We start from the raw sequence: 72,089 nt of genomic DNA, 5'->3' as shown, positions 1-72,089 counted from the left end.
ATCATGCTCCGAAAATGGTTAAGGACATGAGGAGCAGAATGAGTTTGCTTGTTATTGGATTGGGTCGTTCATCAAGAAAAGAGGGTTGGAAGCAATGCTTTTTGGAGACATGGAAATTTCAAGGTTGATGATCTATGTGCAGCAGGTAAAAGGAAAAAAAGTTGAGAGATAAAAAGAGTTCAAGAACAAACATTTTAAGACCGGTAATGAGTCTAGGCAGTAGAAGAGAAATGCTAAACTTCCAACAGAAACAGATGGATCATGTTTCATCGTCTGTTAGTGCACCTACACCTAAGAACAAGGGTGAGTACTATGGTTAGATTTCCAGAGTTAAACATGTCTATTCATAGGGTAATGTGGCGCAAGGAGGTAGGAAGCCTCCTACCTGTGCCAAGTTTGGTAGAAATCACTCTTGTGTTTGTCGTTATGGCTCCTCTGGTTGTTTTAAGTGTGATCAGACTGGCATTTTATAAGAGAGTGTCCAAAGAATAAGCAGGGAAATGGTACTTGGGGAATAGAGTCTAGTCTACTTCAGTTGCTCCACAAAAGAAGGTTGCACCTAGAGGAACTACTTCCAGTATTGGCAAAGGAACAAACCATTTGTATGCTCTCAATAATCATCAAGAGCAAGAGGATTCGCCAGATGTTGTCATTGCTATGGTTCAAGTCTTTGACTTTACTGTTTATGTTTTGCTAGACCTACGAGCGAGTTTATCTTTTGTAACTCCATATGTTGTTATGAACTTCTATATAATTCCTAAGCAACTTAGTGAATCAGTCAATGTTTCTAGATGTGTTGGTGAGTCCATTCTAGCAGTCGTGATTGTCCCAAATCCGTCAATCACAAGAGTATCATGACTGATTTAATTGAGTTAGACATGGTATACTTTGATGTCATTCTTGATATGGACTAGTTTCACGCTTGATATGCCTCGATTGATTGTAGAACTCAAGTTGTCAAGTTTTAGTTTCCAAATGATCCATTCCTAGAGTGGAAAAGCAGTTCAACTGTACCTAATGGCATATCGTACCTTAAGGAAGGGAGGTTAGTTTCTAAGGGGTGTGTCTATCACTTAGTCCTAGTTGATGAATCAAGTGTTGAAGTACCTCATATTCAGTCATTTCCAGTAGTAAAAGTGTTTCCAAAAGTCTTTCCTGATTATCTACTCGGAGTCCCTCTTGAAAGATAAATAGACTTCGGCATAGACAACATTCCAAATACTCGTCCTATCTCTATTTCACCATATAGAATGGCATCAGCAGAGTTGAAAGAGTTGACAGAAAAGTTGAAGATCTGTTAGATAAGGCTTTTAGTCAACCAAGTGTATCACCTTGAGACGCTATCTTATTTGTGAGAAAGAAAGATGGTTCCCTTAGGATGTGTATAGACTATTGTCAGTGTAAAAAGGTTACCATCAAGAATAAGTATCATCTTCTTAGAATTAATGATCTTTTTTATCAGCTTCAAGGTGTTTCTTGTTTTTCTAATATTAACCTCAAATAAGACTACCATCAGTTAAGAGTAAGGAAATGTGATATTCGAAAGACAACTTTTAGAACTAGATATGGGCATTATGAGCTTTTGGTCATGTCCTTTGGGTTGACCAAGGTGCCCGCAGCATTCATGGAACTTATAAATGGAGTCTTCGAACATTATTTAGATATGTTTGTTATCATCTTCATTGATGACATACTAATCTATTCAAGGAATGAAGAAGATCATGCTAGTCAACTCAAAATATTCCTTCGGGAGTTATATGTCAAGTTCTCTAAGTGTGACTTTTGGCTTGAATCTGTGGCATTCTTGGGTAACATAGTTTTCAGTGATGGTATTGAAGTCGATACCCAGAACATTGAGGCAGTGCAGAATTGGCCTAGACCCACATCTCTAACTGATATTAGGAGTTTCTTGGGTTTAACTGGCTACTATAGAAGATTCGTAAAAGGTTTCTCGTCCATTTCATCTCCTTTGACGAAGTTGACTTAGAAAATAATCAAGTTTCAATGGTCTGAAGCTTGTGAGAAAAGTTTTCAGGAATTGAAGAAGTGGTTGACTAATGCCAGTTTTGGTCTTATTGAAGGGTACTCAAGGTTTTATGGTGTATTGTGATGCATCTAGAGTTGGTTTGGGTTGTGTCCTAATGCAGAATGGCAAGGTTATAGCATATGCTTCTAGACGATTGAAAGTCCATGACTTAGAGTTGGTTGTTGTAGTTTTTTCCTTGAAAATATGGTGTCACTATTTATATGGTGTTCATGTTAATATATTCACTGATCACAAGAGCCTACAATGTGTTCAATCAGAAAGAACTTAATCTCAGACAAAGAAGATTGTAAGAATTTCTCAAAGATTATAACATGAGCATTCTTTACCACCCAGGTAAGGATAATGTGGTTGTTGATGCCTTAAGCAGGTTGCCTATGGGTAGTACCAACCATCTTGAGGAAGAAAAGAAAGAACTAGCAAAAGATGTATGCATAGACTTGCACGCTTAGGAGTCCAACTAATGGATTTCAGAGAAGGAAGAATAGTGGTGACGAATGGAACTAAATCATCCTTAGCGTCAGAAGTGAAAGAAAAGAATGACCAACATCCCATTCGAACAAGAGGGAGATGGTGTATTGAGATATCAAGGTATATTGTGTGTACCCTTAGTGGATGGAATCCAGGAGAGGATCATGGAGGAAGCTCATAGATCCAGATATTCCATTTATCGAGGTTCCACAAAGATGTACTGCAATTTGAAAAAAGTATATTGGTGGGAAGGTATAAAGAAGGGCATTGTTGAGTTTGTTTTCAAATGCCCGAATTGTCAACAAGTTAAAGTAGAACACCAAAGGCCTGGAGTTTGGCTCAGCATATAGAACTTCTGAAATTGAAGTGGGAGATGATTAATATGGACTTCATCACGGGGTTACCAAAGTCTCGCATGAAGCATGATTATATTTGGGTGATTATTAATAGAATGACAAAATCAGCCCAAGTTTTATCAGTAAATACTACCCATTCGATAGATGATTATATTAAGTTGTACATTCAAGAGGTGGTAAGACTTCACGGAGTTCTGGTCTCCATTATTTCAGATAGAGGTGCGCAATTTACTGTATAGTTTTGAAAATCTTTTCAGAAAATGGGTTCAAAGGTGAACTTAGGTAGTGTCTTTCATCATCAGACTGACGGGCAAGCAGAGCGCACTATTCGACTCTAGATGATATGTTGAGGGCATGCATGATTGATTTCAAAGGGAAAGTCCACAAACCTTTGGAAATATTACAATCTTTCGGAAAAGTCACAACTTTTCATAAAAGTCGCAACTGTTCGTAAAAGTTGCAGCTCTTCAATTTCCATTCACATCTTTTAAAACCCAACATATCCTTAACTAAGATGTAGTGGTATTAGTTCTTTAGTGCTCAATCTGCACAATTTAAGGATAGATGAGTGTATTTCTTCCAATTAAAGTTGATTCAGGAAGTATTAGAGGAATTGGTCCTTACCTTGAAGAAGGAAGCTGACAACAGTGTTGAACGGAAGAAATCTTCACCGAGGTGGTTTCATGGTGCTCATGAGATCTTTGAGCACCCAAATGAATACAAGTCAAGTTTAATTAAAATTTGTCATGATTATGTCAAAGAGAGAAGGACTTTTGGAGCTCCAACAAACGTCCTTCGATGTACTGGAAAGATTCTTCTTGTTCTGACATTATCTTCCTCTGTGTTTCCATTTTGATCGATTTAGCTGCAGAGGTTGTGTTTTAGGCTTGAGTCACTTTTGGACTCAAGCCATTTATGATTAAACCCCTCCAATCACCCCCTACGCCCTCCCCCCCCCCCCCCCCCCAATTCAATATATGGGCTTTGCTCATATCTAAATTTTTTTTGAATGTGTAAATAAGGGAAAACAGATATAAAAGTACTAATGGTTCAACATTGTATCAAATTATAATTATATTGACTTAATCACATTATGGATTATTTAAGGGTTGTTTGGTAATCACATTATGGACTATTTAGGGGTTGTTTAATCTGGTAAGTGGATAAAGTTATGCAGGTATTTGCGATGTGGATATTAGTTATTCGGATATTAATAATGTGAGTATTCGTTATGCGGATATATATTAGTTTGAGTGACTCTTCTAGAGAGAAACCCATCTTAAGTGTGTTATTTTTGAATTAAAACTCATAGTTAATTAACTTTTTGAGAAAAAAAGTTTATAAGTAAGTTACTTTTGAATTTAAAATCAAAGTTAAGTGAAAAAAAATTTATAGTTGATTAACTATATGTGAGTTATTATCTCCTCGCTTTGTATTCTTAAAAGAAAGGTAAATATCAAATGATTGGTGTTTATTTTTTGTGGGTCAATTTTTGTGTTTGAAAAATGTGACATTATAATATAAAATTCTCAAATTAAACATTTTGGAGAATTTGAGATTTAAAATAATGAGACTGAGATTAAAAAAAAAAGATTCAACTGTTTTGGAATTGTGTGGGAGTAGTAAAACCGTATTTTGCGCATCGGTGTTTGTAAGGAACAAACAAGAATTTGGAAGTGTTGTGCTTGGCAAACTCAACAAAAATGGTTTCTAATGGAGGTAGCAAGATCAGATGGGGGGAGCTAGAGGAAGATGACGGTGAGGACCTCGATTTCCTTCTTCCACCAAAACAGATAATTGGACCTGATGAACATGGAATTAAAAAAACCATAGAGTACAAATTCAATGACGATGGAAATAAGGTTAAGATCACTACAACCACCCGCATTCGAAAGCTCGCCAAGGCTCGTCTCAGCAAACGAGCTATTGAACGTCGGGCTTGGCCTAAATTCGGTGACGCTGTTCATGAAGATGTTGGAAGTAGACTCACCATGGTTTCTACTGAAGAGATCTTGCTTGAAAGACCCAGAGCCCCAGGTCACATTTTGCATTACATCTACATATATATATATGTGTGTGATATATTGGTTTGGTATCCAAGATGTAAAATAAGTAATGTTTATTGCATAATCTAAATGTGTTTCTTTTGCTTGTTGGAGTTTATGTATGCATACAATTGATGATAGAATTATCGTCTCATAAACATTTTCTTTCTTTTCAATAAAATAAAGTGACTTTGTGGGATAATGATTATTAGTTGAGTCATAATCATCTAGATATTGAATGATGAAGCTAATAGTATTGAGTTTCTGTAGTTAAATGTCATCATAGCTTAATATAAATGTGAAGTGTGGTTGTCACAGTTAAGGTTTCAAGTTGCACTTGTATCATACAATCTTTTATGTGCATCACATAGCGCCATTAATTAACCACATCACTTATTTTCTAAACGTTGAAGCACATGGCTGCACCATTGTTATTTTGTACCTGTAGTAACTTGAAACTTTTGCTGTACTGTGTGGAGCTCATGTCACTTTATTTGGTTATTTTCATATAAATTGGTTATTTTGCTCTTCTTTTTAGAAGACAATTTGCTCGATGTAGCTTGTATTTTCTGTTGTATGTTTATATATATATGATAACCGATAAATCTTCAAGAGCGAACAACACATGTCTTGAAACTCAATAGATGATTAAGCCTGCCTTTCTACTCTTGTCCACTTAAATACCAGACTTGTTTATAGCTGGATTGAACCTGTGTTGCATAGGTAAGATCATGTTTTTGCGTTTATCTTGAAAATATAGTATTGCTCATCAAAGAATCACGGAATGTGCTAAACTAGTGTAATTTCTTTGTGCTGCCTACAGGTTCTAAAGCTGAAGACTCCAAAACAGCAGGAGACTCAATGGCTCAGCTTGTTAAAGGAGGTGCTGTTCTAATGGTGTGCAGAACTTGTGGCAAGAAGGGTGATCACTGGACATCTAAGTGCCCTTTTAAGGATCTTGCTCAACCATCTGAAGGTTTTGTCGACAAACCCCCAGTGGCAGAAGCAAATATGCCGGGTGGAGCTGTGAAGGGAGCTTACGTTCCACCAAGCTTACGAGCAGGTGCAGAGAGACCTGCTGGAACAGAAATGAGACGTAGAAATGAAGAGAACTCAGTTCGTGTCACTAATCTCTCAGAAGACACTAGAGAACCTGACTTGCTTGAGCTTTTCAGGCCTTTTGGTCCAGTAAGTCGGGTCTATGTAGCTATAGACCAGAAGACTAGCGACAGCAGAGGTTTTGGATTTGTTAATTTTGTAAACAAGGAGGATGCTCAGAGGGCCATCGACAAGCTTAATGGGTATGGATATGACAATCTAATTCTACGCGTCGAGTGGGCTGCTCCCAGAACAAACTCTCATGTTTTAAAATTTTGATCAACACTGGCCTTTTCATTTTCTATCCTAATCACTTGAGATGACACAAATCTCTCACCTTTGAGCAATGTGCTCAAAACTCCCTTACTATTGTTCACAAGATAATTCTTCTTTAGAGTCACAGTAATTTGCTGCTGTGTATAAACAAATTCATATTTGTTTATTGTGCTTTCAAGAGCTTTGAAGATTTACGGTAGTTTAAAGAGTGTCTGGAATCAAGTGCTTGTTCATGTGTTAATACAAGAGCCAGTGCTTCTAATACAAATCTTGGAATGTTCTTTGCTGCTTTATTTAATTCAATGTTGTTTATTGTGCTTTCAAGAGCTTTGAAGATTATTTACGGTTAGTTTGAAGAGTAGGATACCACAATTATAATTGCTTGCTAAGTATTCAAAGAACTATTTAAACAAATAGTCCTTCAGTCCGACAGACACCAAAATTGTTTGTCCTAATACATTTATCAAAAATCAATTTAATTAATTTTCAACGATAAATTAAATCACATTAATTAAATATTTTAAATAAAAAATTTAGATATTCTAAAACTTTATGAAAAATAGTATAAATTACAATTTTTATATTTTAGTATGATAAAAAAATACATCTCTAAAATTTTTATAGTTATTCTAAAAATTGAAACCATCACAAACAATAGCGAATGAAGGAATTAACTCGTAGAAGTTTCTTCTCCAATAAATGTGCAAAAACTTTTAAACAATAAAAACAATCCAATTGAGCAGAAAACAAAGCCTGCAAAAATCAAAAGTAGGCTATCTGTTTCGAATGTCCAGAACACCAACTTAGTAATACAACAGAGGCTCTCCAGCTCAAGCAGTTTCTCTTTCATTAGGAGAGTTGCATTGCATTGCATCGCAGGAACCAACCGCGAAAAATCTTGCCTATGATAAATGAAAATCATATTGTTTGGCTAGCTCTAAAATTGAAACAAGTACATGTACATGCAAAACATATAAATTAATAATCCCCTATAGACCTCTTTTCAAATCAACAACGACAACGCTAACATTATCCGAACTGTGCCGAGCCAAAGCCAGCCTTGTCAAGAGGATTGATGCATCAGTGCAAGCCTGGTCAGAGTTCTGCCCAGATCGCAAGCACATGCGAGCCACACCACATGCTGTCACGTTTGACACAACATCCCATAGCCCGTCGCTAGCTAATATCAAACACTCGTCTTCCACTGTTCTCTCCGTTATGGTCACCTCCGGTTCAGATGTAACATACGGTTTCAAGTAACTGTCACCTGAAAAATGTTCCAAACAAAATATAAGTCTAAAGGACAAATCACCAGTTAAATTATCATCATTGACCATTTATTTAACTAATATGCTTACCGATTGCTCGAGACATAGCCAAAACTCCAAGAACTCTCGCACCATCCCAATAGATTACACGACCGCCAGCTTCTTCAATCCGATTGAGTTCATCGGGTCGATCAGGCTAAAAAACAGAAACAAAACACTGACTTAGAAATACTATTTACAGTAACAGAAAGAGAATGTTAGGAATTACTAATTTGGTACACACCTTATGGTCAGTGGACAGAGGAATTGGGACACCGTTTCTGCAGAGCACAGCGCGAGAATCGCCGCAGTTGGACACGACGATTTTGTTTGGATTTAGGACGGCCACGACAGCAGTGGATCCAACGGCATCGCACTGCGGCGTCTGAAGTTCGCATCTACAATCCGCAGTTTGTGTACCTCCAGCTCCTTTCGAATATTCAACTACTTCTTTGTCCATTTTTGAGAAGCTCTGAATCATCATCTCTTTCCATGTAGCTTCTCCTGCGCTCTCAACCTCGTTCTTCACTATCTCATGCATTCTATCTTTACATTTCATCGCCGCCTACATAAGTAACCATTCAACAAAATTAGCAAAAAAAGAGGAAATTGCATACATTAAAAGGAGACCTAGCAGGTTGATGTTAAGATTAATTACATGAGAGCAGCCGTGGCCGTCGTAGAGACCGAAGAAATGTAAGATGCTGGACTTTTCATGTTTATCCTGAAGAAACGACGGGTAGATCGACACCGTATCTTCCATATCTCTTCTCCTTCCACATACAGATGTCATCCCGAATTTCGGACAGTCGGAGACTCCCTGGCGCTCAATATTCGACGATACAGATGCAGATTCCGTCAAATCCAAAGCGTTCGTTTCGGTTTCTTTATTCTCTGCTAGCTTCTTTTCACCCACATCAGTGCACGGCAGCGAAAGTGGGAGGGAAACAATTCTTTCCAACTTGAATTGCTTCTTCTCTTTACTATCATAGCTTTTTACGGACACAGTTTTCTCCAATTTCTTTCTCTTCCTTCCATTCTCCATACTACTCGGTGGAGCCACCGCCATATCGCTGGCAACAAATCGAAACTGATGAATTTCCATGCGTCTCCTTCTTGCAGCTTCCGTACTCGGTTCGGTTGGAGCTATAGTTCTAGTCTCGCCAAAAGACATTCCGCAACTTAAAAGAAAATCGTATACACTCACTCTTCTTCTGTTTGATCAATCAATCGCTAAAACTACCGAATTGAACAACTGATAAATTCCAAGGAAACAATACGTAGATGAATAAGAAATGTAAGGATTCACATGGAGAGAAGAAGCCATATAAATATAAGAAGATGGGGGAGAGGCGGCCTACTTGCGGGCAACTGCCCGTCATTGACCCGGGCAGACATTTAAAAAAAAAAAGTATAGTTGGTGTCAATTGAACGATGAACTGAAATGTGGACAAATCTTGGCCGTTGATGGTATTCATAAAATGTTTTTCTTGGACCACGTGTAAAGAAATATTTAGGTGGACAAAGTAGATCAATAAGCTTACAACACGAATTGTGTGTTGCGGACCTTCTTTCTTTGACACGAGTCTTGCTCAACTGTTTCTAATTTAATCACCCTCCATTATTATATTTAGGAGTAGTTCAGTAGAATGTATAAAAATAATATATATATATATATATATATATATTGTATACAAATCTTTTTAATCGTAAAATTATTATTTTTAATTTGGGGGAAAAGATGTAAAATTATTTTTGAGCCATAATTGGTCTTTAATCATACTAACCAATGTATTAAATTATTTAGTTACCAATATCTAAAAATAGTACAGTTCTCAATACGTAATAGAGTGCATAACTAATCAAAACATTAATTATATATAGCATAAAAAATGTACAAAACAAAAAAGTTACTATTAAATATAATTAAGGTATGCATTATATTTGTTAATACACCGTATCAAATTATCCCTTGGATTTATAATAGTAATAGTTTGATAGTAGAAAATTTATGGTTTGGAGATAAATCAATTTAAGCTTTATAATTTAATCAAATTGTATTTAGATTTGGATCAACTTAAAAACTAATTTAATCGAATGTATAAATTTCGTATATATATTTTTTATACATGCATCTAAGTATTGTATACTATATGTTTTTATCAAATTTATTTATAATTTATTTATTAAAGAAAAAACGTCTAAGATAAAGAATATTTTTTTTATTGATCACATGTATATATTTGTCTATGATAAGTTTTTGTAAAACCTAAATGTCGTTATCTCTTCCTTTTAGATCAAAATGGTAGAGAAAAATTAAAATATTTTATTCACAATTAATTCAGTTATCACAAGTTTTGTAATGCTATCGTCCTAACTATTTATTTGTTTTAAATGAATTGTTATCGTATTTCTCTTCTTTTGAAAGAATATTGTTTAAAAAATAATAATTGTATGATTAATAACTGAAAAATCAAACCAATTGAAATTGATAACACCCAAATCAATAAATATATATTGTACTTGATTTGATTTGATTTTAATAATTTAAAAATTAATTAATTTAATTTGATTTTAATTTGATAAATAATCGATTTAAATTGACGAACACCCTAATTCAAATAATATTATTCATATATTCTTATATATTTTAAAATAAATAATTTATAATAATTTTTATGTGACTTTTATATATGATTTTCTTATCAAAAACTTTTAGAAATTCCTTGAATACGCAATTAAAATAAAAAATTTCACTTTAAAAAATATACATTAACAATGTTATACTTTCCTTGTTTAATAATATGTGTCTATAATTAATTTTACACGCTTTTTAAGAAATTATAAAATGAAAATTAATTATTATTATTTGAATATAATAAATAAACATTTTAAAAGGTTAAGTGACAAATAACTAAGATTAATAATAAAAATAAATTATAAATTAAATATAAAATAATTTATTATTTTTATAAAATAAATAAATATTGTTCAATATTTCAAAATAATATGATGGCACGATGAAGAAGTATAAATTAAGACGGAAGAAGTATTTGATTATATTTTTTTCAAGAGAGAAAGAAAAAGAAGCTCTTCTAAGGAGGGCGTACCACGTGGCTAGATCATACAATAAGATATTCGTGTTTGCTTTGTCCTTGTTCTACTATAATATAACTATAATATTTAAACAGGCTATTGTCAAACCCTCTTATCTACGTGTTTAATTCTATCGTTGTTTTGATCTTTTTATTTTCTCATTCCTGTTTACATAATTAATTTTAATTAATATTTCATTTATTTGATATTAATTGAATTGGTAAAATAATAATATACATATAATTATTCTGTTTGTAATAGTTATTCGTTATTGATTGATATAATATCTAAATAATTATAAATATTAAATAGAATGGTAATTTAAAATATTACTCCACTATAAATATAATAAGGCAAATGACATAAATAACATATTTTTAAAATTAAATGATTATTTATCTCTTATAAGTTTTTAATGAATAAAATCCTTTAAAATATACTTTAAAAATATACAAAAATACGGATACATAAAAAGGCCACTACAATAAAAAAAATGACGGCTAGATTATATATTTTTTGTCATATTTTTGTATACGCCTCCTTTTTTGTCATATTTTTTTATTCGTCTCGTTTTTATTAAAATTTGACACATATTTATAATATTTTTGTATCCGCTTCATTTTTTTTCACATTTTTGTATTCGTTTTATTTTTATATCTTTTTATCCGTTTGATTTTTTTTATCACACCTCATTTTTTGTTACATTTTTTTATCCGCCTCTATTTTGTCACATTTTTGTATCCACCTCATTTTTACATTTTCCTATCCGTCTAATTTTTTATCACATTTTTGTATTTTCATTTTTTGTTACATGTATCGACCTCTATCTTTTTCATATTTTTGTATACGCCTCATTGTTACATTTTTGTATCCATATGTTTTTTAATCATATTTTTGTATCCGTCTCATTTTATGTTACGTTTTTGTATCCGCCTCTATTTTTCTCACATTTTTGAACCCGCCTCATTTTTATATTTTTGTATCTGTTTGATTTTTTATCACATTTTTGTATCCTCCTCATTTTTTGTTACATTTTTGTATTCGCCTCTATTTTTGTCGCATTTTTATATCCGTGTCATTTAACTTAAAAATGAGAAATTTTAGGTATTTTTAAAACTAATAGGGGATAAGAGTAATAAGTAAACTTGAAGGAGGAATTTTTGTAATTTTCCTATAATAAACACAATATCTTGAAAAATATGATAGAAAAATGACTATAATTAATTAGGAACTAATTGTAACATCTATTAATTGATTTCATTAAGTGAACAAGTATTATTAGACATTTCAAAATAATTTAGTGGATAGTAGCAATTACTAGACGTAGAAAATAAAAAAAAATATAAAATTATAATTTGAACCATAATTCAAAATACAACCTCAAATTAGATATTAATTTTTTTACTATTTGAACATTACATACTCTCTATCTTAATTTATGTGTTACTTTTTAATTTTTGAGAGTTAAATAATTTAAATTTAATTAAAAATTTATACATGAAATTTGTAATTTAAATAAAATTTATATATTTATTAAGTACGTAAAAGATTATTAAAAATTACAAAAAAATTATTTAAAATAATTAAAAAAATAGACTCGTTGATAGAAAAAGTGAAACGTCAAATGAAAAGGAAAAAGTAATATTTATGCCAAAGAAATCCTAAATAAAAGTGGGTCTATATTGTACTCTGCATATAGGGTGTAGTTGTGCTAGGGCTATATACTCTACATATAGGGTATAGTTGTGCTAGGACTATGGTTATGATTAAAGTTTCAAACTGATTTTAATTTTGAAATTTGAACTGATTTGAATCTTACTAAAAAGTAACGAAATCAAACCAAAAAGTTCTGTAGATTATTGTTAAATGTAATGAAACAATTTGGGCAGAAGAGGAGATAGGAATAGCCTTTGGAATAGCGTAGGTGTGGCCTGTGAAATATGGTAAAGGGTGATAGCAGGGAGTGGGACCGTAGATGATGAATGGAAGTTGGGCAATAATAAATAAGTTTTGGTCATCCACTGCCAAAAGATGAGAGATACGTGTCTTTCGGTGTCATAGAGTTGAAGCCCCTCATTTTGCAACGTTATATGGACACTTGTAGAATTTACAATTTAAAATTATTATGCCGCCCTCACCTCACCTCACCGCATGCTCGGAAAATGAAAAATAGTATGACTATAAGCTAGCTGTATGCACCTTCCCAATACCTCGTTAAACTACTCATCTCCATACGTTTGCTTTTCTTTATTTGCTGTCTGGTAATGTAGTTTCAGTCGTGCATTTTTAGGGGCACTGATGCCTATTAGGAAATTTTACATTTTTATAATGCAAACTCGATTAATTAGTTAAAGAGTCCACATGATCATGAAGTCACTCATGCCATTTACCTACTATTTTCCATGTTGGGTTCATTTCTTTACTCTTCAGAGTAGTAATAATTGGTTCATCATCTTTTCAGGATCAATCAGATCCATTGACTAAATACTTAACCTGGAAAATAAAGTAGTAGCACCTGAAAAATGTTCTTATTTTTTTTTAATCTGTTTAAAAAAATGATTTTTTTTTTCATTTTTTGATTACATTTTAATTATAACTATTCTACGTGGCATGTTTAAAATCATAAAATTAAAAGATATTTTGATACGGTTGATATAACTATAATTTAAAACCAAAAGATTAAATTTTTTTCTTTCTTAAACTTCATTCCAAGTTAAATTAGACTATCCTTTTTTAAATGAAGGGAGTAATATTTTTTCCTTTTTAGAGTCAAACAATTTAAATTTTGATCGAAGAATTTATGTATAAAATCTTCTTGAGATGAATTTATATATATCTATCTAAACTAGGTAAAAAATATTATAAATTAAATAATTCATAATTAAAAATATTTTAAAATATCTATTAATATTTTATGATTAAAGATAACTTATATAAATTTTAAAATTCTGTCAGCCGAAGGAATAATTATTAAAGATGAAATTTACTGCAACAACTTATATAAATTTTAAAATTTGAAAATTGTCAGCCGAAGGAATAATTATTAAAGATGAAATTTACTGCAAATTATAATTAAGCTCTATTTCTCTTCTCAATTATGTCGGCAGAAAAAAGGAAATGAGACAGGTAGGTAATTTTCAAATTTCTGAAATATATTGTGAAAACTATGGGCATCTTTTAACGCTGCACTTTATTTTAATTTTCAAATATATATTTTTTTTATTTTTCAGACAACTAACTTTAACTCAATCATTTGTCGGCTTGATTTTATTATTTTTTTGATTTTTCTAAATAAAATTATAAACAAATCAACTACTATTAACTTTTAAAAATCTAAAAGTAAAATCAAATTGAAATAAAAATCTATTTGGTTCAGCTCTTGCTTTGAATTGATTTTTATCCAAACTCTACCTGCTAGTATAATAGATAAAACTAACATATCAAAAAAAATAATTAATATTTAGACTGGTAGTTCTTAATAGTAGCACATCATATTATACTGGGTTGGCCTATTTCTCTCCTAAACTAATCATTTGTAGACTTTTCTTTGCCATGATTTATTACAAGTTCATTTTCTAATGATCTTGATAAGAGGGTATAATGAAGCATTCTTGATGTGATGTTATATTCCATTGTATTAAAAGAGTCAATAATTTGCTTATAATCCAATCAAAATGCAACAAGTTTAACTTATTTAATGTAATATATATATGGTGCGAGAAAACCTAATTGATATGAAACAGAGAGATGCCTCCATAATGCTTTCCAAGTTTTGGTTGTGTGAGAGTCATTAATAACTGCCTTCATCTCTTGTTTTTTTAAATTAAAAAAAAAAACAAGAGTTGTTTTTTTAAAAAAGTTACGTGTAGTTTTCATATAGGCATAATACATATATTAAATTCTAAAATTAATTTTAAATTTTAATTTTGATTTTCAATTTTCATAATGCATAAATGAACATTTTAATTATCAATTTTTAAATAAATAAACATATGAATCTTATATGACATAATACACGTAAGATAAAAAATAACATGTAGGACTTCTTCTGTATCTGTTTATTTAATTTTATAAAAATTTAAATGCTTATTCATACATCATCAACATTAAAAAATATAAATATAAATTAAAATCAAATTCAAACGAAATAAGGAAAAAGAAGAAAAGTAAGAGTTCTTATTGAAAATTAGAAACGTGTCACGAGAGAGGGGACTAAAGTAGTAAACAAAGATTTGTGGGACCTATAAAATCAGCAAAAGTAATGTATGAACAAGGCACGTGTAAATGTATAGGCTGGCAAGCAGAGAGGTGATGATAGAAGAAAACTCATGCACTCGTCCCGTCCCCTTCACTTTCACCAGTATGATATGAAAAACAAAGAAAAAAGTGATTGAGGTAACGTGTAAGAATAAAATTGACAAAAATCAATACTCAGTATTAATGATCACAGACTTTTACAACATAAATAGGGCGAAGGAGTGTATTAGTAAAAATAATAAATATAAAATATTTTATATATTAAAAATTATTTTATTTCATATACTTTTTTACGTTCTCTCTAATTAATAGAAAAGATCAGTATAAAAATACACATTAGTTTTTTTTTTTCAACTTTATATCTAAATTATTGTAAGTGAAAACTTTATACCTATCAGTATGTGTAAGAATAACAAAATGGATAAATAATATGGTATTTATTCATATTAAATGAATTGAATATTTAATTCATTTGAAAATGAATAAAAATTAAGTAATATCTATATTACTCATTTAAAAATTGATAATTAATAAATAAAATGGATAAAAGCAAAAAAAATAAAAATAATGAGCGTTGTAGCAAAAAAAAACCTCAATAAAAACATTAAAAAAAAATTACATTTAGTTTGGGATAGAAGTGATAGGGATGGGTAATAATTTGTTTTTCAAAAAAATTAATGAAAAAATGAAAAATTATGTTAATATTTTTTGGGATAGGGTGTTGAGGCCGCGGTGGTGGGTGGGGTAGGGTTATGTGGTAGGGAACAGGGGATGTGATAATTTTTTTAAAAAAAAATTAATTTTTTTATAAAAAATTTAATGAATTTTTTTTTTTTGGATGGGTGTAGGATGGAGGGGCTGGTAGGGTGTGGGTTGGTAATATTTTTTTAAAATTTTGTTAATTTATTTTGGGATGAGGGTGTGGGGGAAGCTGGTAGGGATTGGGTGAAGTTTTTTATTTTGTACATTTTATTGCGAGGGGGGTGGGGTGGACGGGGCAAGTAGGGGTGGAGTTAAATGATATTATTTTTAAGCTTTAAATAAAATTTTTAATATAATATGGATAATATTGTTACTCATATTATTTATTGGATAAATTCGTTTTATCCATTTAAATATAATAAAAGAAAAGGGATAGCTTGTCTATTTTTATTTAATTTATTTTTAATAGACTTATATTCGACTCAACTCGCTCATTTGTCATATTTCTAGTCATGTGTAATATACTTTCCCTTTATTAGAAAAACCTTGCCACATGAATAAAAAATAATTTCATATTAATTAAATAAATTATTAGGAGTAGTATTAGTTTAAATCTAAAGATTAAAGTACTAGTAAATAAAATAAAAATTTAAAGTATCTTTCTCAGCCCATTGGACCATCTCCTCCCCCCTCCCCCCCCAAAACCACCCACACTCATCCTTTTATTTTTAAAAATTCTCTTATAAAATATTTTTTAAATTCAAATCTCACCGCCTCCTCCCCTCGCGCTTCTATTTTTTTTAATTTTATGTTATACGTGTATATATATTTTTTGATTTTTTTAAAAAAATTGCTTATCGAATATAATAGAAACAAATTTTATGTTAAAAAAAGTTTTGCAGCAAGTATATATATACTATTTCAAGGAATTGGAAGGGGGCGGGGGCAGCGGAGGCGGAGATTTAGTAATAAAATTGATAAAAGTTTATTTTTTTTTTAAAAAAATAAAAATTGGGATGGGGAGGAGGGTATGGTGATTGGTGAGAAAGAGCGGAGTAGGATAGAAAAACATTTTACATTATTTTTTGGGAAATAGTAATTCTTTAATTTTCAATTTTAATTAATATTAATAATTTATTTAATTTTTGATGAGATAGATATTTTGTTCACGTGGAGTGTGATGTACAATTTTTTAAAATAAAAGAGAATATACTACACAAACCATGAAGACATTGTAATATAAAGATAAAAGACATAAAGTCACCCTTGATGTTGTTTCAAATTTGCAAAAAAACACCTTAACTTTGCAACTGTCCTATTAATTCACTAAATAATTTTCATCATATATTATTATACCATTTTTCTATCAATTCTATGTTTTAAGAAGCAAGTGTGTTCACACACCAATCATTATATGACACATGTTAATTTTAATTTAAAATGTATTTTTTTATCTGGAGTTTTTCCTTTATATTTTTTTTTAACTTTATTTCTCTCTCTCTTATTTTTTGATTTTTAATTTTGATTTATCTTAAATTTCACTTCATCTCCTACCTTCCACTTTTAAGTGATTCATTCCTCCATTATCGTGTTTTCTTCACCTCCTATACCCCAAGTCAACTTGAACCCTATTCCCATTTTTTTTATTTCCTTTTTCTTCTTCCGGTTAAATTCTTTATAGAATTCATATTATTTTTTAGACTTTATTGAATTATTGATAGCAAAATTAATTATTTTTCTAAGAAAATTTTGAAGGTACCATAAACTACTCATTTTCATATAAATTCAAAATTAGAAATGATAATTTTAAAAGAATCAATTAATTCGTAAAAATTGAAAGAATTTAATTGAAATTGGATAAAAAGACAAACTATATGATACTTTCTAATCATCTTGAAATCTAATGGATTTTTCTAATTGTTCGAAATTTAAGAAAATATTTAGATGAAATTTTAAAATTAAAGAGAGTAAATTTAATAGTAATAAAAAAGAAGGTAAAGTTATGGAAGAATGGTGACATTGAAAGTAAGAAACTTTAATGGATGGAGATGAGAAAGAATTTTTGAAAAAAAAAAAGAGAAAGAAAAAATAAAAAGAAAAAAAAATTAATATAACAAGAAAAATAAGAAAATATATTTTATAATAGAGTACTTATAAAAAATAAAAATATATTATTTATTATAGGTTGCTCAATCTCTTTGAGAGAGTGCACACAACTCTCTATGTCAGGTGGACGAAAAATGATATAATTATATATATTCAAAATTGTTTAGTGGGGTAATAGGACGATTGCAAAGTTAAGGCGTCTTTTTGAAAATTCGGGACAACTTCAGTGTTAACTTTATGTCTTTTCTCTAATAAAAAAGATGGTGTATTTCTCAAACTAATAAGTGATAGCTTAGATATGAAACTCACACTCTCAATAGTTTAGAGTGTTAACTTTATGTCTTTTCTCTAATAAAAAAGATGGTGTATTTCTCAAACTAATAAGTGATAGCTTAGATATGAAACTCACACTCTCAATAGTTTAAGTAGGAAACTGAAAAAAATGGGATAACTTAAGTGTATTTCTTTTTTACCCTTATCTCTTAATAGAATATAGGGAAAATGACAAATCTATCCTCAAACTATCATAAATGATATGCATATATCATCTGTTATACTTTTGGAACAGCGATACAAAAAATTAGAGCATATATACATTTATACTAATGGACATACACGTGTCATAATCTTATCCACCGACTCGATATTTATTAAATATCGAATTGACGGATAAGATTGTGTCACTTGTGTCCCTATTTAGTCTCCGGTTAGAGTGAAAAACATATATGCTCCAGTTTTTGGACGAAAAAACCACCAATGTCCCAAAAGTATGATGTATGATACTTTCATATCATTTACGATAGTTAGGGGATGTATTTGCCTTTTCCCCCCTAAAATATATAATTAATACCAAGAATTTCCATGTTTTAGTAATGTAAGAGAATTTAATGCTCGTATTAACATGGTTAAATACTCAATTACCTCTCAATTTTTTTTTTATCTTTTCCGCTATAATTGTGAAGGATATTTTTGTAAATATAAATATTTTTATACAATGCATGTTATTTTTAATATACAAAACAATGTATAAGAATAAATTATGTATATAATTGATGTAAACATTACTATACACTCTATTTACCGTTGTTTTCATACACACTATCAAACGAGTTGTTGGCAAAATGTATAAAAATAATGCTAATTAGAGTGTATAGTAATGCTTTCATTAGTAATATTTGATATTAGTTATATTTACATTAATTATACATAGTTTGTTTCTTATGCATTGTTCAGCTAAGTGTATTAAAAATATGCATTTATATAAAAATATTTATTTTTAAAAATATCCTTCACGATCATGATGGAAAAATATAAAAAAATTTATGAGGGATAATTAGATCTTAACCATGCTAGTGCATGTATTAAATTCCTATGCATTACTAACATCTAGAGATCCATTGATAAGACTTTCAAGAAAAGAAAAACTAGATTTTCAAGCGTCTTCAAGAATTCTTGATTTTCGCCAAAAACATTTTTCTTTTCAAGTACGTAAGACTTTTCACAATATTGAACTTGTTTGTCCTCATGCCATAATCTAATTCATTCATGAAATCATTCATTAAATCATATTGTATCTACAAGATTCTTGAGTAGTTCTTGATTCTAGTTTCATTCTTTAAAAATGGACGTTAACTTGGATTGGGGATCTTTAGCATAAATTGTGTTTTCTTAAAAAAAATGTATGAATTCTCATATAAGAGTTTAGGAGCAATTCTCCAATTCTAACCTGATTTGAAGCTTGAATTTTACCAAAAACATTTATCGAAGTGCTGGAGATGGGCTGGGATGACGTGTCAGCAGTAGGCCCAAATCCAGCCCAGTCCTTTGGGGTCTGGCTTAATCTTTTGAGCTTATATATTTATATATAATGGATAAGGAAGATACTAATAATGGTCTTATTTATGATGACATCCATTGGATCACTAAGAACATGAGTATCTGCACCTAAAAGAGATACCATCCATAGAGGAGAAAAAGTCTATAGACATGTTTAAGATTTGAATTTGATAGAGTTTTAGCGACCACCCATTCTGTACTTGTTAGCATAAAATAAAGTAATACTATTTATTGAAATTGTAATGAGTTTTTTGCATTTTTTTGGGTCAAAATTGATGAGCTTAATCGAACTCATGCTTCATCCGACTTAGTAAGCCAATATATATCAATAGCTTGTGAAATTGAAACCATTGACGGTAAATCCTCCATCAACTGCTATAACTTGCCCAGTGATGTATGATGCCCCAGGAAGACAGAGGTAAGCAACCAGGGATGACACTTCTTGTGCTTCTCCAGGGCGCATTAGCGGAGTTCTACTTTTTATTCCATCCAACAATGTTTTATTTTTTATCACCTGCAAAACGATACAAACCATCAATATAATCTCAACAGCTAATACATGCATTATTTTTCTTAATACACTCTATCAAATATATTTCAGTGCAACCTCCAATTGATAATTAAGCAGGATGCAAGAATATTACGTATTCCACAGAAGATGTCTTTATATACCACGGGGCAACACCATTAACACGAATGTTGTCTTTTGCCCACTCACAAGCCAAATCTCGGGTAAGTTGATTCATTGCCCCTGAAGTTAATCAACAAAAAAGAAAGAAAAAAAATCTCACTAACTCCTTTGTAATCCAGTTATTCATATGTAGAAGAATTAAAAAGGGAGCGTGCACGTGTGCGATTGCTAGTAATAATGAAGATAACCTTTTGTTGCTGCATAAATAGAACTAGTAGACAAGTGAACCAAACCAGCAACAGAAGAGATGAATACAACAGATCCAACTTCAGATGCTTTCAGAAGAGGATGAGCAAGTTGACAAATATGGTATCCAGATTCAAGGTTTGTACCAAATAAATGTGCATATTCTTCACCAGTGTAGTCGATGGTGGGCTTCCTAATGTTTGTCCCCGCATTGTTTATCTATAGTAGTCACAATATATATGTATAAGACAAAAACATTGTTCAGCAAATTAACACATTAATGTGCCATCCATGATTTAATTTCCTACAACATACATGTTCGAGAGCTCAACAAATAACTTCCAGGAATGATAACACAACAGGTTCTTTTAATTAGCAATTTAGCATATATGCTCCAATGTAAAAATATTACTCCCTCTATCCATATTAAGTGATTTGTTATGGGTATTACACACTCCATGAGAAAAATATTTTAGGATATAAAAAAATACTAGTTTCCATAATTTTCCTTTTGATTATTCTCAAACTAGTCTCCTAAAAAATGTAAATTAGTTAAGCACCTCATCAAATGAAGGGTAAATTTTGGGGGGGGGGGGGGGGGTTCAATAATTATATTGAACCATCAACAATTTATTTCTTTTGGACTATGAAATTTTTTGCAACAATTCACTTTATATAAACTAGAGAGAGTATAATGCTTGTAACTCTGGTAGTTTGATGATCCTCACAAACCATGGAACTTGGTCCCGTGAGTCAAACATGCATCTCAGAGTCATGTAATCAACTTAAAGTTGTGTATCTTTGGAGAACACAAGCCTTCAAGGGACCTGATATATAGAGCTATAAACTGAGTCCATTGTAATCAACTTAAAGTTGTGTGTCTTGTGTGATTCAACTTGTAAGGTACGTTTCTAACTTATAAAGGGATGAGTCATGTTTTATTATTATTCCATCAAACAATGAGCATAGTAAGAGTTGACTGTGTAAGCTGTGATTGAAGTCTATATTAACTAGACATAGTTGATATAGTGAGCAATAGAGGTACCTTTGCTCATTCTCTAATAGGGGTGTTACAGTTTGTAGGACTAAAATTTTAATCTTACATGTTTAATTGGAGTATGTATTCACTTGTTGCATGAAGAAAGTAAAGACAATTGGAAAATTATGTTGAATATGTCGTGGTTTTCCTTCCTTGAGCAATGTGATTTCCCCTAAAACTCATTATCTTAACTTTACATTTTAGTTTCCTTTATTGCACTTTAGTGTAGCGACCTAGTCCAGTATCACGTGGTGGACTTGTCTATACTATCAATTAGTATCATAGAAGTAATTCTCTATCTGACTTACATCAAAAGAGGATTCTGAAAAATAGTGGCTCCACTTAGTTTGGAAGAAGAACAATCCTCTACCCGTCTCCCTTGTTTCAATGGAAACTATTATAGGAATAAACAATGGTTATTTCAAACACTATTTATTGTCCCACCAACTAATCAGTGAGTTTATGCCACACAAAAACCGAGACCTGAAAGACTAGAATACACGACTATATCATGGCTGAAGATAGTGAACTATGGTACACCTTTCTTGATCTAACTCAGGTGGTTCCTAAGACCAAGAGAAAATATGATGAGGCTGACAGAAAAATGATTGAAAAGAGCTACATACAAAGCCAAAAAACTGTTGGTATGTGGAATTTGGCTGATGAATACAATAGAATTTAAGTTTGTGAGACGACCAAACACTACAAAAGTAACCTCAATTACTAACAAAAAAATTCGTTGGTAACTTGATCAAATCGGTTGGCAAATTGAGTTACCAACCAAATGTCAACTTATATTTATCCGTTGCTAAAAAGCTCGTCGGTAAATATTACCAACTGATTTTAATTTGTTGGTAGACTTACCATCCAAAAATCAATTGGTAAACACCCAAAGATGTTACAAAATTTTGAAATATGTCCCTAAAATTTCTGTTGGTAAATTTACTAACTAATTTTTTTGTTAGTATATCATTAGTACCTTTACTAACGAATTGAAAAGAAGTTGTAAATTTTTTTCTTCTTTTTTCGATTCATACATTTGTAATTGATTGGTAATTTTAGCAACAAAAAAATTATGTTGGCAATTTGTCAATAAATTTTAAATATTTTTTTTAAATTTTTTTTTGGGTTTTCCATCAAGTGTCGGTGCCCACATTAGAGCCTGACTAAATCTAGATTCACACCGGAAAGTCCCACATTGGGTGGTAAAGTACTCCTTAACAAAGATGATTATGTACTCAACGGGAATCGAACTTTAAGACCTCTTGGTTAAATATGCAGGAGTACTTACCACTACACCACAACCCTTGTTTGTAATAAATTTAAAATATTTTAGTATGATTATTTATTTTTCTAATAAATTTACTAATTGATTGTTAGTTTATTGGTAGTATATCAGTCAAGTTCGCTGTTAGCTTAGTAATTGGTTGACAATATTTTCAAAATATTATTAACTGAATAATTATTCAAGAGTAAAATATTCATTAATTTATTGCATTAAAAAACTTAGAACACGAATATAAATCCAAAAATATTAATCAATTTTATAAATCATATTGGAATGAAACAATGCAAAATCTATGATAACAAGTTAAATTAATCTCAATATGACACATATCATTATATCAAAAAATTTAATTGAGCACGTTTATAAAAAATATTGACCAAGTATAAATTTTGGCCAAAAGTTAAACAAACCTAACAACATAAACTGAAAATGGAAGTGTCAAAACCTGAAACAACCATCTTGTTAGATATAAAAATGACCTTTCAAAGCTAATCGAACTGACAGAATTTTCATCAGAGTACATTTACAAAAAATTCTAACCAAAATCAAATTTTTGCCAAAAGTTAAAAGTTAAATCGCCTAACGGTACAAAATGAATATGAAAACCTCAAAATCCAAACCAACCATCCTATAAAGTGAAAATGGACCTTCCATAGCTAACCGCGCTGACGAAATTCAGATTTCAGCATATTTCCCAAAAAAGTTGACCTAATTCAAATTTTAGCCAAAAGTTAAAAGTTAAAACGCTTAGCGACACACACTGAACATAAGTCTCAAATCCCCAACCAACCATCCTATAAGATCAAAACAAAACTTATATAGCTAACTATGGTGCAAAATTTTAATTTGAGCACGATTACCAAAGGTATTGACTAAAGTAAAATTTTGGCCAAAACTTAAAAGCTAAAATACCTAACGACATAAACTAAAAACAAAAGTCTCAAAATACGAATCCTCTATCTTATTATATCAAAAATGATTTTTCGTATGTAACTATCTTATTTGGGTACGTTATCAAATATATTGATCAAAGTTAAATTTTTGCTAAAATTAATATGTTAAACACCTAATGGCACACATTAAAAATGAAAGACTCTAAACTCAAACCAACCATTCTACTAGATAAAAAATGACCTTTGGAGTTAATTGCGCTAATGAAATTTTCATCTGAGCACGTTCACAAAAATATTGATCAAAGTCAATTTTGGCCTAAACATAAAATTTAAAACACATAACGGCACAAACAAAAATAAAAGCCTCAAAACATGAACCAATCTTCCCGTTAGATAACCAACGATCTTTCGAAGCTAATGACACTGACAGAGTTCTAATCTGAGCACGTTTAACAAAAATATTCAACAAAGTCAAATTTTGGTTAAAATTTAGAAGTTAAAACGCCTAATGACACAAATTAAATATGAAAGCCTCAACACTAGACGCTAATTTACTCAAAAAATTAACTTCAATTTGTAATTTATCAACTATTAAAATATAAGCTAGTAATTAATAATTTAGCAATAAATTTTATAAGAGTTGGTAATAGTTACTATTCAACTAAACATTCATATGTAATATTACCAACTAATAATTAATATGTTGGTAAATTTTACCAATGGATTAGTGATCATTTGGTATATTACTAACTATTTTAATGATGTTAGTAATTTACTAAATACAATATTTATTCGTCGGCAAAATTTCCAACTAATTTGATATTGGTTGACAAGTTTACCAACAAATTACATTTCGTTACTAATTTACCAACAATTTTATATTTGGTTGATAAATTTAGCAACACAATCTTGTCGTTGGTAAATGTTTGGTTAGAAATTTATTGGTAATATGTTAATAAATTATATAAATAATTTTTTTGTCATATTTACCAACTGATATATACTTCGTTGGTAATATTACCAACAAAAGGTGTGCGTTAGTAATATTTCTGTTGGTAATCCATTGATAGAAGGTTGCTAAATTTGTCGCCATTTTTTCCCGCCGTATTTACCAACTAAAATACTTAGTAAGATTTATGTTGATAATCTGTTAGAATTTCATTGTTAAGTTTTAAAATATTATCCGATTAGAAATATGTTGGTAATTTGTTAGTAGAATACTAACCAACTTAACATGTTAGTAAAATTTGTTGGCGATTAGAGGTTTTTTTGTAGTGAAAAATAATTGAAACTACTTGAAAACAACTCATTAGAGAACCACTTAAGTGAAGAAGTCAAAAGTTGACATTATTACTACTTAATTTAATAATTTTACCATGAAGAAAAGAGAAACTATCCATCAGATGCACATAAGATTTACATTCATCACTAATGTGCTTTAACACATAGGTGAAACTTGTTAATTCGAGTAAACAAGTCAAGAAAAGCTCTTCATATTCTTTCCGAATCTTGTGAGTGAAAAGTTAATGCTATCACATACGCCAATGATCTAAAAACCCTCATCATGGATGAGCTGATCGAAACCTCAAAACTTATAAGTTGAATAAGCAACAAAACCATTATAAAAAAATGGAAAGAAGGAAAAATATTTAGCTCTCAAGGCTCCCCAAAATGACATGTCTTAGGATGATGAAGCAATGACTGACTTGACAAAAAAAATTTCAAAAGATTATGAAGAAGCATAGAGAATTTGTGAAAAAGGGGAACACCAATAGATCAACAATTGCAAATGATTTACGTCACAAATGTGGAAAACCATGACACTTCATTAGAGACTGTCAAATGAACCAGTTAGAATACAAAGACTATGTTAAAACTGAGGGAAACAAAGAAAAGCAAATGAACCAGGTCTTTGATAAAGCAAGAAGATCTTCATTTAAAGACGATGAAGACGCCTTTGACTCTTTGTTCACTCTAATGGAAAGTCAAAGACAAGTATAGTAAGGAAGAGGCAACCTTTCTTGATTTTAGATAAATATAAATACGTATTCCATCAAGAGGTTGAGATCAAGTCTTCTTACTTAAAATGATCTTATGAGTACTACCATAAATAACTCTTTCCAAGATGAAAAAGCTACTTTAATATCTCAAATGTCCAAAATCAATGAAAGAGAAAATTGTCTTAGAAGCCGAGAATCTAAATATTGAAGATAACTCAAAAGCAATCTCAAATGGAAAAAGAAAAATTAGTAGTTTGAACTTGTAGCTTGAAGAATGTCTAAAACAGTTTGAATTGAAGCTTGTTGTGTCACTAGAAAGAAGTCTTCAGTTAGAAATGGATCTTACATAGGTCAAGGAAGATCTAATAAATCTCTAATGTAGACCAGCTCTAAGATCCCCTCTAATCTGAAAAGTCAGAGTTTTAAAAATAGAAAAGGTCTAGGTTGTCGAAAGATAAATCTCCCTATAATCCTCACAAAAAATATGTTGGTGTCTCTGATAATTTGATTTGCACTCATTGTGGTTGAAATTATTATTTTAAAAAGAATTATGAATCTTTAAAAAAGGTAAATAAAAATCTCGCAAAGTTTTCACAATTTAAGGGAAAAATAAAAATAGGACCTAGTCCAAGTAATAAGATGAACAATTCAAAATTGCCACTTTGGGCCAGGAGGTCACTTGTTAAGTCTATGTGTGCTTTTTGGGAACTTTAACTCAAGTGGGTTACTAAGTTTAACACATTATCTTTCATTTGCAAAAGGAATGAGACAGTAAATGTTGGTGCATGGACAGTGAGTGTATTAAACATATGTTTGGAGAAACTGATCACTTCCTCTATCTTGAAGCACATCAAGGTGGTGTGTTCTTTAGAAATGAAAAGAAATCATTTATTCTTTGAGTTGGTAGAATTGGAAAAAATTATGGAACATTTCGTATAAGATTTCTATTATGTATATGAATTGAAGTATAATCTGCCCAATGTTTCTAAATTTGTGATAAGGAAAAATGAAGTCAAGTTTCTGTTTGACAAACGTGTTGTCACAAATCTGGCATCTCAAAATGTGTTATAAACAACGAAAAAGGTCAAAAACATGTGTGTACTTGAATTGGACTTTAATTTTCTCGAGGAGATATTCTCACATGTCTCAGTACTCAAAGTGAGAATGTTCATCTCTGGCATAGAAGGCATAGTCATGTAAGTGCCTTCCTTCTGAATAAACTTGTGTCAGGGACCTTGTTCACAGATCGGCAAAATTAAATTTTTTTATAACAAAATTTATGATGCATGTGTCAAGAGAAAGCAAACCAGATACTTTTTTAAACAAAAGAAATGAGGGAGCACCACAAAACAATTGGAATTGATGCATATGGATATGTGTAGTCCTTTACAAATTCAAAATAGAGGCGAAAAGAGATACATATTTGTGATTGTAGACGATTATTCAGATTCACCTAGACCATGTTTTTAAGGTCCAAGGATGAAACACCAAAAGTGTTGATCATTTTTTACAAAAAGATTCAAACAAAGTTGGAATGTATAATTGCTACAATTAGACAAGATCATAAACTGAATTTGAAAATGCTCGGACAGGCATCAATAGAAGATTTCTTTCTAATGACACAACAAACTTCAATTTAGATTATTTTAGACTTTCTTCAAGCTTCAACTCCGTACTACTAATTTTCCCTTTTCCATTTGAGATTGCTTTTGAGATTGAGATTCTCAACTTCTAAGACAATCATTATTTCATTGATTTTAGATATTTGAGACATTTAAGAAGGGTTACCTTCTCCTTAGTGTCCTCATCTTCTAACTTTACAATTAGAGCAAATAAAGAGTCAAAGACATCTTCATCATCTTTAAAAACTAGCATATATTCATCTTCAAGATGTTCTGATTCGTTCGAGTCACTAGAAGAGTTTCCTAATATAGCAAGAGCCTTCTTCACCAGTTGATAAACAATTGCCTTCCTTCTTGCTTTACTAGGGACATGGTCCTTTCTATTTTCTCTGTCTCTACTAGTTTTAACACAATCTTTGTATTACTTATCACATTTGTTGCACAATTCATTTGCATTTGCTGATCGACTGGTGTTCTTTTTTTCACAAATTGTGTATGCTTCTTCACAATCTTCTGAAATCTTCGTGTCAAGTAAGTTATTCTTCATCATTCTCAGACAGGTCATTTGGGGAAGCTTCAAAATATAAAGATTTGTTCTTCTTTCCATCCTTTTTAGAATGGTCATGTTTCTTGTTCAACTCATGAGTTTGGAGATTTCCAATTAGCTCATCCATGGTGAGGGTTTTCCGGTCCCTAGCCTCTTTGATAACATCAACCTTGCTGTCTCAAGATTCGGGAAGAACACGGAATTTTCCTAACTTGTTTACTCGGATGAATTGGTTCACCCACACATCGAATCTCATTGGTTATGGATATGAATCTCATGAATAGTTTCTCCCTCTTTCATGATGGAATTTTCGTATTGAGTAGTAATGTAACACCTCTAAAACGACTTAGGTAAAACTAGAGCCTAATACTTGTTTCATGAAGTTTTAAAGTCCTAAAATGGTTTATAATGAGGTTATTAGGCAGTGTCTAGAGTTTGGTGAAGTTTGGAGGTCAAACAACCAAGAATATCCAAGACATTCGAAAGTTTTGCCTTTAAATGTGCTTGTGTGTCTTAGTATATCTTGGCATATTTTATGTGTTTTTTTGAGTTGAAATTGATGCGAGAGCTTCCTAACATGTATAAGACAGTATTTGAGGTGGAAAATTCTAGACAAAACTCCCCAAGGACCGACCTAGGGGTCCATAAGAAGGACCCAAGCCTCGGGCTAGCAAGCTGCCCAAGGCAGCATGATTTGTTCATGGTGGGAACTAATCCGCGTCGCGGAATAGGACGGAGAGAAAAAAGTTTCTCCGTATTGCGGAGACAAGTCTGAATCCATATGTTGGAATTTTATTTTCAAAAATGATGCGGGAGCATCTCCGTGTCGCGGACTTGTTTTGCGACGATAATTCCAAAAATTTAAGATGAGTTTGACATGGTTACAGGGTCCTATAAATTCAGGGGTCTTTTGGGTCTTTTGGGTCTTTTGGTGACTAATTATAGGCGGTTATTAGACCTTCTTAAACCCCAATTCATCATTCAAATAATAATTCTCAAGTCAAAAACAAAACCTCTCCGTCTCTTCTCTCCAAAAACCTCAATTGATGAAGTTCTGAAGCTCCAGGGAAGAAGGCTAATTTTCCAAGTTTTTCTCCATCAATTTAGTGGGATTTTTATCACAATTAAGTTATAGTTCTTCATCCTTGGATTCCCTTCCATGCAAGGAGTAAATTTCAATGATTTAAAAAATAATCAAAAAAATAAATTCTCCAATTTTGTAATCTATCCATGGGTTCTTGCATTAAAGGTTTTGAATCATTGAATATTTATTAAATTATTGTTAATTGGATGAGTTTAACTCAAAAACTGTTTGAACCCATGTAATCCATATAACCCTAGATTTGACTACTTTATAAATGAATTAATTATGTCTTAATGCTATTGAATTATTGTGTAGTTTGATTAGGGCTATTGAATTATGATAGAATTATGCTATAATTGTTAGTTGGCTGCCCTAATTTCATAAATTCATGTTTTATTATCCTTTATTCATTATGTATTGTGATTATTGGGTTGAATTGATGATCATGTCCATTGGTAAGGGCCTTCATATATTGTGTTGGATGAATTGGCTATGGATTGAAGTTGTGAGGTGGGATCTATGGTATGTTGACCTAACTTTCTCTATATTGTGTAGTATAGGCTTTATATAGTAATTATGTTTGGTATGGTCCACTTATGGTGGTGGCGCTTATGTGCTATACTTGTGACTAATGTGGCCTTGTCGACATTACTGTATGTATTGTGAATGATATGTCCCTGTCGACATTACTTCAAGTATTATGACTTTATTAAGTTATAACTTGATTATGTGAATAGTATGAATGTCAAGATGACTTATGGGTTTATGTGGAGACAAAGCATTAGTTCTTCTAGTTGATGATGTGTATCTTTAGTTAACTATAGTGTAGTCATTATGTGGATTACTTGATGTTGAAGTATGATGTTTCTTGATAGATTATATGATACTTGTGATGACTTATATTGATGATATTATGGTAGTGAGTAGGATGACCTATAAATGATATTGGTTATGCCTATTTTCTTCTAGAATGATATGTCATATGTGAAGTACGTGTGTGTCTTATTTTGTTAAACTTGTGTCCCTTACTTGATACATGTACATTGTGAATATGATTTCTTGACTTAGTATGCTAAAGCTTCTTAGTCTTGTATGTATGATTGACATGTGACCTTGGACATTGCTGAGAAGGTCCTTCATATGGAACCTTCAACCTAGTTGGAAGGTTATGATATCCTTGAAGTCGAAAGACGTAATGGTATCCTTCTACTGTGAATGGTGGACTTAAGGTTGATTGGCTAGAATGACATGAAATCATTTGTTAGGAAAGTCATTGAGCTATCATCTTAACCATTCTAAGGCAACCCTAGGGGACCACTTTGGTAAGACGTAATGTGATTAGGTTGTGAACTAGATATGAAACTAAACTCCTTTAATGAACTAATTTATAAGAACAAAGGCTATCACCGAGTGAGTATGCTTGTGTAGTATCTCTAGTTAAGTATGAGGTAGAGTAAAAAGGAACCCTTGATATTCCTTAACTATGTGCCTACATGGGTTGTGTCCTAGTTCTACCATTGACAAGTAGAACACCCTTTATCGGAGTAGGGTTGACTCCGTATTCCATGTATATCTACCATGGTTTATGTCGGTTATTATCTATTCTCATCATGTGGGATACATGCTAGTGTCAGATAAGTACTATAAAGTTTAGGTATTGAAATTTGACGCTATCTAGACATTGCACGACTAGGCTTTGAAGATATTAGTGTGTGAGTGCCCTAGGTATTCTCCATGACCATTAGTTGATTGTCCTTATGTGATGAGTGTCTCTTAAGTAAACTAATGAAGATAATGTCTTAAATTAGAAAGCATGTTAATGACTAAGTACTTACCTAGAGTAGTTTAAGGGTTGCTTAGTTAAGGTATGAAGGGGGCATAGGAATGATCACTTCATGTTTTACCTAGGGAAGTCTTAAGAATGACTCTAGATAGGGAAAGTAAATTGAATAAGTAGACACGATCTAAGGATTATTTAGGTAAGCTTGGAGAGGGTGTATGGACGTTCTCTTCTTGCATTACTTAAGTAAGTCTTTTGATAACCTTTGGGAAGAGAATGTTATATACATACATACATACATACATACATATATATATATATATATATATATATATATATATATATATGTAACATTATGTAGTCTAAATTATCTCTTAGGTGTGTGAAGGGATTATATGGGCGGTCGCTTCACAACTCACCCAAGTGAACCTTAGAATCACCTTTGGTAGGAGGATCTCATGTTTATATGTTTTGGATGTTTTTTTATGCTATATTATGAAATTCGAACTATTGGTAAAGTTATAGTGAAGTCATTGTAAGTTCACTTTAACCTCACTGTTAAGTGCATCTAAATTTAGTATAAATTGTAATGTCTTCTAATTGTGCTGTTTGGTGTTTAAATGTGATTCTTATGCTTATATTATGAAGTTTTAATAAAAAAGAACATGTTTCTCATAAATGTCCGTTTTCTCATGATTTTATGCATTAACCATACTTAGTACATGCATTGTACTAATTCCATACTTTTGTCAATTTCTAAAGGTGTGGCTAGCAAGTGATAGGTGTCTTAAAGCAAAGCTTGGAATCTAGTAACCGTTCAAGCAAAGCTGATGTATGTCCTCACTTGACTCGAGGGCATAACTCTCCTTAGATTTATTTTATTGTAATAGACTAAGTATTTGTATGTTTATATTTTATGGGCCGTGTCCCAAGTACTCTTGAGTCTAAGATTGTCATATGTTGAGATTTAGTGTTTTCTATGATTTTAATATGAAAGATGTTTTAGTATATTTTGTGTGAAAAGTTTTAATTCTGCACTACTTTTCATACGTGTATGCAATGAATTATGTCAAAAGGGTTTGTACAAGACCTCCGAGAGATCGAGTACACCGTGTTGCACTCCGAGAGTGTCATTTCTTCTAGGGTGTGCTCTTGGGGTTTGAAAAGTAAGCATGTCGACATTTGAATCCTTCACTTGGGTGGTTCTATCATGAGTTGTATTCAAGCACTCATAGATATTTTTGTCCATCTCATACTAAGATTCTATTGTATTCATCAGCACCAATTCCACAGACTACCTACTTTACATCTTTTAAAGGAACATGAGGGCCATTAAGAATGATGTCCCATAGTTCACTATCTTCAGCTGTGATGTAGTTGTGATTTCTAATCTTTCACCATTTGTAAGTGTCCATTGAAGTGAGGAGGATGAATGGTGGATTTTACTACTTCCGAAATAGGCGGAACCACCATTTTTTGGACATTAATTGAAGTTAGTCAGATAGAGAGTTATTACTCAGATATGAATTGATAGTTTAGAAAAGTCCACCACCTGTAAGCAGGAGTGCTCTTCCGCTCAAGTCTTCTGCCTTACAGTCTATAGACCTTACCTCACTAATATTTTATTATATGTGACCACGTGGTTGTTACACTAAATTTCAATAAAAGAAACTAAAATGGAAAGTAAAAGCAACACACAGTTTTATGTGAAAACATCCTTACTCAAGGGAAGAAAACCACGGCATGCCCAACAAGATTTTCCAAATGTCTTCATTATCTTCATTATATTCTAGGTGTTTTGAGGATCCTCACAAATGGGGGGACCAGGTCCCTAGATGAGTGCTCTCATCTAGATACAAATGGGGTATAACTGTAAAGATTTCATATCAGTTGGTAGGTGAAAAGTGTAGTGTCCTAAACTAAAAGGAAGAGCGGGCAAGATCGTATGCTTTAGTGTCTCGTAAATGCAGGGACCTGGTCTTATGAAGATTTCTATACAAATCCATTATTGGGAACACCTATAAAGCTTTCGTGATAGAGGTTGGTGAGGCGTCAATGTACTGCACTAATTAGAATGGCGCAGTTATTTGTCCAACAGTCAATAACTCTTTATGGTTGACTTAGTCAACATAACAAACAACAAATAAATTCATTCATCCAAAGAAGAAAGTCAGCCAACAAGCCTTTTGAAGAACTCATAAAGAAGTCTGCAAGAAACCTGGTCCCTGCAAGACTTCGATATAAAAAGGTGATAAGACAGCTGCCAGAAAAGAGGCCACCTTTGATGTGGTAGGTGCACAACTTTTCTAACAGAAGTCCTTCAGCCAATGGGATGATCTTAACGAGTTTGTGGTGATTTATATTATACTTTTCCAACAAACACAAACTCAAGATTTGACAAACTAAACTTGGATTTTCTCGGTAAATTCACAAGCTTGAAAAGAAGGCCATCTTCAAGGAAGACCATTGCTCAACTCAACAAAGGGACCAGATAGAGTGAAGAAGAGTCTTTGTTGTATTTAGAGCTTCGTGTCTATGTGCTTACATTGTAAATTTGATCTTAATCTATAAAGGATTTAGATCTTGTTTTGAATTCTAAAAGTCTAATTCATCTAGAGTTAGGTGATTTAGTGGGAAACATTGTTGTTGCTTAGTCAAAATCTAAATCTTCCTGAGGGTGGGGGTTTAGTGGATGGTGCGGTATCCACTTAGAAAAATATATATTAATCGGTGAGGGTTAGTGTAGCAGGTAGTGTTTTATATACTCTAGCTCAGCTAAGTGATGGGAAGTATTGCTTAGTGTGGAGATTAGCAGGCTAATCTCATTTTTTAAACTGACTTTTACTTTTGCTTGGAGAAGATTAGAGGATGCAGTTTGAAAAGTCCTATTAAGAACTGGTCGTGGTTTTCCTCGATTGAGCAAGGTGGTTTCCACGTAAAATTGTCTGTAATCTTTACTTTTAGCACTTGTTTACTATCTGTTATTGTAACTGTGCTGAGGAAGTTGTTTCATTGAAACAGGTGGACGCTTACGTTTATTACTATTCTTGCTGAGTCAAGGGACCTGGTCCTTGACTAATAAATGTAAGCATACATTCCAACAATTGGTATAAGAGCATTTGATTTTAATATGATTAACACTAAGAGAATAGATCCTGAAAGAATGACAGTCTCAACCATAAGTGCTACCAATGGTGGAAGAACAGACTGTACAATTATATCATGGCGATAGACAGTGAGCTACGAGACTTGGTTCTTCATGGTCCTCACATTCCTATCAAGAACGTAAAGAAAAGATATCTAAGTTAGGAGGTTTCCAAGTGTCGAAGGGAGTATGATGAAACTGATAGAAAAAAGAAGAAGTCAGTAGCATTAAAGGTTTGTCAAAATGATGCTTCTGAAGATGAAGAAGAGATGAGTTATTTGACTGAAAGGTATCAAAAAATAGTCATAAAACATGGAGGGTTTCAAGAAGAAAAAGAGAACTCCAATAGAACAGAAAATGCAAATGATGTATGTTTCAAGTGTGGTAAACCAGACCACTTCATTAGAGACTTCCTTATCCACAAGGGTGAGAATAAGAAATGTGTCAAGTCTGGAGGAGACAAGGATAAAAGCAGGGACTTGGTCCCTGGCAAGTCAAGCAAAACAAAAACTGTTGACTATGATGTGAATGAGGCTCTTGCTGTCAAGGGTGATTCCTCAAGTGACTTTGAAGAGTCATATTATCCTAAAAATGTATCCATGCTTGTATCCAAAGGTGATGAAGATGTGTTTGATGCCACATTTTGCTTTGATGGAAAAATCTAATGATGAAGAAGCTGGTGAAGAGGTAACCCAATCTGATCTCAAACAAGATTTGCATGTTTGTTGTGTTAAAAAGTTGAGAAGTCTACCAACTATTTTGATTGACTCTTTCATTGAGTTAACAATTGAAAAGGATGTGATGAACAATAGCCTAGATATCCTTCATGAAGAAAAGGTAGCCTTGGTTGACCAAATGTCTGTTGTGGAAGAACGAGTGATAGTTGTAGAAGTTGAAAATCTAGAACTTCGGCAGAAATTAAAGATGTTGAGTAAGAGATGTGACATTAGTAATGGGGAGGTCAACATCTTGCAAATCGAGTTAGAAACCAGTTTAAATACTGCTGAAACAAAACTTGTTATGGCTTTAGAGAGGAATAATAAGTTAGACAGGGACCTGGTCCACGTCAAAGAAGAACTGAATAAATCTCTCAAGTGGACTAACTCTTTAAAATTGCTTGAAAATCTTACCATTCAGGATCAAAATGATAGGAAGGGGTTAGTATATTCAAGCAAAAGTCTTTCTTGCAATTTCTATAAAAAACATGTGTCCGTGTTTGGCAATTAGTTGTGCTTTCATTGTGGTTGTGATGGTTATTTGAAGAAGGACTGTACAGCTTTAAAAAGGATCCAATATAACCTCTCAAAATATTCTAAACAGAGGAGAAGAAAGATGATGGACCTGGTCAATGAGTAACAACAAGAAGAAGAGACCTGGTCAACAAAAGAATTGACAGAAGAAGGGACCTGGTCAATAGAAGAACTGCAGAAGAAGGGACCTAGTCATGCTTCTGTTCTGAAGTTGAAAAAAATCAATTTGCCTCACTAGACAGAGAATTCTCTTATCACTCCTTTATTTGCTTATTGGGAACTCCAACTAAAGTGGGTTCCCAAGGCTAACAAGTGATACAATATTCTTGTGAGAAGAAGTAGAAGCAGTCAATGTTGGTTCATGAAGAACAGAAGCTCAAAGAACGTCATTGGAAAACTGAAAACTTTTTCTCTCTCAAGGCACTTCAAGGTAAAGGTGTCTTAATGGGTGATGGAAAGAAAAGGTATGTTTTTATGTAAAGTCATGAGTGGGAAATATGTGAAACACATTATTGAGGATGTGTACTATCTAAATGGTGGAAGTAATTTTTTAAATGTTTCATAGATTTGTGGTGAATGAAATAAAGTTTAGTTCTTGTCGAAAAATGGGCTGTTACAATCTTGCTCTTTCGGATGATCTTGATAGAAAAATGATGAAAGAACATGTGTATTTCTGATCTGATTACTATTCATTGTGACATTCTCACTTGCCTTGGTGCTCAAAGTGAAAATGTTGAGGTATAACAAGAGAGACAGGCTTTTTTGAACGTTTCTCTACTGCACAAACTTGTGTCAAGGGACATGGTCCCCAGTCTGCACAAAATAAAATTTGAAAATGACAAAGGCTGTGGTGTTGGTGTTAAAGAAAAGCAGATCAGATTTCAGGTGGAATAAGCAGGCTTTTAATCTTCCAAAGAACTTTCGAGTGAAGTGATGAATACTTCATGTTTTGTGACTACAATGATGATATTGAGAAGTTTGATCTCAATATTGATGAAAGAATAGTTGTGGTACACTCTTCCTCCAACAAGGATTATCAGGGGTATGGAAAAATGATCATGTGTTTGTTGATGAGTTTGGAAGAGTTTAGAAGTTACAAAGAAAGAAGTTTTTCTGAGATGGAAGGGTTGCTTCAGAATCAGAGAAGTGGTCCAAATAGTGAGCTTAGTAAAGAACATACTCTTCATGAATCCGGAATCTCAAGGAAGTTGATACAGATGATGAACCTGATGAAGGACCCAGTCCTCTAGAGAGTACTCTACAAAGATGATGCAGTTCAAACTGATAATGTGAATTTTGAAGGTGAGAATGAAGAAGCTGAACATGGTCAGTTTGAAAGAAACAAAGTATGACGGTCGGTTCCCCAACAAGCTAATAGGTTGTCCGAGTTTCTTTTCAACAATGGCTTCAAGAGAGATAAACTTGTCAAAAACACTCTTTTTGAATACACTATGAAAGGAATTGCTGATTATTCAAGTACAGATTGATGATGTCATCTTTGAGGCAATATTTGAGATGGTGTGTAAAGAATTTATTGCACTCATTAATAGTGAATGTTGAAATGAGCATAATGGAAGAATTAAATCTATTCTTTGAGTTGTAGATCAAGCAAACCTCAAAGGTACCTTTAGTTGTCAAGAAAAATACATTTGTTAGCTGCAAAAATGGCTTCACATACATGAAGTCAAGACAATGTTACGGAGGGGAAATGTGATCATGATGGTTTGCAAAGTGGAAGATCGAGTATTTGACATCTTAACTAAAGTCCTAAGCTAGACTAGTGTATAATATTATAGGGACTTAGATAAAGGGAAGAAGATAGCACATCGTTCATGACAATTGATGTTTGATCAAAGATGGGGACCTGGTGCCCGTTCAGAGAAGCTAAAGTTGCTGAAAATTTCATGTTATGGCTGCCTAGATAATTGATACTCCCATAGGCAATAACTTTAAGTTGGATGCAGATGTACATGGTTCAGAGATTCCATTCTTGTACAAAAGAATCACATTTGAAGTCTCTTGAGAAAATCTTGAGACATTTGAGAATACAGGAGACCTGGTCCTATTTTGTCCATCATTAGACTTTTTGATTTGGAGTACATGGTGATGATTGATTATGCTGGGCATCAAAATGAAGGAAAGAGTACCTCAAGAGTGGGTTATGCTTTAGGCTATTCTTTCACCCGTGGTGAATTAAAAGGCAAGATTCAATTGCTTTTTCATCAACTAAGGCAATAAATGTAGCAGGTGCAGCTTGGTGGACTCAACTCTTATGGACCAAGCAGTAGCCTGAAGCTCATAAAAATCTGGCTGAAATAATCAAGGTGATGATGGAAATGCTAAAACCTTCTGGAATGGATCCTGCCTAAAGCAATCAACTCTTTCATGATTATGCAAAGAGAGCAGGTATCCTTGCTTTTCAGTTATGTATGTTTTAACAAGTTTAATTTCATACCTTTTGTAGGTATACAAACAATTGGGAAAAAGGCTGAAGGAAAAGGGAGGTCAGGACAGATCTATGCAATGACATTCAAACTACAGAGAGGGACCTGGTCCTCTATCGAAGGTTAGTACTCTTAACATTGCAGTTTGAGTTACGTATGAGAACCTTGAAATTGCCACATGTCTTTCATTCAGATATCTGGCTGTTGTCCCATCTTTTGAGTACCAAAATGATGTTTCATTTCTCTTTCTTTATATTCCATATTTCTTTCTATTTTCCCAGAAAAATTAATTTACCTTCCATCAGAGTTTGTTTTTAAATTCTCTTTCTCCTCTCTTAAAACACACTTCAAGCTGTTAAACCCTTTGCTCTTAATGGAGAATTCTCTCATGAAGATTTTTTAAGTGTGAACATGGACTAGGTACCCCATGAAATATCAAGAAGTGGAAAAGTGATGTCTAAAAAGGGAAAAATTGATACTCTGATAACTCAAAGTATTTTGAATAGGAAGGTGTATAATTTTTAAAAAATAAAATTTTGTTTTTGGTTCCTCAATTGTTGATATATTCATCTCGGAGGCCTTGAGTGAGTTTTTATTTTTACCAATCTTTCTGTTATGAGAAACTCAGGCTGGTGGTAGAAGCTATGACAATTTCTCTTGCCAACTGGGATATTGAAATGGGTTGTCTAAAATTCCAGCTTCTGGAACAACACTATAAGAGACACCAAGAAAAAAAATTGGCAGCCCTAAACAGTTCAACATTAAGGAGAGGCAGCAAAGAATGTGAGCTTCAATAGAGACTTCTGAAAACACCATGCAAAGGGATATGCTCTACTAATTCTATTTATTCGATCCCTTGCTTCTAGGTCATCCATTCTTTTCCTAACTCTCTGTGTCAATCTTCATTCCTCTTTTTGGGCGTTGTTCTGGTTTTCATTCGTAACCATATTTGCAATGTTTTGATGGATGATCTTTTATTTATGGATGAAAATGTCTTGTTTCTACTTACTTGTCTCATTACTTTATGCTTTTTTACTCATGCTCAGTGTTGTTCAGTGGCCATGAATTTTTGAACTGTATTTCTGTCAACTTGGTTTTACTGGTTATATTCCTTTTTTATGATGTCAAAAGGGCGAAATTTGTTGGGTAAGGCATGAAATCTATGGTGTTATATCTACTTGAAGAGATATGATCATGCCAATAAGGGGAATAAATGCTATCTACCTGAAGAGAACCTGGTCCTGTCAACAGGGGGAAAAGATGTTTGTCATCATCAAAAAGGGAGAAAATTCTATTTTTATATTTTAATGATTTGACAAACTTCAGGATGATGAAACTCCAGTTACTTGAAGAGTTCTTGTTGATAGGGGAAATTGGTGCATAAGTTTGTTAACATCAAAACTGGGAAAATATTATTTTGATATTTTGATGATTTGAGAATTTTCAGGGATGATGAAACTCTAGTTACCTAAGAATTATTGTTGATAGGGGGAACTGGTGAATGAGTATGCTATTATTAAAAAGGGGGGAAATGTTAGTTCGGAGCTGATATGAAGTTTTGATTATTTAAAAAATTTATGGATCTAATAAGGAACAAGATCCTTGTTATTGGGGCTGCTGACAGTGAAATGAATTATAAACTCAATGTTAGGTATATTTGTGTGTTATCGTCAAAAAGGGAGAAAATGTTATATTCTAGGTTTTTTCATGATCCTCGCAAATGCAGGGACCTGATTCCTAGCGGAATACTCTCTCCAGATACAAATGGGGTACAACTGTAAAGTTATCATGTCAGGTGGTAGGTGAAAAGTGCAGTATCCTACACCAATAGGAAGAGCGGATGAGATTGTATGCTTTACTGTCTCACAAATACAGGGACCTGGTCTCATGCAGAGTTCTCTCGTCCAAATCCATTACTGGGAATAACTGTAAACTATCATGTCAGAGGTTGGTGAGGCGTCAACGTACTACACCAATCAGAATGGGCGCAGTTGTTTGTCCAACGGTCAATAACTCTTTATGGTTGACTTAGTGAACATAACAAACAACAAATAAATTCATTCATCCAAAGAAGAAAGTCAGCCAACAAGCCTTTTTAAGAGCTCAAAAAGAAGTTTGCAAGAAACCTGGTTCCAGCAAGACTGCGATATGAAAAGGTGACAAGACAGTTGCCAGAAAAGCGGTCACCTTTGATGTGGTAGGTGCACAACTTTTCTAACAGAAGTCCTTCAGCCAATGGGATGATCTTAACTAGTTTGTGGTGATTTATATTATATTTTTCCAACAAACACAAACTCAAGATTAGACAAACTAAACTTGGATTTTCTCTATAAATTCACAAGCTTGAAAAGAAGGCCATCTTCAAGGAATACCATTGCTCAACTCAACAAAGGGATCAGATAGAGTGAAGAAGAGTCTTTGTTGTATTTAGAGCTTCGTGTCTATGTGCTTACTTTGTAAATTTGATCCTAATCTATAAAGGATTTAGATCTTGTTTCGAATTCTAAAAGTCTAAATCATCTAGAGTTAGGTGATTTAGTGGGAAACATTGTTGTTGCTTAGTCAAAATCTAAATCTTCCTGAGGGTGGGGGTTTAGTGGGCGGTGCGGTGTCCACTTAGAAAAATCTGTATTAATCGACGAGGGTTAGTGTAGCAGGTAGTGTTTTATATACTCTAGCTCAACTAAGTAATAGGAAGTAATGCTTAGTGTGGAGATTAGCAGACTAATCTCATTTTTTAAACTGGCTTTTAGTTTTGCTTGGAGAAGATTAGTGGAAGCAGTTTGAAAAGTCCTGTTAAGAACAGGTCATGATTTTCCTTCCTTGAGCAATGAGGTTACCACGTAAAGTTGTCTGTCAATTTTTACTTTCAGCACTTATTTTACTGTCTGTTATTGTAATTGTGCTGAAGACCTTGATCCATTGAAACAGGTGGACGCTTACGTTTAGTTACTGTTCTTGTTGAGTTAAAAGGACTTGGTCCTTGACTAATAAATGGACGCATAAATTCCAACAAAATGAATACAGAATATAATCAAACATGTAAGGATTAAACTCTTAGCCCTACCTGTAACACCCCTATTATAGAGAGAGCCAAAACAATACCTTTGTTTCTCACTATATCAATTACTTGTAGGTAATAAAGATTTTAGTCACACCCTACAAAGTTAACTCTAACTATGCTCATTGTTTGATGGAATAATAAAACACGACCCGTTCCTTTATATGTTAGAAACATATCTTTCAAGTTGAATCACACATGACACACACCTTGAAGTTCACCATAATAGACTTAGTTGATAGTTCTATCAGGTCCCTTAAAATTCTTAAATGTTTGTGTTCTCCAGGGACAAAAGATCACTTTTCTTTATTGTATCAACTGTCTTAACTAGGTTGTGTTAGGTTATTAGCATTTTAATATTAATTTTTAACATATTAAATTGCTTTATTTTGGATTTATAAGAATGAACATTGGAATGGATGACTTCTACATCATCCATTAGCATTAGTTATCCATCAATGTATTTCATTCTTAATTCCTCCATTACACTTTGTAACCTATGTAACCTATGTAAATCCCATTGTAACCTATGTAACTTCCATTTTAACCTATGTAACCTATGTAACTCCCATTGTAACCTATGAAACTCCTAAGACCATTATCTTCACTATTTACTACCTCCACTATCTTTCTATTCATTGCTAGGAAGACTTCTTGTAGTATAAATAGTGGTAGTCTTCATTGGTTTTAGATATACACAATTCATAAGAGAAAACAAAGAGTGAAAGAGTTAGTCTAAAAGAGAGTTCTTATTAGTTGAAGGGAGGTGTTCTTTTTTGTGGAGTTTTGGACTCAACTCTTGTCCAGAGTTGTTGAGTTATACTTTGTGAAGGCTATTGTATCCTGAAGGGGACAAGTCAAAGAGGACTACTGCTGGACCGGTGAAAACATTTGCTGCAGTGGCTTGAATCTGCTTAAAGAGAGCGAGATATTCGCGCCTCAGCCTGAAGAGATTACTTTCTTTATTTTATTTTCAATTGTAATCTTGCAATTTTATTATCTTGTAAGTTTTTTCACTAACAATTTTAAGGATATTCAAGATGGCTACAATTGAAAAAACCGCGGATGTCAAGATGGGAGATCTTAACAAGTCATTTCGATTCAATGGTAACCATTTCAAGAGATGGAAGGGTAAAGTACTTTTCTACTTAAGTCTTCTTAATGTTTCCTATGTATTAACTGAGAAGAATCCAAATAAAGAAGACATCACCACTATGAATGATGATGAAACTATTTCTCATCTAGAGAAAGTTAAAAAGTACGATGGTGATTCTTATAAGTGTCGGTATTATCTTCTTAATTGTCTATCTGATAATTTTTATGATTATTATGATAGAACTTACTCTAGTGCAAAGAAAATTTGGAAGGCATTGCAGAGTAAGTATGACACCGAAGAGGCTGGAGTGAAAAAACATGCATCTAGTAGATTTTTTTGTTTCCAAATGGTGGACAACAAATCAGTGGTAGATCAAGATCAAGACTTCATCATGATTGTTGGAGAGCTTAGGTCCGAAGAGGTTATAATTGGAGATTAGCTTATTGTTTGAGGCATAGTGGATAAACTTCCACCTTTTTGGAAGGAATTTCAAAAAACTATGCGCCACAAACAAAAGGAAACCTCTCTTGAAACCTTGATGATGAAAATCCGCATGGAAGAAGAAGCAAGGGGCCAAGATGCACTTTTACAAACAGAAGAGAACAACATCACATCAAAGGTAAATTTAATTACTTCGAATAATGCCACTCCTGAAACTCACAAAAATACTTCTTTAAAGCCTAAGAAGAAAAAATTCAAGAAAAATAATGGTAGACCTCCCAAGAAAAATAATGGTGAAAATCACCAAGCACAAACTCAACAAGTTCAAGAAAAGGGGCCATGCTTTGTTTGTGGCAAGAGTGGGCATATTGCTTGATTTTGCAGATTCCGAAAACATGGTCCTAACCCTCAGGCAAACGTTACCAAAGAACCTTTTGTGGTGGTGATTACCGACATAAATATGGTTGAGAATCTTGATGGATGGTGGGATGATTCTGGTGCAAACCGTCATGTCTGTTATAACAAAGACTGGTTTAAAAAATATACTCATTTTGAGGAGCCCAAAACCATAATGCTTGGTGATGCTCACACTACTCAAGTGCTTGGAAAGGGAGATGTTGAATTGTGTTTTACTTCTGGAAGGATATTAACATTGAAAGATGTGCTTTATACTCCTTCTATGAGAAAAAAATTAATGTCTAGTTTTCTTCTTAATAAAGCAGGCTTTAAACAGATTATTGAATTTGATCAATATGTAATAGTAAAGGTATGTTTGTGGGGAAGGGATATGCATGTGATGGGATGTTTAAGTTGAATGTTGAAATGAATAAAACTTTTACTTCTGTTTATATGCTTTCTTCTACTAATTTTTGGCATGCTCGTTTGTGTCATATTAATGATTGTTATGTTGGAATCATGAGAAGTTTAGAATTAATCCCAATGGTCAAAAAGAATTTTGAAAAGTGTGAGGCTTGTAGTAAAGCCAAGATCACTAAAAGGCCTCATTTTCAAGTTGAAAGAAAAACTGATTTGTTAGAATTAGTTCATACTGATATTTGTGAACTTTGTGGAATTCTAACTCGTGGAGGTAATAGATATTTTATCACTTTCATTGATGATTTTTCTAAGTTTACATATGTTTACTTGATGAAAAATAAAAGTGATGCTTTTGAAAATTTCAAAACTTATCTCAATGAGGTTGAAAATCAGTTTGGAAGAAAAATAAAAAGAATTAGAAGTGATAGAGACCGTGAATATGAATCAAATGAGTTTTTGTTAGATCATTGGGAATAATTCATGAAACTACTCCTCCTTACTCTCCTTCGTCTAATGGAGTAGTAGAAAGGAAAAATAGAACTTTGGTTGAATTGACGCTTATTGAGTCACATGCACCTTTAAATTTTTGGGGTGAAGCTATCTTAACTACTTGTTATGTGTTGAATCGTGTGCCTCATAAAAAGTCTAAATTGACACCTTTTGAATTGTGGAGAGGTTACAAGCCAAGTTTGGGATATCTAAGATTTTGAGGTTGTCTAGCCTTTGTGAGGCTAATGGATCCCAAGATTACAAAGTTGGGTAAGAAAGTTACTACTTGTGCTTTTCTTGGTTATACTTCAAATAGTACAGCCTATAGATTTTTTAATCTTGAAGATAATATGTAATAGAATCTAGTGATGCTATTTTTCATGAAAATAAATTTCCTTTTGATACTAAAAATAGTGGGGGTCAAAGGATTGAACAAAATATTTTGTCACTACCTAGTTCTTCTACTTCAACTTTGAAAAATAAAGAAGTTGTTGATTTTGAGTTAAGAAGAAGTAAAAGAGCTAAAGTAGAAAAAGATTTTGGTCCTGATTTTTATGTGTTTAATGTTGAAAATGACCCTCTAACTTTGAAAGAAGTATTATCTTCACATGATTCTATTTTTTGGAAAGAGGTTGTAAATGATGAAATGAAATCTCTAATTTCTAATAAAACTTGGAAGTTAGTTGATTTACCACCGGGTTGTAAAACAATTGGTTGTAAATGGGTTTTACGGAAAAAGTTGAAACCGGATGGATCTATTGATAAGTACAAATCTAGGCTAGTTGCAAAAGGTTTTAAACAACTAGAAGGACTAGAATTTTTTGATATTTTTTCTCCGGTAACAAGAATTACATCCATTAGACTTTTAGTTGCTATGGCTGCAATTTTTGATTTGCAAATTCATCTAATGGATGTAAGAACTGCTTTTCTAAATGGAGACATAAATGAAGAAATTTAGATGGACCAACCCGAGTGTTTTGTTAAAGTAGGCCAAGAAAGCAAAGTATGTAAACTTACTAAATCCCTATATGGCTAGAAACATGCACCAAAGCAATGGCATGAAAATTTTGATTCCTGCATGATTGAAAATGTTTTTAAAACAAATGAGTGTGATAAGTGCATATATCATAAGTCTTGGAATAATTCTCATGTGATTATTTGCCGATATGTTGATGATTTGTTGATCTTTGGCTCTAACATGAATGTTATTGATGAAGCTAAAAATGTTCTTAGAAGCCATTTTGATATGAAAGATCTTGGTGAGACAAATTTTATTCTTGGAATAAAAATAACAAGAACATGTGAGGGGATTTTCTTTGACCAGTCACATTATGTTGAGAAAATTTTGAAAAAAATATAACTTTCATGATTGCAAGCATGTTGCTACTCCTTTTGATTCAAGTGTTCACTTATTTCCTGTTGAAAGTGAAAATGATGTAATAAATCAAAAGGAATATGCTAGTATAATCGGAAGTTTGAGATATGTGACTGATTGCACCAGGCCTGATATTGCATATGCAGTAGGAGTACTTGGCAGGTTTACAAGCAAGCCAGGTAATGAACATTGGCATGCTATAACAAGAGTTATGAGATACTTGATTGGAACAAAAAATTGTGGTTTGTTCTATAAAAAATATCCTGTTGTACTTGAAGACTTTTGTGATGCGGATTGGAACACTTTGTCAGGTGATTCCTGTTCTACCATTGGTTATGTCTTTACTTTAGGTGGTGGTGCTGTTTGTTGGAGATCAAAAAAGCAAACTATAATTGCTAACTCTACCATGGAGGCTGAACTAATTGCTAGCTTCAGCTAGTGAGGAAGCGAATTGGTTAAGAGATTTATTGTTTCAAATTCCTTATTTTGAAAAATCAATTCCTCCTATTTTAATTCATTGTGATAGCACCGCTGCAATTGGTAGAGTTCAAAACCGTTATTACAACGGTAAATCCAGACCTATAAGGAGGAAACACAGTAATCTAAGATCGTATATGACAAATGGTCCCATTAATGTTGATTATGTCAAATCTTGTGATAATCTTGCAGATCCTCTTACAAAGGCCTTAACAAGAGAAAAGGTCTGGAGCACATCGAGGGGATGGGATTGAAGCCTACAAATTCTTGAGTCATATATGAGGAAACCCAACCTGGGGACTAGAGATCCCATAATCGGGCTCAAAGGGAAAAACTAATCATATGATGACTTGTTTTGGAAAATGCACTATTTTTTTCCTTCCCTATGATGTGAGTGCATTATTTCCTGTAGTTTGTGAAGGTTGAGTTGATAAAACTCTTAATGAATATTTGTAGCCCGTATGGGTGGTGTGTTAATCTTACAGGAACACTCTCGACAGATTTCACCTATGTGATGTGTGGAAGTAGATCGCTTCCTATGAGAATGGGACTTATTCTCAAATGCACTCATGAAATCGGGATAGCACATGGCCATAACGTGCTAGCTGTTAAAGCTCATGTCAACACCTTGATTATTATGTGTGAGCAGTGATATTTTATTTCCCTTAAGCATTCATAGTTCAAGTTTGAGACCACTACGACTCTGGGGTAAAAGTTACTGTTTCACTAAGTGGAGGTTCAATGCAGAGCACACATTCGTTATGCATAGTAGTCTTCCTTCAACTGATATACTCTCTTATCTAAATATTGAAATGAGTGGGGGATTGTTAGGTTATTAACATTTTAATATTAATATTTAACACATTAAATTACTTTATTTTGGAGTTATAAGAATGAATATTGGAATGGATGACTTCTACATCATCCATTAGCGTTGGTTATCCATCAATGTGTTTCATTCTTAATTCCTCCATTACTCTTTGTAACCTATGTAACCTATGTAACTCCCATTGTAACCTATGTAATTCCAATTGTAACCTATGTAATTCCCATTGTAACCTATGAAACTCCTAAGGCCATTATCTTCACTATTTACTACCTCCATTATCTTCCTATTCATATCTAGGAAGACTTCTTGTAGTATAAATAGTGGTAGTCTTCATTTGGTTTTAGATACACACAATTCATAAGATAAAACAAAGAGTGAAAGAGTTAGTCTAAAAGAGAGTTCTTATTAGTTGAAGGGAGGTGTTCTTTTTTGTGGAGTTTTGGACTCAACTCTTGTCCAGAGTTGTTGAGTTATACTTTGTGAAGGCTGTTGTATCCTGGAGGGGACAAGTCAAAGAGGACTACTGTTGGACCGGTGAAAACATTTGCTGCAGTGGGCTTGAATCTCCTTAATGAGAGCGAGATATCCGCGCCCCAGCCTGAAGAGATTACTTTCTTCATTTTATTTTCAATTTTAATCTTGTTATTTTATTATCTTGTAAGTTTTTTCACTAACAGGTTGTTTATTATCCTTTGCACAAAATGACCTAGTGTCCTCCCATTGCACTATCCTCTATTCTCATGCTCACCAACCATGCCAAGCAGTTTTATAGTTGTTTTCTATCTCACCACAGATTCGTGTTTAACTCATGGGACCAGATCCATGATTTGTGAGAATTATCAAAACACCAGAGTTGCATTGTGTTTTTCATTCATGTGGCAGAGCTAAGCTCATCAAATATTTATGAACCATAAATTTTTAAATCCAATAATTTTAACCAATTAGAGTTTTAAATCATTTTACCTGTGCTACATAGGAGTTATAGAACTTACAAGAATGTTCAACTTTCCATGGAAAGCTGAGGAGACATTTTGGATGAGCTTCACTCTTTGGGGCCTTGAAGATACATCACATACACAACCATTCACTTTAAAGCCTTTGACAGACCACTCTTGCAAGCATTTGTTAAGCGCATTTTCATTACGTGAGCATGTGTAGACTGTTGCACCCAGCTCCGCTAGTTCCTCCACAACAGCATGCCTAAAACGAATTACATCATACATCAATACTATTATTATAAGACACTTCTTCTGTTTTAATGGTTCAAATCTAACTCAATGACACACTTCCTCTAACTATGAAAGACATTGAAGTTGGTTTACCCTATTCCACGAGTGCCTCCGGTGACAAGAGCAGTCATCCCTGAAAGTGTCCATCTGGAACTGCTCCTAGACATTGAATAGTATCTAAATGGAGCAAGAAAGAAGCTAAGTGCGTTTCTTATATATATTTAGGAAGACATGTTAGTTTAGTTCCTTTCCTAAATAGAGAGCAGCAACCACCTAACCCCTGATACAAAGTGCAACTACTAATGTAATGGTAGTTAAATTGTCTGACCTGCCTGGGACATTAGCTCAGGGAAGTAGGTGAAACCAATTAGCACTTGTAGACTACTTCCTATATCTAGAAAATTTCAACTAAATAAATTAATTAGCTTAGTTTGATTCATCTAGAATCGAGGAAAGTGATGTTGATGGAAAATTATGGACTAGAATTGATGTTTTGAATTAGACAGGTACAATATATTTCGCCATCAAAATTCAATTGTATGTCTTGATTGGTACAACAAAAATAACTTTTAGCGGCATTAAATATTAGACATTAATAAAGAGTGTTAAAGTCTTTATCGACATTAATTAAGTGCATTAGAACCAATGTCGTTAAAAGCTTTGGAACATATACAAAGAGTGACAATTTTCGCTAAAAATACATACTTAATTGCTGCTAATGATCATTTGTGCTGTAGTACATTAACCTCCACCGACCACCATACAGGAAAATTATGGCAGATTTCTTGATATTTTTTTTAAAAAAAAGAATTAGAAAATATTTCCGCTTAAAGCTAGACAAAAGATGAATTTTTGTGTACTAATTTATGTCATAGATACATTTATTTTGTCTCATAATTTAGGCTATTTTGCCTCTTAATTTCTTTCATTTAGTTTTTATATGATTTCGAAGTAGTGTTACTATTGTGTCATATATATATATATATATATATATATATATATATATATATATATATATATTATTTCTCCAATCGGGCCATCATGATGAGTTTTGTGTAATATCGAGAGTTTCAACACCATTTTAAGAGGATTATATATGTATAACAAGTTGAGCATGTATTTTCTGATATCACATCCACATAAAATAGGCATGTTATCCATGTGATTAAGGGAAAAGGCATAAATTTTCTTCAAATTTGTTCGAAAAGTCAGTTACACACTTAAACTATTATAATGATCTGTTATACAATTTTATTATTTAAAAATGAATTTGATATCATCCCAAGGGGTCTAACACTACTCTCGAAGTATATAGTGTATTACAGTTGTTGCCACATCAGCGGTACGTCAGCGTCATGTCAGAAATTATAATTTTTTTATGAATTAATTTTTTTCAAACTATATTTTACATTAATTAGTTTCTAATTTATTAGTATAATTCTTTAATAATTATATCTTCTTCATAGAAAAATTATAAAGAGGAAACTTTCTACAATGGCCGGCAAGAAAACTTTTCAAAATTCGAAGTTGATTCGTATAGTGAATGAATTTCTTTCATTCCAAAATGAACAACAAAAAGACTGATTCATTTTCTTCCATTGATTGACCATGAAAATCGAGCTTCCAATTGTAAATATTTTTCATATCTGTAAACACATTTATTTTTCTTTTTTTCTATGTTTTTCATGGAGGTTTTTAAAACATAGAAATAATAAGAAAATAATTTTCTTCTCATTCTCAATCAATCACTCATCTTGTTTACTAAAAAAGTCTCATCATAGCTCCACGACTGAGAAATGCCCAAGATTTTACCCCGCCTTTGACATGAACAAACACAAATCAAAACCCATAAATATTAAGTAACCTGATAATGTTTTGATTTTTTGCTGGGAGGTTTATGGATAAAAAAGTGATGTTATTGAAGTAACTTGTCACTACATCACTTCTTGTTACTGATTCATTTAAGCTTAATGGGTGTGAAGTAGATGAGAAGGGTAAGATATGAAAAAGAAGACATGTGGTGGTGGGATATAAGGAGAATTCTGATTTTTTTTCTACGGTTTATTTTTATTTTATTTTATTTTGTCATATCAATTTTACGAATAAATAATTTTACTTTTAACTAGTATAGGCATATAATAAGTTATCATGATAATTTATGTATGTAACAAATTTTTCGATATAAATTTAGTAGGGAATATATGTCTTTCCCAATAATTAATACGTACAAAGTATGTTATCATCTCGACAATATTTAAATCAAAAATCACTTCTAAGATGAAATACATAAATAACCTCAACCACTTTATCCCACAATAAGTAATGGCACCTAAAATAATCAAGAATTCTGTTAAAGTAACCAAAAGCAGCTTGAATTAATGACTAGTACTCACTACGACTATAGAATTGTTACTTTCAACATTTTTTTTAATTTATATTTAATTATTTTAAATTTTACATCATTATATTTTTATTTTTAATATTCTTTTGAAGTTAAATTTTTAATAACTGAACACAAATCAATTTATTTAAAATTAATTTAAGTGACCAATTGATACAAATTAATTATTTAATTTTCATATGTTAATCAAATATATACTTTGAAAACTAATAATCTAAGAGTAAAATAGAAATAACTAGTGTTATCCCCCACCACCAACGGTTGCTTTTAGTCTAGGTTTTATACTTTTTGTTTAAATTCATAAACATTATAAGTAGAACAGTATCTTTATGAATTTGTGACAAAATTTATTATTATTTTCATGATTATTATTTTAATATAATATACATTTAATGTGTGTATATGCATGTATACACATATTTTTGCTTTTCTCCACTGTCTACTCCATATGTTTCATATTGGTCGACACATTTTTAATATATGATGACCCTTAAAAAATTATTAGAATTGTATTTTCCAAAGTAACATTATTAATAATGTTTTAAAACATTGAAATGGGTGACCGCTATATTATATGCAATTATTTGATATTGAAGGTAGAAATAAAAAAAATATTAAAAAATTCTTTTGATTTTATTAATTAGAGAAGTAAATCAAAATGATTATTTTTAGAATGAGTGTCAAGCAAACGTTCGGAAAATTCTCTATTTTCTAAATGAATAAATTAGTTTTGGCTGATATTAATGGATTATTACATAAATCATAGTTAAGCTAAGTTAAATTTATAGTTTAAAGTTTGAAATAATTTAAATTTGTATAAAATAAAATTTATAAATAAACAATTTTTAAATTAATTATTTTATATTTTCTAAATCGAAATATATTTGTATAATTATTATTCTTTGTTATTTTTACTTGTGTAAATAGATATTAGAATTTTGATTATCATTAATAAAAATATTTCTTTTCATTATATTAATTTAGTTCATTATAAAACCCCATTAGCTCATATACTTAATCAATATTTCTCACTTTTTGCGTCCAAAAGATGATGTTTATGCTTTTATGAAATTTTCGTTACATAATTTAAAAAAACATGATTTTTAAAGAAGTAAAAAAGAATTAATGAAAGGGTATAATAAGCATTGGATTTCTTAAAATTATGATAAAGTGGGAAATTTGATTTTTGTCCAAATTTGAGGTGAGTTTGATTTTTAATAGCAAAGTTGGGGTGCAAATGATTTTTACTCATTCATTTATATATTACAATTTTAGTTTTGAAGTTATTTAAGAAATGAGGTAAATTTGTCATTGTTGCTCTCTTATTTAGTACTCTTAAAAGTTAAGTTTATAATAAATAAATATAAATTAACAACTATGTAAGTTTACCACTGTTATTTTATATATTTAATGATCTCTTTAAGTCAAGTTTTCAATAAATAAACAAAAAATAATTTATTTTGATTAAGTAAATTGACCATGAACATGCACTCATCATTTAATTTTTCTATGTTAATCAAATTTTTACTTTCAAAGCTAATAACTCTTAAGGGTAAATATAAAGAATATAGTTATTTGTTCATTGATTTTATGAAATAATGAAAAACATTAAGACTCATCTATTTTTAATAAGGACAAACTATAAATATGAACGAAAGAAGTATTTAAAAATGTTTTAGTAACGATGACGTATAAATAGGAATGAAGGGAGTAGAAAGAATGAACATCATGGATTCTTTGCCTCTTTATAATCATAGGATTTCCAAAATTTTAATTCACAAAATAAAGGAGCACTTAAACCTAGCTTGTTTGTCCTCAAATTTGTCATTAGTAAAGTAATACTCCCTTCGTCCGGAAATATATGTCATCTTACGCTTATCGAAAGTCAATTTGATTAATTTTTAAAGGTAAATTAGATCACATTAATTTGATATTTTAAATAAAAAAATTAGATATTCTAAAACTATATGAAAAGTACTATAAATTATAATTTTTTGCATATTAATATGATGAAAAAATGCATCTTAAAGTGTTAGTTAAAGTTTTTATAGTTTGACTCTAAAAATAAAAACCATGACAAACAATACCGAACGAAGGGAGTATCAATTAGCTTGTTCTATTTATTATCCTATTGCTCCTTATAACAAGCATCTCTTGCAGTAAAAAAAGAAGGTAAAAAAAGGGATTATCAATATCTAGACTAGAAATAAATATGCACCCAAGTATATCACATCTCAGATTTAAATTCAAGCGGAGGCAAATATATTTCATACATTCATTTCATAATGTTATCACAATATATATACAAAAGTTCCAAAGTACATAATCATGTATAATTTCAAAATTTACAATGGTGAAAAAGTGAATAAGATTAGTTGATTAGCATTTAAGAAACTTTAAAGCTTGGCGAGGGAGGGGCTAGGCTAACAAATTGCATGTGTCTCTTCTTTTTTTTTTTTTTTGTTGAGAAAGAAGTTAGAAGTAGACATATATCAAAAAAGACTTAAAAAGTCACCTATGCAAATTGATTACTATAGACTATAGTACTTACTATGTACTGCCACCCCTATTCCAAGTAAATTAGCAATAGCAACGTGCAATCACTAACATGTATTGATGCATATTAATAAATCTCCATAACTATGGAAACATGTGTTTGATACACAAAAACTTTTGTAACTAATAATCTAGGAGTAATTTATTTCTTGAGAAATATGTGAATGTATTCTCTAATTAAAAATAATGTGAGCTGCATTTTCAAAAACAGGTTATCGGCAAAAACGCTAGACTAACATGAAATACATCATAATATGACATCGAACACCTTATAATAAGGCCCGATAGAGTAATTGTTTGAAATTTTATTTTCTTTTGGATTCAATAAATTAATCAAAAATTCATTCATCCATTTTGCTTTTAATTGAGTTAGCATATTATTTTTAATATCACATAATTTTCACTATTTGAATAAAAAAAGAGTTGCAACTAACATGCTTACTAACTTTTTTTTGTTTATAACAACATGCTTACTAACTATAAAATTATATAAAAGAATTTATTTATTAACAAGCATTCAACATAATGTGACTAGTAAAAAGAATTAAATCAGATGTTTTGATATATTTTCATTTCAAGAATGATACAGAACATATATTTAGTTTCTTCAGCAGCAATCATTGTATAAAAGGATTTATTTATTAACAAGCATTCGGTATAATGTGACTAATGAAGAAATTAAATGACATGTATTGATATATTTTCATTTCAAGAATGCTACAGATCATATTTTTAGTTTCCTCTAATTGCACTCATTGTATAAAATAATTTATTTATTAACAAGCATTCAGCATAATGTGACTAGTAAAAAAATTAAATCACGTGTTTTGATACATTTTCATTTCAAGAATGCTACAGAACATATTTTTAGTTTCTTCATATAATTAGAGCAAAAAATCAACAAACAATCAATATAAAAACAAACTATAACATGTGAATATTCTAAAATTTATGAATTATGATGTATACACGTTTTCTGCTCATTTCATTTGACTTATAAACACAACTTACCATGGTGCATGAACCTATCTTTTCATGGCAAAACATTTCGGTGTCATTTGTACACAGATATATTTGGGAAAATTTTAAATATTAGTGTTTGTCCATGTTACTTATTATTCGGCAGACATCCATCTCAAGTTTTCATTTTCTAGAAAAAAACTAGAATTTTGGTCAAATTTTAATATTTTAATGAATTAATTTATCCTGAATAAGTGACACATTTTTGAATACGTGATTATTATACTATTCTTGTCCATATTGTTATTTTTTTGTTTGTTGATTGTCATCAGTGATGTTATAAGGTATCTTGGAACATGTTCATTATATTATGATGATACAAATTTTTGAGTAATTTTAATAACTTTTAAGGCTCATGTGTATATTTTATTTTTTTAAAAACCCAAACATTTATCTCAAAATATATAGTCAAACACATGCTGAAACTTCAACTACATAAATAATAAAAAATATCTATATTTTTTTTTATCAAACGCTAGCTTTCATATTTCTTTGACCCTTTTGAAATTGAATAATAATTGATATTAATAAAAAGTAGTGTCACACATTTCATGATCACATTTTTGAAGATAGGAAATAATAAATACAGTAATAGGAAGTGTTGAAACTATGCTCCTTAATTCCGTAAAGGATCACATATTTATTCTTTGCTGTTTGAGAATTGTAGTAAATAATTTCGTAAAATAATAATTAGTTCATAATTTTGTATTATTTATCTCAACTTCAAACAACATAATGATTACACACATATTTAATCTAAGGAATTATAAACTCTAATTCCTAATTATCAAGACAAAAACACAGGTTTAAGTCTTTCAAGTTTCTCAAACTTGTTAGACTTATCCTACGCTCAACACTCAATAGCAGTCAATAACTATTAACTTCAATCTCACAATAAATTCTCTTAAACTCACAACACTCCCCAAGTAAAGTACAAAAGTCTCTCAAAAACTTAATCGTGTTTTGTTTTTCTCTTTATGTAAGCTCACAAACTTCCTTGAAGAAGTTATTGCCGTATCTATAGATTTGGACTTGAATCTCTAACCTATTTTAACTCAAACTTCTATTTGAACTCGACTTGGAAGCTCCTGTGGTATGTTCTGCTTCTTACTTCGTTCAGTCTTCCTATTTGATTGTGAAAACCTACTCACTTGCGAAATCCTTCTCTATTAGATGAACTAATGAACTTGTATCATGTTGACACAACATGTTCTATGAAACTATCATTCTTCAAGACATTTAACTTATTTTCACCTAACAAATTCTCCCTTTTTGACGATGACAAATATCTCAAGCTCTGTATTGGATCTGCATTTGTATTTGTGTTACGTTGAACATTTGAATACTAGCAGGTATCACAATCAATTATTCATCTTCCCTGTAACATCTAACAACTAGAAAAGACTAGAAAAAGGTTTAAAATCTGAAAATACTTATTTTTGGAAAGAATAAGAAAATCTGAAAATTTTAAGTTATAAAGTGATTTTTTGATCAACTTCAAACAACCATAACTCCCAGCTCAGGATGGGTTAGGTGTAGTTCCAAATATGGTTGGAAATTCCTTATAATAATCTTTCCAACTCCATCGAGTTTGCATGATTTCGAGTTCGGATGAGTGAGTTATGCATTTCAAAAGTTGGGTTGTTGGATTAAGGAAAGCCCAATCCGAATTTGGAAGGACAAAGTTGTGTTTTCCTTACTTAATTCAGTTAATTCGTTTTTAGAAATTAATTAGGGGTAAAACCTGACCTTTTTTCAGTTTAGAAAAATAGAATTCACGCTAGGGCTTGAAGAAGAGAGAAAAGATGAGAGAAATCAAGAATCGCCAAGAACGCACAAGCTTTGAGCATGTAATTTGTCCGGGGTGATCCCTAAAGAGGTATGTAAGATCACATAGTGTTTAGTTAGTTCACCCACACGCTAATCTTGTTTCGATTCGGCGAATTTAAGTTGTTCGAATGCTAAGGAAGTGAGTTCTTGAATAACATTGTTGAACAATTGTTGAGTTCTTGATGGTTGTGTTGTTGAAATCCCTCTTTCATTTGATTCATGTTTCCAGGTGTAATTTCAGATTGAATCTATTGTATATTGTTAGTACTAATGATCCCAAGTGTTTGGATAAAGCACCAAGGAATTTAAAGGGTTTAGAGATGAAAAATGAAGGAGAAAAGTCGGAGATTTCTTGGCAAGAGCTGGGGCACCGCGCCTTCCAGAGCGCCACAAAGGTTCACCTAAATATTGGCCTCTGGGGTGTCGCGCCAGCCAGAGTTCCACAAAAGTTTCTCTTAACTTTGAGGGTTGGCGCCCTGCGTCTCTCAGAGCGTCAGGGACGCCAATTCTCCTCATTCTTCCCCCACCTTATCGTACTAGTTCCTAAGTGATGTACCTATGTTTCTTAGTTGATTCCAACACTCTAAGGTACATTTAAACATCATGAAATCATCCATAACAACGAGATCATGAACCTTGAATCCATAATCCAATTTAAGAAAAGTTAATATCAAAGTCAAAGAAGTTAAGATTTAAGTTTAGAAGTTAAGAAACAAGTCAAAGCAAAGTTCTTAAAAGTTTTCAAGATCATTTAGCAATGTTTTAACTTCGTTTTTAAGACTTAAGGGTTGAGTTCAGTAAAGAGTAAAAGTTGAAGTTCTTTCTTCAAAGAAGCATATGGGTATTATGTATTCCCAAAGAGATTTAAAAGAAATGTTTTCACATTTAAATAAGAACGAAAATTGAGATTTCCAAAGAGCCTTGAGGCTAGTTTTAAGAGAAGAGTTACATCTTTCTAAAATGAAGCAAGCAGGGAAAATGAGATTCCCAATAAACCTTTGAGCTAAGTTTTGATCACTAATCTCTAATAACAGAAGATGTATGTTTTAAAATCATAAGAGCTAGTATATTTTAGAAGTATTATTGAGCACCGAATTGGGGACGAGCATAAGTTCAGATAACCCACATCTCCATCAAACCATGTAGCCATCATGGTAGTAAATGATCATACTTTTTAGATGAATCCTCTTCATAGTAGACTAGTGAATCCATGAGGCAGTTCATATCCTATACCTTTGACCGGGTGTAGGATGCACTGACAGCGTGAGGTAGATCGTTGTATCATCACTATAGCTTTTATGTAATGATTGTTAGTTAGACAAACTCCCACAAAATTTATTGTATTTTTTATACACAGTTTATTTGTATTTTTACATACATCTAAGAGTTGATTGTATATTTGCATATACACAGAGTTTACAACATGTTTTAAACATTTTTTCTTTATATTTTCTTTATATTGCCCTTGCTTTTAAATTGCTTTATATTGAAATGAGTCCAGTATGTTGAGTTGAGTTGAGCCAGGTAAGTTTTTCAGATTTTCCAATCAAGCCTATGTTGTTTAGCATTCCAACTTGCATACTCATATATTCAATGTACTGATCTCAGTTGGCCTGCATCATATCATGATGCAGACACATGTAACGAGGATCGGCATCCAGCGTACTGTTAACCCAGTTGATCACTCCAGAGTCAATGGTGAGCCTCCTCACATTCCGGAGAACTTTTTTACTTGCTTTCTAGTTTAGTCATTAGGATGTTGTGGATATTGTCCTAACATCCATCTCACTTTTAGAGGCTTTATAGATAGACAGTCAGATGTTTATCCTTTGAGTCTTTAAGTATTATTTCTTATTGTTAAGACTTGGGTTGCCAATTTTGGCCAAGTTTGAATGTTTCAATTTTAAAACATATACAATATTTACCTTTTCTTAAGTTTAGTTAAGTTTGTGATTATGCCCTTACCGTTATACAAACGGTTCACATGTACCTCTGTCGTTACAAAATGACTCACATATACCCTTCATTTAATGGAAGTTAAAAAATTAGTTTTAAATTTATATTTATTACTTCTAATTTTTTTTTAAAAATAATTTAGGGGTATATATGATTCTTCTATCAAAGTTCAAGGAATAATTTAATTTGTTTCATACATAGATTATTTTTTGACTTCTCTTATTATAATTATTTGAATTTCTTATTTTATTTTATTTTTTCTTTCATTCCTTAGATTAAAGAATAAAAAATTAAACTATTTTTTTGTGTGTATTGTAATTTAGTTTCATATTCGAAGAAAAAATTTGATCATCTATAATAAGTTTTACAAGAATATTAGTGAAACATAAATAAATTTGATTATCAAAATAATAATTATAAATTAGTCATTGAAACAAAAAAAAGTCAAAAAAAATATGTTTGACAAGGATTAAATTTACTTATATGAGATTATATTTTTTAGAAAAAAATAATAAAAATTTAAATTGAAATTATTATTTTTTTTCATTTCCGTTAGAGGAAAAAGGTATATGTGAGTCATTTGTTTACAAGTAGGGTTATATATGAGTCACTTTCATAACAAGGGGTATATCAGCTCTAAATGACAAAGTTGAGGGGTATATCAGACCCTTTTCCCTTTAATGAATTGTCTTCTTTTAGACATTTATGCACTACTACATTCTCTTTGGAGAATGGTTCTGCTTCAACGAGATATATTTTATGACTAATTTTATCTAAAACTCATTATTTCCCTTACCTATCATAATATCATCAATATGGTGCATTGAGACTCAAACCCAATGTCTTATGCCATAAATCAATGAGGGACTTGAATCCAACATCTTTCATTACAAAGCATCAAAACTTCTGATGTCTTACCCTCTTGGTGTGATTGGACGTGTATCCATCGTCTTATTCTTTTGGTGCGATATAATTTAAATTCATTGTCTTACCACAATGAGGCTCAATCTCAAGCCTTTGAAAATAATTGCAATTTCATCACTTTTAATGATTATTAATATGATTATATATTATAATTACATACAAAATTGAGACTAATGATTTCTTATAATCAACATTAGCAGTTAATAGATACAGTTTAATAGATCACATACTTCATATAAAGATTGAAAATATATCTTTCTCTAAATTATGCTTAATTATTAAAATAAATTAAGAAATTCTCTTCCCGTCGGTTAAATTTAAACATATAAAAAGTCGACAATTCTCTTTAAATACTTATTTTAGATGGTACCTCCAGATTTGTACATAAATAATTATAACATAAAGATAAATCATACCTTGAAGATATAAGAACCTTATTGCATAACTTATGGAAGATCTCTTTTGCACTTTTCCCATCTTCTTCATTATTCTTTAAGAATAGAACAATCGTGCTGATAACGTGTTATGAAACTATATAAAATTAGAAGAAGAAGAAAGTAGGGAGAAGAGAAAAATCTTCTTATTTCTCTTGAAGTATATTCAGGATGCAGAGTTCTTTCATCAATCTTTTTTACAATGAAGGAAAATCCTTTATTTATAGGGAAAACCTTACTTGGTCCCTAAGTAGGATTCCTAACAATATCTTACAAGGACTCCACATAATTATACATTCACTATAACACAAATTGTTTATAACAGTATTGTAATAGTACAATATTCCTAGTATTTTTCCTCTCTAGTATTTTATGTACAACTAAATAATCTAATTATATAATATTGGATTTTTCTAATCATGTTTAAATATACTAAAGAAAAAATTCTCAATATTTCAAAAAATTCATTTCAAAAACTTAATTTATAAATTTTAAACCACCTTCTCTAATTATTTGGCTTTATTTAAATGTTTTAAATAATATATTTGTTATTTTTTTAATCTGTATCTTACCTATATAAGGGAATGGGGACGTGGGTGAGGGGTTGTGGGGTTTTTAGTTTAGATAGCCCAAATTTCCAAAGAAATAATATGTAAATTGAATGTTAAAAATATGTAAAATTTTAAATTGGTTTTTAATTTTTCTAAGGGTAAATTTATATTTTTAATGTCAAAGAAAATATTTAAATTAAAAGTCACAAAATCTTTGATAACATGAAAAGTCCTAGCAACTTATAAAATAGTAGACATGTAGAATTTTATTCTTCAATTATAATAATTAATTTTAGTATAAGAAGGTAAACCGATGAATATTCTTTATATTTTAATTCATATATTAAATAGACTGCAATTATTCAAAACTAATAAATAATATTACAAAAAAAAATTAAAAAAAATTTGAAGCACTAAAGCCGGAATTGTTTAACACTAAATGTACCTTCTCATAAATATCATTGTAATGATAAAGTATTTAACTTAAATTATTTAGAATAATTAATCCTATTTTGCTAATGATTAGTGAAAAACTAACAAATGAATATTCTTTTATCATTTACTTCATATTCATATATTAATTTGTCTGCAATTTTTCAAAATAATAAATAATAATACAATAAAAAAATTCAAGCATTAAAGCGGGGATTATTTAACACTAAATGTACATCCTCTTAACATAAATAAATGACGTTTAATTCTAGGTCAAATACATAAGCAAATTTCTAAGGTTTTTTCTTGAATCCCCGTAATTTATTCCGTTTAAACAAACACCCTTGTCTGAAGTGGAACCAAATTTATGAGGGGTATTCATAGAGGATACATATGTTGTTCCACAATTTATTAGTCTAATTGATAGTGAAATTGTTCGAGAATAATTTTGTTTCACTTAAATCATTTGAACACATTAGAAAACAAATGAGACCAACACGGTTTGTCTTCATTCCTTCAATCAAAATTATTACAATTCAAACACAGTTGAAGGCATTTACAATAGAAAAGCCGATCAAAATCAAACAGTGTTTTAAAGGAACAAATTATGAGTGGTTCAATGATTCAATAGAAAAATGACATAGTTGAGGTACTCGAGGGAAAAAACTTAACAAGTTCAGGGATCTGTTTATGTATTTGGCCTTAATTATTGTTAGGACCGAAAATAAGCAGGTGTAAATGCGGAAGCTAGTAAAGCAAACCTCGAAAGACCATGAGTAAGAAGACAACGAGAAATATACCAAAAGACACAAAGATTTAATGTGGTTCGGTCAATCGACCTACGTCCACAAAGAAGATGAACAATCCACTATAAATATGAGAGTGAAAAATATAGAGGGAAACAACCTCAACCAATTCACTCGTAATACATGAGATGTTCACACAAGTGATAACGTATCAAGCTTGTGATCCACAAATTCTCCCTTTTACCAAAACTCTCAAAGTCCTTAAGACTACATTGTAAATGTTTAATAAGTTAGAAGGAATATTCCTCTATTTATAGAGTCCTATTCTTTTTCCTACAAGAAAAATGATTAGTTAATCCAAAACATTTTCCTAAAAGGAAAACCTATTTATGGTAAGAAATTTAGGGCAAATAAAACTCAACAAATCTCTCCCTTGGTCTGAATTTCTGAAAAAACTAAATTTGTCCACCTTCTTTACTTAATCTTCAACAACTTGCTTCTCCTCTCCATAATCTCCTTTGCAAAATTTATGTCTCAACACAGAAAAACTCTCTGAAACAATTTCTCCAACAAAATCTTCATTACTGTCAAAAAGGTTGCGACTACAACTACAACCGTCAAGATGAACACCTCCTTCTGAGCTGGTTCAATCATCAATTATCGAACCACTAAACCTGACTCCATCATTGAATCTGGCTCTGATACCACTTGTTAAGACCGAAAATAAGCAAGTGTAAATGCGGAAGCTAGTAAAGCAAACCTCGAAAGACCACGAGTAAGAAGACAACGAGAAATATACCAAAAGACACAAAAATTTAACGTGGTTCGGTCAATCGACCTACGTCCACAAAGGAGATGAGTAATTCACTATAAATATGAGAGTACAAAATACAGAGGGAAACAATCTCAACTAATTCACTCGGAATACATGGGAGGTTTACACAAGTGATAACGTATCAAGCTTGTGATCCACAAATTCTCCATCTAATCAAAATTCTCAAAAGCCTTAAGTTAGAAGGAATATTCCTCTATTTATAGAGTCCTAATCTTTTTCCTACAAGAAAAATGATTAGTTAATCCAAAACCTTTTTTTGAAAAGAAAACCTATTTATGGTAAGAAATTTAAGGCAAATAAAACCCAACAATTCTATCGTAATATTCCTTCCCCAAACACAATTACAACGTTCATTTGACACTGACGAATCTTGGGCTTTTAAAAAGATTTTACCCGTGACTTTAATCATATACAATCAGATGTTCTTCACCTTCAACACAATAATCATAATCTTCTTTCACCTTCACCCCATGAATTTCTTCTTCTTTTTGAATACAAAAACTGATAAATTTTGTGTCAGAGAAGAGATAAAAAATATTGTGATTTTGTTTGAAGACGTATTTTAAAAATTGGTTTTAAGAGGGTGTGGATTATTACTTTTAAGAGGGTATTTTCAAAGGATAAGCCTAGTTATTTTTTGAAATTCAAATTTTAAATTCTTTTTCTGAAATTTTGCAATTCTTTTTCAAAATTGCAAACCTTTTTTTAAAAAAATAACTGCATTTTTAAAATTTGAAAGTAATTGAAGAAAATGGGATATTGGGTTTCCATCCGTCCATTTTTTTCCATCTTTTTCTATTTTTAGGAGACCTTTTAAACGTAAAAAATTGTGTTCACTATTTAGGAAAAATAACGTAGTTGTAGTTTATAATAAAAACATTTTAAAATTTAAATATAAATAGATTATTATTATTATTATTATTATTATATATATATATATATATATATATATATATATATATATAAATATTCTTCCAAAAAAATTGAAAAATAATGACTAATAACTAAATATTAATTTATATAAAAATGTATAAATATTTGGATGAATGACAAATATTTCCATTCTTAACAGTGTCCGTTCTTTTTTTTTAAAAAAATTAATTAATTATATAATTAATAGATGTCCGTTCTTTTCAATTCTTTCTTTTTTAAAAAAAATAATTAATTACAATGATTAATAGATGTCCGTTCTTTCTTTCTTTTTTAATTAATTAATTATAATAATTAATAAATGTTTTTTCTTGTGCTGACACGTAATCATTTTTGTCTCTCTTATTAATCATATATAGATAATTTAATTAATATGTAATATACATAAAATTATATTAGAGAATGAATCATAATTATCTAATACTATTATTAAACTATATAAATTTAGAAGAAGAAGAAAGTAGGGAGAAGAGAAAAGACTTCTTATGTCTCTTGAAATATATTCATGATTCATAGATCTTTCATAAATTTTATTTACAATGAAGAAAAACCCTTTATTTATAAGGAAAGCCTTAGATGGTCCCCAAGTATAATTTCTAATCATATCCTACAAGGACTTCACATAATTAGACATTCACAATAACACAAATTGTTTATAACACTCTCCCATGAATGTGGGTAGATTATGTGTCTCGTTAAAACCTTACTAGATAAAACCCAGTGGAAAAAAAATCTACGGAAGGAAAAAGAGTACACATATCTAATAATACGCATTATGGATGCCTCATTAAAAACCTTACAAGGAACCCAATGGGACAAAACCTTGTGAGGGAAAAAGAGTACATCACTTATTGACTCCCCCTCGTAAAAACATCAAGAGACTTGGATCTTCGTTTTCCAATCTTGAGCATCATCTTCTTGAAAGTTGTAGTTGGTAGAGACTTGGTGGATAAATCAATTGTAGTATTATTTGAATAAACATGTCGCATGTTGATATCACCATTCTTGGGAGCTCATGAGTGTAGAAAAACCTTGATAAAATATGCTTTCTTCTATCTTGCTTTATGAATCTTTCCTTCAAGATCAAAGATTTCTACAAGTTCCTTACTTCTACTTCTTTCAGCAAATAATCTATTGCCTTTTAAAAATTCTTCAAGAGTTTTAATTCTAGTTGTCCATTTGCATAATAATACTTGTATATGCTCTATGCATTTTGAATCAATTTAATCCTTATGAGGACATAAATAAATTTTTCAAAAACTTGTATATGCTTTAGATTTTGAACTCATTGGATATTTTCATCTCAATTTTTGTTAAGTGACAACATTCAACGTTAGATATATGACATCTTCTAGTGTCTAAATTGCAAGTCAAATAAGGTTTACGCTTACTAAGATGCACAATTTCACTTTTCACTTGATAATTATTTCTACACAAGTATGCTTTAATAGATGTAGAATTCATATCCTCACAATCTTTTACAATATTGCGCGCTATTATATCAAAGATATCGTCAACGATATATCATTTTGTATCGATTCACAATACGACAAAACTTATTGAGATCTCATCAGTTCATTATTTTTAGGTAGCTACCTCTGTCATGAGGTTTCATAAAGTGTTATGCCGTAGGCTCTCCAAGAGCAGATTGTATCCTTATTATGATCATTTTGATTCTTTGATTCTCTCCCTTTTTCAAGGATTATTTTATTTAGAACTGATTAATCTATTGTGATTCATGCATGTCATAGACTTTATTTTTGAGGGACATTTAATAGATGTATTTACAACTTGTGTTGCTTCTAGTCTCCCCCTTATGTTAGACAAACTAAAATATATCTCAATCTTTTGGAGAATATATCTTTGTGCATCATTGTATATTCATTGACTATATACTACATACCAAAATAATCAGATGAAAAATATTTGTTCCCTGATCATAAATCAACAGAAAGAAAATTTGATCATAATTTATCGGTCTAATGCGTATAATTACTTTTTATGCAATATCGTATTTCATATCGGCATATGAAGCTTTATTTTCATAAACAATGATTAAACTATTTGAGATACTTAGTGTCACGTCATCTTGAGTATTTATCAATATTATATGATAAATTATCTTGATTACATATTCTGAAATTATGCTCTTAACTCAATTATTTTTGTACAAACAATTTTGTGAATGTCAAACTATATGTTGACAACAAACGCACATGTGAATATCTTATAAATACATCTTTTTATCATAACACATGATAGGTAAACAGGCCCATATTCACCTTTTATATTTTTCAGAATTTAGGGATTTAGTCCCAACTTTAGTTGATCCAATCAATTTTATCACGAGAACAAACAACGTAAAGAATTCTTGAAGAATCTTTTAGTTTTTCAATGTATGTCCATTACTCAGTATGCACATCTTTGGGACGACCAAATTATTCATGCAACCTAATAAAATTATTAGTACTCGTAAACTCCAAAGTTACTACGTCATGTGCCTTACGCTTTAGTAAATTTATGATTTACTATTATATGAGTAAATTTTAATTTTATTAATCCAAGAGTAATTATTTCTTCTTAATTACTTCACCCTTTAGGTGAGTTGTGATCCCATCATTAAATGAACTAATGTGAAGAAAATTGTGCATATTACATATTATTTGTGCCAATAATATTGCAAACATCAAGTTGCGAGATAATAATAGGCACACATGAGATCATATATATAGAAGAAACATTTATTAGGACCATTAAATATCTAAACAATCCACTAGGTGGATGACTAGGTCCACAAATATCTAAACAATCTACTAGGTGGATGACTAGGTCCACAAATATTTGTATGCGTTCTTAGAACGCAGAGAATTCAATCTCAACTTTCATTTATGATGGTCTCACAATTAACTTGCCTTGTTAACAAGCAGTACAAGAAAATTCATGTCTAGCATGGTGGCTTATCACCTCATTCACTCTAAAGAATGGATCTGCATTTTCACCATTTATTAAAGGCTCTCATTCTTCATGAATGGAACACAATTATCTAAGTACATCAAATTTTGATAACTTAGTACCTCATTCCATATTCATGTGCATTATTTAATCAATTATTTTATTTTAGACATTTATGCACTGCTACATTCACTTTGGGGAATAGATCTGCTTTAACAAGATATATTTCATGACTAATTTTATCAAAAACTCATTATTTCCCGTAGTCACATAATATCATCAATATGGTGCATTGAGACTCAAACCAAATGTATTATGCCATAAATCAATGAGGGACTTGAATCCAACATCTTTCATCACAAAGCATCAAGACTTCTGATGTCTTACCCTCTTGGTGCGATTGGACGTAAATTCATCGTCTTATTCTTTTGGTGCGATATAACTTAGATTCATTGTCTTACCCATAATGAGGCTCAACCTCAAGCTTTTGAAAATAATTACAATTTTATCACTTTTGATGATCATTAATATGATTATATATTATAATTATGTACAAAACTGAGACTAATGATTTCTTATTATAAACACTAGCAGTTAATGAATATAGTTTAATAGATAACATATCTCATGTAGAGATCGAAAACATATCTTTTACTAAATTGTGCTTATTTAATTAATAAAATAAATTAAGGAATTCTCTTCCCAATCGATTAAAATTAAACTTATAGAAAGTCGACAAGTCTCTTTAATACTTACTGTAGATGGTACCTCCAGATCTGTTACATAAATAATTATAACATAAAGATAAATCAAACCTTGAAGATATAAGAACCTTATTGCATAACTTATGCAAGATCTCTTTTGCATTTTTTCCGTCTTCTTCATCATTCTTTAAGAATAGAACAATCGTGCTGATAACGTGTTATGAAACTATATAAATTTAGAAGAAGAAGAAAGTATGGAGAAGAGAAAAGACTTCTTATTTCTTTTGAAGTATATTTAGGATTCATAGATCTTTAAGAAATCTTATTTACAATGAAGGAAAACCCTTTATTTATAGAGAAAACCTTACTTGGTCCCCAAGTAGGATTTCAAATCATATCCTACAAGGACTCCACATAATTAGACATTCACTATAACACAAATTGTTTATTATAAATACATATTTTAGGGATTTGTTACTTTTTAATTAAATAGAGAAACAAATATAATTATCTAGCACACATTTTTAGGGATATTTTACTTTTCAAGTACATTTTTTTACTGCCACACATAAAATATCCATTCTCACCACATTTCTATCTATTTCACACGCCAACACAGTACCACCCCCTCCCCCACGTTCAAAAGGTAAGAATTCCACTCTCACCATATTCATTCTCTTCTTCACCGTTCAACCGTAAATTTCTCTTTCACCATATTCTTCTCTGTTAACTCAAAAGAGAATCAAATCTTCTTCAAAATACTAAGAAACTAGATAAATATGTCAAAACACTCCTATAAAGAGCCCAGACTAGTAAAATTGAGTTCTAATATTGGAATCAAGACTTCAATTGTTAACACATTGACTCACACGCCTTTGAACAATAGAAATACAAATTCGGGGAGAAAAAGTATTACCACTTAAAGGAAGAAAAAATATTCCAAAAAAGAGGACGAAAAAAGAAGCAAAGAAAATTGCAAGTCCTCTAAATCAAAAGAAACAAAAGAGAAAAGAGAAAATGGTGGAACCCCCTTCAAATTCACACTCTGATTTTGTAAGTGAAAAAAAAATAAAAACATAAAAAAGTCAACAAATGTTGATATGGATCTGTCATCAAAACCCTCCAAAAGAAGATCAATAATGAAAAATGACTCGGAAATCCCAATGTCAAACAAGGACCAAAAAATTGTTACGATAGATTTTTTATTTTAATTATTTTATCAATTATTTAATTTTTGTTCTTTTCATTTATTAAAATTATTTATGTTAAATTATCATGATTTTATTTCTTCGAATTTGATATATGGTATGATTGAATAAATTGAGTTTTATTTTTGTTTTGTATTTGTTTAGTTGTATAAAAATTGTATGAAATTTAAATGATATAAATTATGATATATATTAAATTGATAAAAAAAATTATCTGAATGAGTATATTTTTTTGAATGAAAAAATTATGATTTCTAGCATCAACGTCTACATGTATAGGCATAAAGTTGATATAATTTTAGTGTGTATATTCTCATATATGTATCAATTTTGTTGTAGTTGATTAAATGTTACGCTTGTTAGTAAAAAGAATATTTCAAATCATTTTTTCGTTCATATGATTTTGACATGAAAAATTTGTTTAAGTTGACATGAAATTGGTATGATTTATGTATCTATATGTACATTCATCATGACGGCATGAAAGTATGGAAGAAGCACGAATGATGATGATGCAATTAGTGAGAGTAAAGTAACTGAAACTGTTGCGAACAAATTTGGTGGACCCTGCATAGCAAATGGACATGCTCCGGATACAACCAATTATCCTACATCAAGACTACGGAAATCAAATTTGAAATAGTTGTTTGCATCTTAGACTCTTAATTACTATATGTTTTATATGTATATTTTCTTACTAAAAATTTTGACAGCAATATAATATGCATTGCTTTACATTGTCGAATTTATTCTTCCCAGATTTTGTCACGACCCAAATCGGATCGCGACTAGCACCCACACTTACCCTCCTATGTGAGCGAACCAACCAATCTAAACCTTAACATTTCATTGTAATAACAACAGAAAGTAATGCGGAAGACTTAAACTCATTAATAAAATCCAATTCAATAACTATCAATATTCAACATCTATTATTCCCAAAACCTGGAAGTCATCATCACAAGAACATCTACTTTCAACTACTAATTCTAAGAGTTTCTAAGAAGCTAAAAATACATAAGAAGCTAGTCCATGCCGGGAGTTCAAGGCATCAAGACATGAAGGAGAAGATCCAGTCCAAGCTAGAAGCGTTAGCTCACCCTGAAGATCCGGTGTGACGAAGACTGGCTTGAGTTACTGTTGAGTCGAAGATGACGGCACGTTTGCTGCACTCCACAAATAACAAGAAGAAAACATAAAAGTAGGGGTCAGTACAAAACACGGGTACTGAGTAGATATGATCGGCCAACTCAAAATAGGGAACAGTATATATCAATATTATCGTGAATCAACTATAAAACTCAACATGTAGCAACAACAAGTATTATAATCATCAATAAGTACCATCAAGTTCATCCATGAGGGCTCAAGCCTCAACACCATACTCATTTGGGAATTAAGTATATTAAGTTGAGTATATTATCATCTTTCAAGATTCATTATCTTTCCTCCTCTTGTGTCGGTACGTGACACTCCGATCCCCTACTACTATGTGTCGGTACGTGACACTCCGATCCCCTAATTCTATGTGTCGGAACGTGACACTCCGATCCCCTAATTCTATGTGTCGGAACGTGATACTCCGATCCCCTACATGTGTCGGAACGTGACACTCCGATTCCCTAATTCTATGTGTCGGAACGTGACACTCCGATCCCCTAATTCTATGTGTCGGAACGTGACACTCCGATCCCTTACATGTGTCGGAACGTGACACTCCGATCCCCTACATGTGTCGGAACGTGACACTCCGATCCCCTAATTCTATGTGTCAGAACGTGACACTCCGATCCACTAATACTATGTGTCGGAACGTGACACTCCGATCCACTAATATCATTCTGTAAATCATCAAGCCTTCTCCATTCCAAGGCATCATCAATCCCATTACTTTAATTCACCAAGCCTTCTTCTATACCAAGGCATCATCATTAATAATGTATATTAAAGTTTCTTTTCAAGATTTGGGATTCAATATTTTCATCATGCTTATCTTATCACAATCACATAATCATATTCATGAAAACATACCATTAAGCATATAGTAGGGTTTACAATACTACCAATACATATCATTCACTATTAAGAGTTTACTTATGAAGCATGAAAACCATAACCTACGTTCACCGAAGAATTGGAATCAACAAGCAATTTCCCAAGCTTTGATATTCCCTCTGCCTCTTGATCGATCAATTTCTCTCTCTCCTTGTTCTCTCTATTTTCTTTATTCAAACCCTCTTTCTTTTACCCTAGTTAACATATAATTAAGTGTAAAAGATGGCAATAATACCCCACAAATTAACTTAGGGTTACCTCTTTTAACCCCCAAGAATTTGAGTTATTAATATAAACCCACAAAATCTATAATTAAGGAAGGAATAGTCCAAAAACGTCCCTTAAAACGTGTAAGAAAATCTGATTCTGCCTGGGATTTGCGCAACCTGTGACGGGCCGTCGTGCCTGCGACGGTCCGTCCTGCAGGTCGTCGCAAGAGTCAGAGAGTCAATTTCCACTGAACAATCTATGACGGTCCGTCACGCCTGTGACGGTCCGTCCTGCCATTCCGTCACGAAGTTCAGAGAGTCGATTTTCAGTACCCAATTTCAGATTTTCTAAGTGTTTTGAAACGAGACCCTGCGACGGTCCATCGTGCCCATGACGAATCGTCGTTTGGTCCGTCGCCTCAGCCTGTTTTTCCAAAATTGAAGTTTGTTGCTCAAAATGACTAAACAGGTCGTTACAATAGATACCAATTTACCCATCATTCGTCCCCGAACGATCAAAAGAAGGAAAATAAGGGCGAAAAGGAGTACCTGAATCTATAAACAGATGTGGGTATTTTTCTCGCATATCCGCCTCCTTCTCCCAAGTGGCTTCTTCAACGGGTCGATTCTTCCATTGCACCTTGATGGATGCAATCTCTCTTGACCTCAACTTGTGAACTTCTCTATCTAAAATAGCAACAGGCTCCTCCTCATAAGACAAGTTCTCATCAAGCAAAAATGAATCCCAACGGATAATGTAGCTCCCATCCCCATGGTATCTTTTCAACATCGACACATGGAATACCGGGTGTACTCCGAACAGCCCTGGAGGCAAGGCTAACTCATAAGCCACCTCCCCTACTCGCTTAAGTACTTCAAATGGTCCAATGTACCTTGGACTTATTTTACCCCTTTTACCAAACCGCATCACCCCTTTCAGTGGTGAAACTTTCAACAAGACTTGTTCACCCTCCATGAACTCTAAGTCTCTAACGTTTCGATCTGCATATTCTTTTTGTCTACTTTGCGCCGCTAGAAGCTTTTCTTGAATAGACTTCACTTTTTCTATCGAATCCCTCAAAAGGTCAGTACCCCAAGGCCTAACCTCAAATGCGTCAAACCAACCAATGGGAGACCTACATCTCCTACCATACAATGCTTCGAATGGAGCCATATCAATGCTTGAGTGATAGCTATTATTGTATGAAAACTCTGCTAAGGGTAGGAAGCTATCCCAATGACCACCAAACTCTATCACACACGCACGAAGCATATCCTCCAACACTTGAATCGTTCGCTCAGACTGACCATCGGTCTGAGGATGGAACGCAGTACTAAGGTCCAACCTAGTACCCAATTCCACATGCAATATTTTCCAAAACTTAGAAGTAAACTGCGTACCTCTATCTGATATGATGGATAGTGGAACCCCATGAAATCGCACCACTTCCGAGATGTAAAGTTTGGCTAACTTTTCTGCATTGTAAGTCACCTTGACCGGAATGAAATGAGCAGATTTAGTTAATCTATCAACAATCACCCAAATGGAGTCATACTTACCCATTGTCTTCGGAAGACCAACCACAAAATCCATTGCAATTCTTTCCCACTTCCATTCCGGAATGGGCATTCTCTGAAGTGTTCCTCCGGGCCTTTGGTGTTCACACTTTACTTGTTGACAGTTTGGACACTTGGCAATAAAGTCAACAATATCACGCTTCATTCTACTCCACCAAAAGTGTTGCTTTAGGTCACGATACATCTTGGTTGCACCCGGATGTATAGAATACCTTGAACTATGAGCCTCTGTCAGAATAGCGTTGATCAAATCATCGACGCGGGGTACACATACCCTTCCCTTGATTCTCAAAACACCTTCCTCATCGATTTGTTCTTCCTTAGCCTCTCCTCGCAATACTTTATCTTGAATTCTGCGCAGTTTCTCATCATCAGACTGTCTTCCCTTAATCTTGTCAAGAAAGGAAGATCTTGCCTCCACAGAAGCCAACAATCCTCCCCTCTCATTTACTTCTAATCTCATCAAGTCATTAGCTAGAGTTTGAACCTCTCTAGCCAGTGGGCGTATAGAAGCTTGCAAGTGAGCTAGGCTTCCCATGCTTCCCGCCTTTCTACTTAAAGCATCCGCTACAACATTCGCCTTCCCCGGATGATACAAAATAGTGATGTCGTAGTCCTTCAGTAGTTCCATCCATCTCCTCTGTCTTAAGTTCAAATCTTTCTGAGTAAAGACATACTGAAGGCTACGATGATCCGTGTAGACCTCACACTTAACCCCATATAAATAGTTTCTCCATTGCTTTAATGCAAACACTACCGCAGCTAATTCCAAATCATGAGTTGGATAGTTACGTTCATGCACTTTTAATTGTCTTGAAGCATAAGCAATCACACTCTTCTCTTACATTAGTACTACACCCAACCCAGAATAGGATGCATCACAATAAACAATGAAGTTCTTACCCTCTACTGGCAAGGTAAGGATAGGTGCGGTAGTCAACAAAGTCTTGAGCTTCTGAAAGCTTTCCTCACATTCGTCCGACCATAAAAATGGAACATTCTGCTTAGTCAAGTTCGTCAATTGGGAAGCAATAGAAGAGAATCCCTTGACAAATCGGCGGTAGTATCTAGCTAACCCAACAAAGCTCCTTATTTCTGACACATTAGTAGGTCTTACCCAATTCTTCACTGTCTCAATCTTAGAAGGATCCACCATCACTCCATCCTTAAAAACCACGTGCCCCAAGAAGGACACTGCATCTAGCCAAAACTCACACTTAGAGAACTTGGCTTAAATCTTTTTCTCCCTCAACATTTCCAATACCATTCTCAAATGCTCTTCATGTTCCTTCTTGCTCTTTGAGTATACCAATATATCATCAATAAATAGGATCACGAAGAGGTCAAAATATGGCTTAAAAATCCCGTTCATCAAGCTCATGAACGCAGCAG

The 72,089-nt window shown here is 32.0% G+C and overlaps 3 protein-coding genes across 4 annotated transcripts; 1 reads left to right on the top strand and 2 right to left on the bottom strand.

Annotated features, from left to right (window-relative positions):
* The first annotated feature begins 4,470 nt into the window (after window positions 1-4,470).
* Window positions 4,471-6,423, top strand: LOC101267876 (uncharacterized). Its single transcript, XM_026030006.2, has 2 exons — window positions 4,471-4,908; window positions 5,740-6,423. Exons 1-2 carry the CDS (start codon window positions 4,575-4,577, stop codon window positions 6,291-6,293), a joined length of 888 nt encoding a protein of 295 aa, XP_025885791.1. The 5' UTR covers window positions 4,471-4,574; the 3' UTR covers window positions 6,294-6,423.
* Window positions 6,424-6,850: 427 nt separating this feature from the next.
* Window positions 6,851-8,895, bottom strand: PP2C-2 (protein phosphatase 2C AHG3 homolog). Its single transcript, NM_001247763.2, is given in 4 exon segments — window positions 6,851-7,557; window positions 7,649-7,754; window positions 7,842-8,162; window positions 8,256-8,895. Coding segments are annotated over 4 exon segments (1,221 nt in total). The 5' UTR covers window positions 8,772-8,895; the 3' UTR covers window positions 6,851-7,279.
* Window positions 8,896-19,745: 10,850 nt separating this feature from the next.
* Window positions 19,746-47,790, bottom strand: LOC101267590 (tropinone reductase homolog At5g06060-like). 2 transcript variants are annotated; one of them, XM_004235216.5, is made up of 5 exons: window positions 47,470-47,790; window positions 47,140-47,347; window positions 20,474-20,690; window positions 20,239-20,345; window positions 19,746-20,108 (listed from the first exon to the last, which is right to left on the bottom strand). In XM_004235216.5, exons 1-5 carry the CDS (start codon window positions 47,541-47,543, stop codon window positions 19,920-19,922), a joined length of 795 nt encoding a protein of 264 aa, XP_004235264.1. In that variant the 5' UTR covers window positions 47,544-47,790; the 3' UTR covers window positions 19,746-19,919. The 2 variants fall into 2 exon arrangements, with proteins under 2 accessions (XP_004235264.1, XP_010318261.1); XM_010319959.4 differs by having other exon boundaries at window positions 20,202-20,345; window positions 47,470-47,697.
* Between the last annotated feature and the right edge of the window lie 24,299 nt (window positions 47,791-72,089).

This window comes from Solanum lycopersicum, chromosome 3 (assembly GCF_036512215.1).
Source record: "Solanum lycopersicum chromosome 3, SLM_r2.1".
NCBI lineage: Eukaryota > Viridiplantae > Streptophyta > Magnoliopsida > Solanales > Solanaceae > Solanum > Solanum lycopersicum.
Note: the sequence above shows the minus strand (reverse complement) of the source record. Positions and strands in the feature narration are given on the sequence as shown.

Bases quoted from the DNA above. Each gene is read 5' to 3' on its own strand.
- LOC101267876 (XM_026030006.2), top strand. From the start codon at position 4,575: ATGGTTTCTAATGGAGGTAGCAAGATCAGATGGGGGGAGCTAGAGGAA. The intron at 4,909-5,739 runs GTCACATTTTGC...TGCTGCCTACAG, and splicing joins TGAAAGACCCAGAGCCCCAG to GTTCTAAAGCTGAAGACTCC.
- LOC101267590 (XM_004235216.5), bottom strand. From the start codon at position 47,543: ATGTCTAGGAGCAGTTCCAGATGGACACTTTCAGGGATGACTGCTCTT. The intron at 47,348-47,469 runs GTAAACCAACTT...AATTCGTTTTAG, and splicing joins GGAGGCACTCGTGGAATAGG to GCATGCTGTTGTGGAGGAAC. The intron at 20,691-47,139 runs GTAAGTTCTATA...TGACTACTATAG, and splicing joins ATGGAAAGTTGAACATTCTT to ATAAACAATGCGGGGACAAA.